General features: G+C 36.6%; 2 protein-coding genes, 1 long non-coding RNA gene and 1 pseudogene across 4 annotated transcripts; 2 read left to right on the top strand and 2 right to left on the bottom strand.

The window, feature by feature from the left end:
- Positions 1-13,274: 13,274 nt before the first annotated feature.
- LOC147504408 (uncharacterized) lies at positions 13,275-19,335 on the bottom strand (annotated as a pseudogene). Its single transcript, XR_015193047.1, has 9 exons — positions 19,193-19,335; positions 18,502-18,622; positions 17,859-17,987; positions 16,694-16,803; positions 16,422-16,605; positions 16,089-16,289; positions 14,721-14,950; positions 14,389-14,603; positions 13,275-13,610 (listed from the first exon to the last, which is right to left on the bottom strand). The product of XR_015193047.1 is annotated as an uncharacterized LOC147504408 (transcript).
- A 526-nt stretch (positions 19,336-19,861) lies between these two features.
- Positions 19,862-22,050, bottom strand: LOC147504407 (uncharacterized). The gene is made up of 2 exons (XM_086557302.1): positions 21,754-22,050; positions 19,862-21,189 (listed from the first exon to the last, which is right to left on the bottom strand). The coding sequence occupies exons 1-2, from the start codon at positions 21,754-21,756 to the stop codon at positions 20,296-20,298; spliced, it is 897 nt and encodes a 298-aa protein (XP_086413428.1). The 5' UTR covers positions 21,757-22,050; the 3' UTR covers positions 19,862-20,295.
- A 1,933-nt stretch (positions 22,051-23,983) lies between these two features.
- On the top strand, positions 23,984-34,318 carry LOC147504406 (uncharacterized). Its single transcript, XR_015193046.1, has 3 exons — positions 23,984-25,218; positions 28,393-28,442; positions 33,492-34,318. It is a non-coding gene; the product is annotated as an uncharacterized LOC147504406 (long non-coding RNA).
- A 12,451-nt stretch (positions 34,319-46,769) lies between these two features.
- Positions 46,770-49,192, top strand: LOC147504405 (uncharacterized). The gene is made up of 5 exons (XM_086605191.1): positions 46,770-46,928; positions 47,078-47,256; positions 47,329-48,031; positions 48,366-48,778; positions 48,880-49,192. Exons 1-5 carry the CDS (start codon positions 46,770-46,772, stop codon positions 49,190-49,192), a joined length of 1,767 nt encoding a protein of 588 aa, XP_086461317.1.
- The last annotated feature ends 22,897 nt before the right edge of the window (positions 49,193-72,089 follow it).

Here is a 72,089-nt window from a genome sequence, read left to right as displayed (position 1 = left end):
ATCTACTTTGTTCTAAAGTAATTAATTAAACATGAAACTAGATCTAAAACAAGATATGAAAAACTAATTAATGGAGGCTAACTAATCTAGGTCTAACTATCTACCATTAACAAAGAGTCAAGCTCTTGTTTTTATACTTTCAGATCCAAAAATCGTGCATCGGTTTGGAGCCATGTTTTGGGCCAGAGAATCAGGCCCAAAACCCAATTCTTTTAGTCCAAAAAAGCTTCTTCAGCTGCAGTTGGGTTCAACAGACTTTTTGTCCACTTCTGCTCCTCTGATTTGGTCAAAGCTTAGACCATTGGAAAGCTCTTTCCGAGCTGGTCGTTTTGACATAAGGTAGGCCCAATTCCGAGGTCTGAGTCCAAAGATACGTCCTTCGGAAGTTCTGCTGACTTTGAGTGTTGTTTCTGCCCGCGTCGACTTTTCAGCTTTTGACCGGACTTTAGGAAGGCTTTGTCTTCTTGAATCTTGGCCTTTAATCACATAACTCCTTAGCAACCGACCTTTGGTCCTTTATCTCGCTAAAGTGGCACATTTCTGCACATAATGGACTTTGAAGCCTAAAATGCATAAAAACACGTGATCAGTATTAACTCTTAATTATTACTCACATAATTGGTCTAAAAGTATGACTGTTACAGGGTTAAAACTACAGTTTTGGGCTCTTATAAAAAACCATATCTTCTTCTTCTTCTCTCAGATCTACTACGAGTGAGTAGAAGAAGACTGAAACAAGAAAACAGGCAGAGGAAAAAATTGTTTTTGTTCGGCCTTCTCTTTTCTGACTTTTTGGTTTTGGACATTAAAGCACAACTTTTTTTTATTTAGAGAAGAAGGAGCATTTACATTTTTACCCTCACTGTTGCTCACTGTTCCTGTTCCTCAAAACTTAAACACCCGGTCACAAATTTTAAAAGGTCCTGTATTGGGCTCCACTGAAATTAGATTGGGTAGCCTCCAGCCCAAGCCTAAACAACAAAGCCCAACCAAAAGCCCAGTACACCCCCCCAAACCAAATCGCGAAACTGGAAAAACCTCCTGAAACCGGTCATCTCTATCGCGCAAACCCTTTGAACCCTAAAAAGAAACCCAGAAAAAACCCAATCTTATTGAAGCAATCCAACAGGCTGTCAAACAACTATTGATTTGGAAATAGGACACTATTGTTTCAGAAGCTTCAGCAGAAGGTATGCACCTTTTTTTGGTTTTTCTCCTTTCGATTATCTAATTTGATCATTTTTAAATATCGTATCCTATTAGTATATGCATGGGTGCTCAAATCTGGTTTGCGTTTTTGCTCATTCGCTTTGGTGATTCTTGCTGAATCTTGTTTCAAGAGCTGATTGGTTTGTGGCTAGAATTTTGGTCTTTGAATTTTGGTTTGTGATTCATTTGATACTATTGTTGCCTGGTAGAACTTGGGTGTAGAAGCAGATGAATATGGTTCATGTTTCTACTCAATTTAATCTTGAATATGACCTCTTAAAGCCTGTGTGGATTTCCTGATTATGATTTTGATTCCTAAATTTCATGCTTTTGATCACGATTTCATGATTCCTTGATTCATGATTTCTGATAAAAGCTAATTATGTCAGATTTAATCACAATTATCAGGTGCCATATGGGTGAAAATGTATCTAGTTTAGAAAGTGATATGAAGGATGTAGGTAGTAATGGGAGTTTAGAAGGAGTTAAGGAGGAATACCCAAGTGGTGAATTTGAGTATTAAGGCATTTACTGGTTGGAAAAAGTTTGTGGTTAAGCTTAGAATGTTGTTTGCTTCGTCTTGGGAACGCGTTAAAAAGGGTAGTGTTTTGTCGATTAACTTGTGAGGAAAGGTTTGGCTTCTCATTGCACAAGAGTGTCTAGTTTTTATAAATTCAAGTAGATATTGAGTTGTGGCATAGTAGGATTGCTGATAAGTAGCATGCAACAGAAATATAAAATGATACAAATGATAATTGTATACTTCAAAAAGGATACATAGTTCATGTTGGATACCTTGATTTTTTTAATGGGAAATGACGTACTTGTGTTTTAATTGTTATAGATATCGGATCAGCTAAAGAGCCGTTTTTCTTCTGGGCTATCCTTACCTCAAATTTGTGAAAACTTTATAAAAGCAGCGTATGATCCTCGAATTGTTGGTGTATATCTTCATATAGAACCCTTGAGCTGTGGGTGGGGGAAAGTTGAAGAGAAAAGAAGGCATATACTTAACTTTAAGAAGTCAGGTAGCACAGTAATTTCTTAATTAGAAGTTCTTTTACTTGCACTAGTTTAATATTTTTCACTAGTTTAATGTGTTATAGAATGTAATTTTGCAAGAACTTTGATATTGTTTCAAGTTCGTTCTACCTTTTTCGTTTCTGACAATTGGGCACAATGTAAGGGTTGACCTTGCCCTAGCCATCGATGTTGAACATTTCATATTCTGCAGTACCATTTTTGTTTAGTTAGTTTCTGTAATTAAGTTGAGATTAGTACGAAAAAGTGTCTATTGGCATATACAAATGGAAATATACATACTATCATGCGTGTGGTTATAAAATTCATTGTCCAAGGGAACTTAGGGAAGTAAGTAGCTTGGGATTTAACATTTTCATCCACTTCATTTTTCTGAAAATAGGTCTACTGAAACTTCTCCTATCTTTTAATCTTGCTCTGCTGACTGTCTTTAAAATAACTTATACATGGCATGGTGATGCACCTCAAGTGAAAGGGAAAAAAGGCACAAAGTTTCAAAGTATTTAGTGTTTTTTAGGAGGGGATCAAAATTAAGTTCTGAATATCTTGCCATTTTACATATCAAAATATGTCTGAACTTTATATGTCTTTCTCAAAAAAATTCATTATTACTTATGATTTATATAAAAGAATCTACCATGCTGATTACTGGCTTCATTTAGAGAAAGGTTGCACAAATGTTATTCACGGTCCCCTCTTCTTGGCCATTCATGTCTCACATTCTATTCTAATTTTTCCATGACTAACTGCTAATTTTTCAGGAAAATTCATTGTTGCATTTGTTCCTGCTTGTGGTGAGAAGGAATATTACCTTGGCAGCGCGTGTTCAGAGTTATTTGCCCCTCCTAGTGCTTATTTCTCTTTGTATGGTTTGACAGTACAAGCATCGTTTCTTGGTGGTAAGGTCTTTTTTTTTTGTCCCTAGTTCTCTTTAGATAGCTCCCTAAATTGAAAACAAACAATGTTGCTTAGGAATCCTTGGGTTAGGCATGTTTGCTAGGATAGAGTATTTTTTGTCTTGTTTGTAGCTTGCATATACATGGGTGGATGCATGCCCGAGAACATCTTTTCTACTTGTAGATATTTCTTTGTAGCTCACCTTTTTAGTTAATTTGTGCCAGTTTATTACACGCTTAACTAGTTTGTTACCTGCTCACTTGATCAGTATTTGCCAATTTAATAAAATCTTGTTTTCTTTCTGGATTCATATTTGTTTTGTTTGTCCTTGATGGGATTCTTCAATAATGTAGCTCTGGTCTCCTTGTATTTGTGTATCATGCTTCCTTAATGCATTGCTAAGGTTGGATGATTTGTTCATTGTCTCTCCTACTGCTAGGGAGTAGGCCGACCCAAACAATAATATTTGGGGCCTAACACATGGTCGACTGTGGTTTTGCCCCTCGAGATGTGTGCCTACTTGGTTAGGTTCCAAGGGGTAATGGGGATTGCATTCACCCGAGTGAGTGATATATGGATGTACATAACTAATCTTTTAGAAAGAGAGAATGTGATTAAGAAATATTCTACTCATGAATACAGAGAACTTAAATGGAAGAAAATCATCGAAAACATTATTTATTTCTTAAGCATGTTGCTGAAGTCAACACCATTAGACTTTTGTTTTTACTTTCAACCTTATTTCTGGCAAAGAACATGACTTTGAGACGATTTTACACATTGCACAAGCCTAAGGTTACATGGCAAATATCAGAAAATTGGAACCGTTTTTTTAGTATTTTGATATTGTACATGTGTTCAGAGAGTCCAATAGACTAGCAGATGCACTAGCTAGTAATATACCTACTATTAGTTGTATTGAGTTGATTCCTAGTTCCTTTGCAGAGGATGTAAAAAAAATCATTTTTGAGGATGCTGCAGGGAAGGAATATGTGAGAGAATGTAACTAGAACTAGGTTCCACATTATCTTTTATTTTTTATTATGAATAATATAGGGGTAAGGGACCTCTCAAAAACCCTGCTTCCCAATAAAAAAAAATAAGGTTACACCAACAGAGCCTTGACCATTTTCTGAATTTTATAGTAATGCAAACAAAAGAACAAAGATGCTGCCATTAAATTCTTAAGTTACATAATAAGGCTGATAAGTAGTGCTACTTATTTCATAACTTTATTCTTTCGATTTGGTTGTTGGAAGGATGTCATTATTGATTTACAGGTTATGACAGGTTTAAGTATACGAAACGTTGACCAAACAAAGGAAACTCTGCCCAAAATTCGATAGAATTTGGATAGCGTAACGCCTCATTCTATTTCTTCATATATACTTGGAGTTATCATAGCAAGCTTATAAGTATATTAGTTTTAATTACGGGATGATCTCCCTTTTCTAGTGTTTTTCTTTGTACATTGTTTCTTTAAATATGGTTTATTTAAATATGGTTTACTAATACTTGTTTTATTTTTCTTTGTAGCGATGGGTCCTTGATCAAAGAATATGAAGAATGTAGCGAAAACTACATTCAAGGGTGTGAAAAAATTGTTTGGTGGCGGTTCCTCTAGTGGTGACGCAGTTGGAAGAAAGAGACAAAGGGCAGAGGGCTTAACGGCATCAGCGCGTAGAGAGGACCATTTGGAAAAAGAGGTTCTTGAGGTTCCTGAGGTTGATTCATCTAGTGAAGATAGTGTAGATAGTGATACTAATATAGGTTTAGATGTAAATATGGACAAAGGGAAGAGTATAGTAGAATAGGAGAGTGAGGAGGATAATGAGGAGGGGGATGAGGAGAAGGATGAGCAGGATGATGATGTGGAAGAATATGTGGTAGAAGACGTACCACCAGTGGAAGAAGCACCTCCGGTATTAGATTTCGTAAGAAAATCCAATGATGATTTGGAGTTTCAAAGAGGTGTGTATGGGGGAGGCCCGTATGAGTCAGAGTTGTTCTATGACTATGCGGTGCATGTCGCTCGCGATGTTTGGGAGAGAAGGGTAATATTTTGTTTTTCTTGGGTACTTTGATTTTCTTTTACAAAATCTTTTGTTTCTGTTCATATATATCTAATGTGTGCTCGGTTGTTTCAGGAGGATCGCGGAGCGTTGAAGTGTGTTTCGCACTTAGTGAAGTTATCCCAATGGGATTTCAAGAATGAATGTGAAAGGTCTCTTAGATTTGCCCAACAGTTGAGAAGGACTGGGTTGTTTGATCTCGTGGAAGGTTATCACGAGCATATGGATCCACCATTGATCTCTGTGTTTGTGGAGAGATGGCATCCGGAGACCAACACCTTCCATACGCCAGTTGGGGAGATGACTGTGACTTTGGACGATGTTGTCCAAATCTGTGGAGTCACAGTTAGAGGAAGAGCGGTGCAAGGGGACAGTGAGCTGAATTTACAACAATCGATAAATCTCTTACATATTGCTCTGGGCTCCCTATTGATTTGATTAGGGCGGAAATGGAATCTAGCAGGTTCACTTCAAAAGTAAGGCTAGAATTCATCCGGAAGCATTTTGCGAACAAGGTTCATGATATGTGACGGTGCTGGGAAGGTAGTAGAGAAGGCCTTGAGTTTCCAGGAAGTCTAATGGGCTGTCAGAGCTTTTATCCTATTTTTCTTTGGATGTGTCATTTTTACTGACAAGTCTGGAACTGGAGTGCCTATATGTTATCTGAGGCCGTTGTTGAAATTCAGTGAGATAGAAGAGTATGCATGGGGTGCAGCAATTTTGGCGTTTTTGTATAGAGGTCTTGGGGCTGCCACATGTGCGAAGGTGAAAGGGATTACAGGCTATATGACTCTTCTACAGGTAAAACTTGAGTATTTTAGAGTTTATTTTTTTAATGTTAATTTTATTACTTTATCAATAATATGTTAACTATTTGTGTATATCTAGGCGTGGATCTATGAGTATTTTCCGGTATTTATAGTAGTCCCTATACCTCGTCTCAACCGCGTGCTCATAGACACACCCCAGTCGCTCCACACTATTACGATACAATGCATGCATTGCAGTATTATCGAGCGATAATTGATGATTTGAATTATTTCAATGTAAGTATTAAGTTTAATGTATATAAAGTATTTAAGTTTAAGTTTAAGTATTTAAGTTTGTTTATATTTTTTTTTTAGTAATTGATCATTGGAGTTGTTAATGACACATTTGATTTTGTTTCAGGTTGTTTGGCATCCCTACAAAAATGTTAGAAATACAAACCCGATCGATGACATTGCATTTTTTGAGGGATTGCTATGTTTTTTCAACATTGTCGAGATTTATGTTGTCGCAAGGGTGGTGCGTCAGTTAGGTCACGTGCATCTTGTACCTGTAGATCCTCCAATACCAAATTGGAGAACAAAAACTATGGTAGGACGCGGGTATGAGGTGAACTGGACCAATATTGGGCCACTTTACTGGGAGTCATGGCAGAATCACGTGATCCAACCCTACAACCGAGGACCTATCTCGTCTTATCCATGGGAGTGTCATCAAAACTACATGACTTGGTATGCGAGAAATTCTCATGTAGTTTTGGTGAACCCTGAGCATCTTTTTATTCATCCCTCCCTGGAGACACTGCCTAACTGTTCACCGATCGTAAGTATTGTGATTTTTAATTGAGTTTCTATAACTGTGATTTTTTGCATTCGATTGGTAACTTATCTTGATTTTCCTTTTTTCGACAGAACGACGTCATCGATGAAACCAGTCGTTTACTAGAGAAAGGTGTGCAATTGGCTGGGAATGATATGCCAAATGAAGCAAGGTCCTCTTTCGAACCGGCGTACAACTTGACTAGGTGCAAGTACATTGGTGGGCGTTATAGTTCATGATTTGTTTCAGTTTAAGGTTTATAACTTTGTAATTTGTTTGATGGATGGATTATTTGAAACTTTGTTTCAGTTTTAGTTTGATGGATGCAATTTGTTTCAGTTTAGGGTTTGTAACTTTGTTAACTTCGAATGGATGGATATGATGTTTGAATGAATGTTTGAATGGATGTTTGATGTTTGAATGGAATTTGATGAATATGAATGGATGAATTTGATGAATGGATGTTCGATGTTTGATGTTTGAATGGAATTAAGTGGAATTTGATGAATATGAAAGTGTTGTAAAAACGAAATGAACTTTTTTTTTGTCCAAATGACCCAGCCGCATCGTTTGGTATAAAGGCCAAACGACCTCATCAGATCGTTTTCCCTTTATACCAAACGACTTTGGCAGATCGTTTTCCTTTAAGCCCAAACGACATAGCCATGTCGTTTGGTATAAAGGCCAAACGACTTCGACAGATCGTTTGCCTTTAAGCCCAAACGACCCAGCCACATCGTTTGGTATAAAGGCCAAATGACTTGACCATGTCGTTTGCCTTTAAGCCCAAACGATGTGGCTGGGTCGTTTGGTATAAAAGCCAAACGACTTGACCATGTAGTTTTGGTCATTATTGACAACATACGAACATTATTTTAAATCACTCGATTATCGTCCGAATCAACTAGTCGATCACTCGATTGCCATCCGAATCAACTTAGTCGATCACTCGATTTCCAAATCACTCGATTGCCGTCTGAATCAACTTAGTCGATCGAGCAATTTCCAAATCACTCGATTGTCGTCCGAATCAACTTAGTCGATCACTCGATTTCCAAATCAAATCAAATAAAAGCCCTAACATTATTTCCAAATAACATAAAAATCAAATCAAATTACACTTGTTCCAAATTATATCAAAATATCACTTAGTCGATCGCTCGATTTTCAAATCACTCGATTGCCGTCCGAATCAACTTAGTCGATCACTCGATTTCCAAATCAAATCAAATAAAAGCCCTAACATAACAAATAACATAAAAATCAAAACAAATTACACTTGTTCCAAATTACATCCAAATATCATATCGACAACATACAAACAACTTAGTCGATAACATGTACTGTTGGGTCTTCAACGGGCTTGTTTTTCCATATTAAATTGGGAATGTTCAATGCCATAAATTGCAATTGCCTTACTGTCAAGGCCAAATTCCAACTTTCAGCAATATCATATCGAGCTCTAAGCCATTGGTGCATTACTGGAGAAACCGGACAATCTTCAACAAGTTCAACATTGACAAAATGATTTCCACCAACATGTGTGCTACCCAACACTTGGGTCACTCTTTCAGGATTTGCTTGGGTTCGCAGCGGCATGATAAAGAAGCACTGACGAGCTCCTAAATGCAGGAGGACAACATTAAATCTTGAAGCAAATAGGTATCCAGCAAAGGGCATGCTCATCTACTTATTTAAGGGTGTGTAACCTTCTTCATGTAGGATTTCCTTCATCGCATAAACAACCTCACTTTGACTGTACAAAGTACAATAAAGGGGGAGGTTGTCAATAAGCTCTTGGTACAAGTCCTTTATCATCTGTGGCCAATCTTCTTGACTTCTTCCTAATGCAATGCAGAAAGCTCTATAACCGCAGTTGCCATCGCCAATAGGGTCATGGACTCTAACAATGTATTTATGCATTTCTTCAGGAATATCCAACATGTAATCCTTAGGACCCCTCGTCTTTCCAAAGTCTAACCTATCTCTCACATTTCGTGGTGTGGCTGTTTTTGGAGAAGGCTTATTTCGTGGTGTGGTTATTTTTGGTGTTTTGGAGAAGGCTTATTTCTTGGTGTGGTTGTTTTTGGTGTTTTTGGAGAAGGTTTATTTGTTGGTGTGGTGTGGGTGTTTTGGGTGGGCGTAGTATTTGGTTGTGATGAGACCCACTCCTCATGATCATGTTGAGAATGTTCAAAATGAGATAGATCTCGCTTTGAAGAGTTCTCATCTTCAGTTGGAAACTTTCTGCTGCAGCTACTTTTTGGCCGACCTTTGGTTTTTGCTTCCTCACGAGGCAGTACTAGCTATGTACTTTCAGGTACGGCAATCTCTATAAGTTTCCTAATCATAACTCTTTGCTCTTCTTCAGAAACCATTGCAAACCTATTCATGAACAAGTCCATCGAAGGTGTAACATCGGGACCAACACCCACTGACACATTGGAAGAAGTAGACAATGTTTTCCAAAAGGGGTCGATAGCAGTCAAAGGGATGGACCACTCTTGCTCTTCAAACTCAATTAATTCATGAGCACATGGCAGTCCATGGCTCGTGCACAAATAACACCAACACCTGATCTCTCAATCTTTAACACGCTTTATTATGCGGGTATCTATTTTTTCAAATAACAAGTCCAAACACTTGTGTGAGACAAGGCCTCTAAGTTCGTGAAACAAAGGAATCCGGTGGTGGTGCTGAGTTACAATCATACTTCTCTCGAAGGTAGCTCTAATCTCGGACATCTGGATCTCTAGAATCTGGTGGATTAAGCTAAACATACTCAAAAAATCGTGATAGTTTGCATTTCCTAGTACATGCTTCACCTGAGCATGAGACCCTTCAACTCTATTGGTCGTTGTACTCCCAAAGTGAATGTGTTGGTCAGTCCAACAACATACGAATCGATCCCTGTGAGGAAACCAAGTCCCTCGCAAATAACTAACAAAACTGGAGTACTCAACCCTGTAATATTTTTCCAAAGCATCCCATCTACGCTAGAAAATAACCTCTGTCTTCGATTTGACTATAGTGTTCCACGAGAAATGGGCCTTCTCTACAAGTTCTATAGTTAGAAAAATATCATAACATTTTGAAAGAACGCACGTAGCGAGATGCCATCTACATAGATGCTTGTGTGCATTAGAGAAAACTTTGTCAGCGACACTCATCAGGGCCAAGTCCTTGTCAGACACGATCACGGATGGGCTTATGTCACCAAGCAAGCCACTAAAATGATGCAGGGCCCACTCATAGTCGACTGTTGTTTCAGACTGAAACAGCACCTGACACACGGTGAAAGACTTTCACGTTGAACTCACCCCAACAAACTGTACGAAAGGCCACCGATACCTGTTAGTTTTGTAGGTAGCGTCTAACATGAAAAATATTGGAAAAGTCCAAGCCAACTTAACACCTTCTGGATGGGCCCATAACAACCCCGTTATCTCCTAGGTATTCTCATCCTGTCTAAACTCCTCAAAATAATGTTATTTTGCTAACAACTCACGCAATCTCTGCAATTGTGTGAGACCGTTCATATCCAATTTTCTCACCTTCTGCCTTGCAGTGTAGACTTGGGATATACTAGATATGTTATCATGATACCTATTCTTGATGGAATCCAAAATTTGTTTAGGCTTTATTCCACACTTACTCATCTTTGACAAGTACTCGAACTCTGGAACAATCAAACGAGTAGCAAATGCATGTCCTTCAAGGGTCTTCGCCAATACATGGTTGTGAATACCATTTCTAACTTTTTTTTCCAAATATCGACAGTGCCGCGTTGGAAAACACCTTTTAACTTAAATGGACATCCTGATTTCTTGGTTCCCGACCTTCTCTTATTAGCCCTCCCTTCGCCTTCCTTCTTGTGTGACCGATATACACCTGAGCACTCGCAAGCCAAATTCAATCTTGCTACTCGGTTTCCCTTAGCACACTCCGACTTTTCAATGACCACAACAACATTAAGCGGTTGCCCAACCGATTGCCTCGCTACGTGTATGAAAGACCTAAATACATAAAAAAACAACTATTATTATTAACACACTAATATAATTACATTTAGAAAATTTTAAAAAAAAAAATGAAATCAATGCCTAATCAATCATACCTCTTCCGTAGTAAAAATTTCTGTTGTATCACTTAAAATCGGTTGACAATCCACATCATTCGAGTTTGCAAAGGATCGGTTCCCGGATAGCGGCAAAGAATTCTACATATAGAAGAATAAAACAAGAGTCTCAAACAATTTGCATTAAGTTTCAAAGTCACAAAAAAAAATGAACTTTTAACTAAATTTAGTCCAAACGACCCAGCTATGTAGTTTCATAGAGGGTCCAAACAACCCGGCCATGTAGTTATGTAGTGTCCCCAAACGACATGGCCATATAGTTCTGTAGTGTACCCAAACGACCCAGCCATGTCATTTGACAGTGTTCCCAAATAACCCAGCGATGTCGTTCTATAGTGTTCCCAAACGACCCAGCCATGTCGTTTGGGCTCTAGGTTTTACATTCATTCAAATGTTTTGCATCCATTCATTCATTCAATCAATCAAGTATTTTGTATTCATTTTAATCAAGTGTTGTTACCTCATTATTTAGGTTTGCACTTTGTCGTCGACGATTTCTCGGCATCTCATTTGCTCGACTAATCACATCTTCAAATTCTTCACATTGACCTTCAACATTTTGTTCCACTTCTTCACTTTCAACATATCTTCTATTTTCTCCTTCTCTAATTTGTTGTTGCACCTCAAACATTACCTCAAATACTTCTTCTTCATCTTCATGTTCCATTTAGAGAAACTTGAGTATTCTAATATGTAGATAAACTTGAGTATTCTATGTAAGGAGGAACAATTTTGATGAAAAAATGAGCAAGGAGGAGTAATGAGTATTCTATATATATTTGAAATTTTGATATATTTCGAATAATTGAGTAAAATATGTTTGTAAACCCTAAACTTTAAACCCCCCAAACTAGTTTATTATTCACAATTGAATAAAAAAATGGAAAATAACAAGTTTAGATATAAAACAAATTATTATTTTAGATTTGGATAATTGAGTGAAATATGTTTGAAATTAAAAAAAAAAAAAATATATATATATGTCGGTACGAAATTTGTAAACCCTAAACCCTAAACCTAAACCCCCAAACTAGTTTATGATTTAAAATTTGAAAAATAAAATAAAAAATAATAAATTTAGAAATAAAACAAATTATTATTTTGAATAATTAAGTAAAATATGTTGGCACGAAATTTGTAAACCCTAAACCCCAAACCCCCAACCTAGTTTATGATTCACAATTTTAAAAATAAAATAAAAAATAACAAGTTTAGATATAAAACAAATTATTATTTCAAATAATTAAGTGAAATATGTTGATACGAAATTTCTAAACCCTAAACCCTGAACCCTGAACTCCAAACCCCAAACTAGTTTATGATTCACAATTGAAAAAAAAATAATAATAACAAGTTTAGATATAAAACAAATTATTATTTTAGATTTTAGCATGTTTGATTACATGTTTTAACTTTGTTATAAAGATAGGTGACTATGTCATAACAGATAAAGAGTGCAAAGTACATGTTGTGTTGGCGTAATTGTGTTGTTTCTAATCCAATTTTTTAAATCGGATTTCAATTTTCCTAATTCAATTGGAATGTGTTGATAATTGATCATTACTAATTCAATTTTGCACATAATTGTTTAAATAAATTATTATACACTTATGATCAATTAATTATTTGTATTATAAGAAAAGTGTCAGTGTTTATGTATAAGAAAAGTGTAATTGGTATTTATGTCCAAACGACTTCACCATATCGCCCCATATAAGTCCTAAACAACCCACTTGCATGTAATACCAAATGATTAGCCAAATCTAAAATGCACACACAAACGATATGGCCACGTCGTTTGAGTGTATACTCAAACGACATGGTCAAATCGTTTGAGTGTTACTCACACTAACACTCAAACGATATGGCCAAGTCATTTGAGTATACACTCAAACGATATGGTCACGTAATTTGAGGGTTAGTGTGAGTAACACTTAAAAGACTTGTCCATATCGTTTGAGTATACGAGTAACACTCAAACTACATGGCCAAGTCGTTTGAGTGTAAACAAAAACGGCCCGGAGGGTTCGTTTTGGCGATACCGGTTGAATTGGTTACTGGGCCTGGACTTTTATGGCAAACTTGTAAAATTTCTTTTTTTTTTAAAGAATTACCCAATCCAATTTGATGAGTGCCCGATGGAATTTAGATTTTAAAATGTGTGGTTCACAACTCCGCGCACAGATGCACCCTGCGCACCCTAGCTTTTGGGTAAAAATTAATATTAATGTCAGATTTTACAGTAATAGAAAAAACAGGTGCTATTGTGCTATTGCTAAGGATAAAAATGGGATTACTATTTGTAAAGCAACTCAAAAGATCACTGCTCGGAGTAAAATTGGAATGCAAATATGAACTGATAGTAGGGAGCTAATGTTGTAGCCAACAGACGGATAAAATGAGCTAGGCTAAAAGCTGCTGGATAAACAATCTTCCAGTACCCACATATTGTATTCTCTGTTTAAGGTTTAATGAGAATTTCGAATTATCATAACAAATTCTAAACCCTAGCGGAATTGAGTTGATGATGCTCTTCCAAGAAACTGCATTCTGGGATCTGTCGTAGTTCCGGCTATCTCAACCTTCCTTCCAATCTATTTCATCTTTAGCATCTTCATCGGCTTCAACATTCAAATCATCCAGTATTGGAATACCACTTGTACCACCTGCAGTCAACTTACGAATCACAACTCAACAAAAATGAAACCAACTTCCCTTCTAGTTTAGCTGGACCTCAACGTCTATTATTTCAAATGTTGAGAACATAATTTTGATATGTTGATGCCTGACCAACCAACGTCTATTATTTCAAAGGCGGTGGAGGATCCCCCTTACGCTTGCATTTAGATGAGGGTCATCACCCTGATGTCTTGGGGGAATGCCCTTGCATTTACCTTGATTCCTTGAGGGATGCCCTTTTTAGGCAAAGGCTTATCTATACTAAACCCTAAGCTTCAAAACGTCACCAAGTATTATTTAAATTAAACATACACTAGAATCAGACAGTTAAGTGATCCACGTTTCTATCGGTGCTCAAAATATCAGTACTATAAATTTCTATAGCTCAAACGACTTGAGGAGTTTCCATTGAAGGTAAAGACTAAAGAACGGGCTTTCCTTGGAATGTTTCTACCAACAAGACTATAACAACTAAAAAACTTTGATTTTAATGAGCACAGTAGCTGGAACATATCTCACATATCAGCAAGTAGAACAAATATAAACCGCAATCTGCAAATTCAATGAGTCCAGAAGTGTAAAACAAACGATTAGTTTGGGGCACCATTAATTTTCTTGCAGAAAAAGAGGCAACTTTTTACCATATGTTCTTGAAGACCAAAATACTATATTTATAATCTACTAGCTTGAAAAACTGTCCATAAGATCACACTATCTTAGTGAAGGAAAGATTAAAAATGCAGATATGGTTTGACAAAGGTGTACCTGCAGTGGATGCTTCTTCCCATTCAACATCATCGTCACTCTCCTCATCACCACGTTTTGATTTCATGCCAACTTGCCAATCCAAAGGAGCCTCAGAGGCATCATTTGAAACAATGCTTAATTGGGCTAGAGAACTCTTGTTGCCTCCTCCTGGAAGCTTCTTCTTCTTCTTGCCTTCTGAGTAGGGCTGCATACTAAGCTTTAACATACTCATCCTACAAAAAGTCAGCAAGGACCAAAAAATTGAGATATAGCCACCAAAAAACACAATAAAGGAAAACGAACCTGAACGTAAAAGTAATACAGGGATAAATCCATTTATGTGCACTAGCCTGTATACTCTTTTTGTCGTCTTTCTCGTGATTATTTGGCTTTTTGTCATCAGATCTATCAATAGGTCATGAACTGCTATCCATTTTAGACTCCTGCTTGACCTCTCCATGTTGCTCATTCGTAAGAAGCATGCCTTGCTTGATCATCCAAGGAGGCAAAACTTTCATAGAAGTAGTTCCAGTGTTGGGTTTGACATCCTCTCCTTTACACCAGATAGAGCAACTTCAACCTGTAAAGTATCAACAATTATTTATCAGTGAGTCAACAGCATAAATTTAAGTAACGCTAATGCCTCTTTCAAATTGTTGAATCAAACTAACAAAGAATTTTTTCAATGTCTAATACAGGAAAGGATAAGTTACATAACCCAAGTACTATCATAACCACCCCAGGAACAACTCAAAAATCAAAAGGTATTTTATCTAGATAAATGAGTTATTGATGCAACAATAGAAAAGAAAAATAAAATAAAATAAAAAAATGCTTCCAGACCCGTCTTTTTTTGAAAGAGTGAAATAACCTAATGCAAAGAATGTCAAGAATAGCTTATGTTTTCATTTTTTTCGGATCGGCTATTGCAGCAAAGTACTATGGACTTGAAACCATCTGAAAGACTTGAGAAGAAAAGGCCACTACAAAGGCCATGAAGACAGCACATTTTGGGGGGGGGTGGCGGAAGTTGTCTCAGGGCACAGTATGTGTGCTACTAACAGTGAGATTAGGATTTTGAGGTGATACTAGAGCATATTGTGGGATAATTCACACAAAATCTTGTGTGAAAAACTTGAAAAGTTGTGCAGACCTAAGCTCCGAAGAGTTTATAAAATGAAGACAGCAAAACGCGAAACTTTTATCCAAAGAAGGTACTCGACCTTAATTTTCTAAAAACAGCTGCATGTAGAAGCCTAAAAGGTTATTAGGCCGAACCATCTCACGCTAGGCTGCAAGATTAGATTAAGAACCAAAGATGGACTAACGCTCAAAGGAGAAATTACAGGAATAGAAAACACGTATAAGAGTTCTGTTGGACAAAAAATTCAGTGCAATTCTTTTCAAGACACAGAGAGAAAGACGATGAAGAGATCATTTACGATATTGTTTCAATGAATTAGGAAGGGGGGAAGTCTTTGCAGATGGCAACAAGCTTACAGATTTGGTTAGTGATACTCGTCACAGAGATGGGCACAGAGAACCTTTGACAATGACCATTAATCGATTGCATGAGTTTGAGAGATGATTCCCGATGATCTAACTATATTGTAACAATGTAAGGAAATCGTCTGACACTCAAACAAGTGGTGGTGTATTTGGTGAAGGCATTGAAAATACGGGAACTGACATGCTGAACAAAATAATAATAGTAATACCTTCGTCTCACCAAGGTATGGCAGTGGTGTTCCACCATAACCTTGTCCCTGAGAAGATTTTGATGGATCATTGGTACCAGAATCCCCATTTGCACGGGCAGCAGCACTGGCTCGAGCTTCCCATGCTTCGAGACTTCCAAATTCGGGAGCAGGCAAATCCTTTATTCTAGCAAGCTGTTCCATCAAAGGCTTCAGCTGTACCTGCAGTAATTTCCAACCTGACACCTTAAAATTGAAAATGAATGCAACTGCAGTAACACAGACACATACACACCAATCATTCATTATTTCATAACTACAAAAAGAACAAATAAAAGAGTTATTAGGATGAACATCCATCTTTTGAAGTATATCCTTTAACTTTTCAAGCCTCCTACTCCTTGCATTGTCATCTCCATCTCCAATTTCGTCAGCAGCTAACTTGTCACTCGCAGCAACAAGTACAGTGTCGCAATTTTCACAGTGAAAATATTCATCATTTGGTGAGATCAATCTTAGTGCATCCAATGCTGTATACCTCAACATATGAAGATGTCGATCTTTAGCAAGAGGGACTATATCCAACATAACTATATGAACAATTAAATCAACAAAGTTATCAAAACCTTCTGTTACAATTAGGGCAAATATATTCCTGAACAGTGTTCCTGTTTCCAAGTTCATCTTTCAGCTTCTTCTTCATGCGGTGCATTCTATATCTCACAACATCATAAATCTGCAATTTGAATAAGCCTAATTATAACTGTGAATAGAATCAGATATCTGTCTTTACATAGTTGCAAGTAATTCACCGACTACAATAAAGGATGATTCATCACACTACTACTCTTATACACGATTTATCATTGTTATTTATTTATACTCTACTGGGAAAAGAAGAGATCTATGACGATCAAGGGAGAAAGTCAGAAAACAAAAAGAGGAAATTGTGTAGGATTAGATATCCCACACTAGAAGTACAAGAAAACAGAAAAAGAAAATGACGCCAGTACAAATCAGTGGAGCACACTAACTAGTGCCCATCAGAGAATCTCAATGGAACACAAAACACCCAGACGACCTGTCTCTCCATGGAGAACAACTCAGTTGATGATATCAGTACAAACACAATCAGTTGGCTGTGATCTTGCTTAGGCCCACTTCTCCATACAAAATTTATAATCATAATGCAGCTCACTTCCCAAAATAATCAAAGATCTTATGCTTCCAAATTTTTTCTCTCTTTCGTTTTTCATTTCAACTTATATCCTCAATCTCCCACTCTACCTGAATATTTAAAACACTACAATAGCAGGATTTGCAGTCATTTCTAGCAGTATAACACGATTTACAAGACATTATTTGGAGAGTTCTAATTTCAAATAGTATCCCTTAATTTTTCATGTTGCAGCAAGTTGACAACAATGATTTCTAACAAACTGAAGGAGTTAAAATCACGTGGTTGCAATTGTTAACACGTTTTATCCCAGAACATAGATTAAGGAAAAATATATCGGAAATCTAGGATAGTATGCCAATAGAAATTTGTGGACAGAGGGTAGAAAAAAAGAAAGCAAAGTTCAAGTTTGTAGCTGACTCAAAGTAATTAAAATTCAACAAAAACAGAATCAACCAATTTTTTATTGTCCATATTCCATGACTAGCAAAAAAGTGTAGTCATCAAATTTCATAGCAAATCAACTAAATGAGGGATTGGGGGCACACTACAAAAATACTAATAAACAAACAAATCCACAGACAGACAACCACCATACATCTAAACGGAGCAACCTGTGCATAGTCCAAACAACAATACGAGTGGGTATGCAGCTTCAATTTTTCTTCTCCTTCCTTCATTAGTGGTTGACCATCAGCAGTGGCAGCAACTGCAGCACTAAATATCTTTGCACCCTTTGCTGTCTGCAGGGAAAAATCATCACTGTACAGTGAGTAAATGAAACCTAATCACTCATTTACTACAACAAATTGTAAAATCATGCTAATTGACCAGCCACTGACACTTTCCCACATGATAAGGAATTAACAAACACATAAATATGATACTTATCAAAGAGACACGAACCCACACCTACGCAGATATATGATCATGTGACAAGGCTTAAAATTATATGTATTTAACGTTTTAGTTCTGTTTAAGGTTGTGAATTCGTAGACATGCTCAAAGAAGATTTTAAAATGGACTCTCGTGTTCGGATGAATCTTCGGAGTAATACTAACAAGTTACAAAAAGACCTTAGATAAAACTTTATCAATGGACTATCAGTGATGATTAGGAGGTTAATACTTCAAGAGGCATGAGAATGTTCAACAACATAATCGCCTTATCCCGGATGCTTTGGGTTAAACTGAAAAGTCATCTTCACTTCATTCAATTCCACCCCAAAGCCATAACTTTTGATTTTAAGACACTAACCTCCTTCCTATGATCCCTAGTAACTAGTTTCTCTTCTTCGAAAAATCGGAAAGTTCAACAGAGTTGTTTTTCATGAAGCTTTAGATCCTTTGCCAAATCTTCCTCTCTGACCCATTGACGCCTGAAATTGTACCAAGTAAACCATTAAGAAAATATATTTGTAAGAAGAAAAAAATGAGGAGCTAAGAAATGTTCAACCTATTGATACTAACTAAGAAGCATTCAAAATGAAACTTATTTTTACGGATAACCCAAGTACTCTAAACTCTTATCAAACAGAATAACAAAGCCTTGGTAACACCACAAACAAATCTTCACACAAACCTCCTTGTCCAAGAGATTTGAAACAATGCAAAATGACTCAATTTCCCATGAAAAACTTTACACCGCAAAGAATGCAGTCATGCATAAACCTAACAAACCCGACAATACTTCTAAATATCACTCACTGATTGCCTGCCAAGTAGAGGAAAACCATTCCTAAAAAAGAAAAACGGGTTGCCTTACTAAATCACTATTGTATTTGCGCACAAAGACATAAATTCGAGATATCATTTTCAACTGTTGTCAGTAATTATGCAATTCCTTAAACAAAACGGGTATTGTAAATTGATATTTAGAAAACTATATCAGAAACGTAACATTAAATTCAAAACAAAAATTATTCATAATAACTAATAAAAAAATTAACCTGGTGAGGGCGTCGAGGATAACAACAGTCATTCCTCTATTATCACTCCTACCAGTTTTAGGTTGGGTATCACCTTTCATTGTGATATCATCGTAAAAAGCTCATGCCACCAGCTTCACCAAGCTGAAATCATCATATTCCATATATGAATCAATCAAACGTCTCAATTGATGAATGAATTGATAGAATGAATGATAATATAATAAAAAAGTGTACCTATTGAAGGGTTCCGGCACTCAAATGGAAACCGATATTGACTGCACCCCGAACTTTGTAAGGAGCCATTTCAGAGAGGTATATTGGCACAGACTGGATGCATATTTGCAAATATATGGCAGAAGTCATGAGCCATCCCATCAGCTAGTCTGCCCATATGTAATGAACTAAAGATGTTTCATCGTATAATTAGGGTACTAACTGAGTAACTGTACAATAAACACATAGCTTCGATCTTCGTTATAACTTTTCCTTGGTTGAACATGAAATTATGGCTATTTTGTATAAATTTGAGCTTTCTTGGCAACTAGACTTTTTACAAATTATTTCAAGGAATAATTAAGAAATGCACTACTTCCCACTAAAAAACAGAGTCAATGAACTTTCGAAGATCAAAGTTATTTACACAATAAATCAAAGATATAAGCCACATTACCATGGAATTTCACCAGATAAGAATAAGAATGCCTTCAAACACTATATTCAAGGTAAAGAACCAACATATCACACAAACATGGATGCACTCAGCTGTAATAAACTATGAAAATACAGGGAAAGGAATTCTAGTGGTGCACTGAAAAGTTTTACAAAACACACATACAAATGTTCCCTTCTTCCACTTGTTCCTCCATGTACACTCAGAAAGCAGGGTCTAGGGATCTTTTAAAATGCGAACCACACTCCTTTTTTAGTGTGCAACCTTTAGAAAGAAGGAAAACTTGAGCTGACACAAAAAATACAACACAATCAAAACCTGTCAGCTACATATATGTCCCATATGACATCACAGTGTAACACCTGTTTAAGGAACTGGACAGATATGGATTAAAAAACCTAACGAATTCTTGCAGTCACTGCCATTCTCTTTGCTCCACTAGTTGAAACAGTCAAACAGATGGTTGTGACCATGATGATGGGCTGATCCCTGCCGTTAGTAAGTTGGATGCTGCAATTGCCTTTATCTTCCTCCTCTTAGACTCGAGCTCTAATCGTTTCTTTGCAGCTGTTGAGGAAGCTGACTGGTTCTTGAATACTGGAGCAGCAGCTATTGCTGCTCGCTTTTCCCTCTTGTTCTTCTCAAACCCAGAACAGAATTTCACCTGTTTTGCAGTAGCAGCATCTTCTTCAGATTTAGGAAGTAGCCGTATTCCAAGGCCCATCCTCCTAGAAACAGCTTCTTCTTCTGCAACCCTTTTCGTTTGATTCCTCAATCGAGCCCGGAGAGCCTTGTTAAGGGTGTAGTCATCTGAGTGCCTGACATCAGAGACCCGCTGGAGACGGACAAGTAGGGGCTCAGCTTCTTTTTTCTTCTGCAAATCCTCTTCCTGATGTTCAAGACGGTAGAATGGATCTGCTAGCTTGCCCCTTTCTTCATCAGCAGGAAGGTCAAATGTTTCTGCATCCTCAACGTCAAAGTCTTCCATCTTACGCTGGGCGCCACTCATAATCACATATTCACAGTTTTTTGGATCAGTCTGGATAACAATCTCATGTTTGCAGCACGCAGACTTCATGCTAAAGTTCCATATCTTGGTAGAATAATAATTTCCCACTTGCTTTTTCTCTGCATTAAACCTGACCCCCTTTGCAATCATAGAATTGCACCCACCACACCATATGTTGAATGGCATTTCGAACCTGATAATTAAAATGCCTTGGTCTAGCTTTCTTGCTCTCTCCCTCAATGCATGTTGGCCATGGAACTTGTTCAAAGAACCTTGATTTGGGGTCCATTCTGGTGGGTAGTAAAAGTTGTCTGCTCTTGCAGCTGCAAGCGAAGACTGCAAGAACCAAAAATATAAAAACAAGTTCAGTAACTACAGGGATGGAATACAAGTAAGGAAAGGATAGCCCGATAAAAAACAGGACAAAGACGAACTCCGATCCACAAGTGTACAAAATTGCCTTTTCAACATAACAAAAAACCAGTCAGAGATAATTAGGTCTTTGTTTTAATAAATATTCCATTTAAAAAGAAGGCTTAAGGGGCAGAATCAATGTGGATGACATACTTCCTATGTTTCGATAAACAATTACTTTTCATCTGTTTAGCTACTTATGTTATCATGGCATATCATTATTCCCCTTTGTATAAATCAAATTTTACACCCAAAATCCACAAATTTCAACAATCCAAAATAATATAATTCAGCACAAATTCATAAATTTAGCGTAACGAAAGCAAATAATCTGGGGGACAATCATAAATCAAATTCGTCTAATATAAAAACATCCCAATTTTCAAATTGACGGAATCATGAATACGAACAGCAGATGCAATTCTCTAATTTCATCAAATACAATAATAAACAAACTTTAATTAAAGATGGGTGTGGAAAACTTACCATGATTGCGTGTTTGAAGAAAGACGAATTTGAGGAGATGTATTACTCAAAACCCTAATTTTAATTTTAAATTTTATATTTTATTAGCGGAATGACCAAAACCGCCTCAATTTCTCTGTTTTGGCCAAATTCCATCAGCGAATTTGTATTCATACTAGGCATGCCCGTCCGCGAGACCTCAACGCGACTGCGATATTACCCCGACAACTCATCGCCCCTTCGTCGCAACGCGTACACGCATCTTAGGCATAAAATATTCGGCACAAGACCAGCGAAACAACTCAATTTATAAATACAGCCGCAAGGCCATTCCAATTACCCATTATCTATAAGCCCAAATCAATTGGAGGCGCTAACAGTTTATGGCAAATTTGGCAACAATTTATAAGTTCAAATTTAATTGTTGACTTTTGGTTGATTTTTGGATAGATCCCATAAGATTGATTACACTTAATAAAATTACACAAACTCTCCAAACACTTGGATTTGCCATGTCACAACTTAGAAAAGACAATGACAACCATTGGATAGAGTCTCTATGGGCAAAACCATTTACATCCTAGAAACTCACGAACCCAGTTTTTTTTTAGGGTGAACTAGTAAACACCCCCTAGATGAGCCAATTAGGATTTCCCCCCCACTAGATGGGAAATTAGGGTCTCCCCCCTAAATACACGCAAAAAAATTTCAGTCAACCCATTTTGACTTTTTTTTTGTGTGTATTTAGGGGTCTCGGGGGAATCCTAATTGGCTCATCTAGTGGGGGGGTAATACTAGTTAACCCTTTTTTTTTATTTTAATAACCCTCGTGGACAAATTAAGTTGGGCCGTTCCATTATATTTTTCTTAAGTACTATTTATACCCTTTAGCGTTTTTATATATAAATGAAACATGTTTTCAAAATTAGAAATCAACAATGCGATAGCTCTGGTTTTAGGATTTCCTCAAAGTGAAGATTTCAATCCATTATTTTTTCTTCTTCAACTGAAAATTGAGAGATTTCCTCAAGTGATGGTTTCAATCCATAGCTTCTTCTTTTGCCATCTAAAAATGTTTATTCAAACTTTGTATTTATAACTTATATGTTTACAGCAATTTGAAATCTTCTATTGATTTTGTTTTTAAAAGCATGTATTGTTTATAGCGGCAATGTTATTATGTGCTGTAATGATGTCTAAAAACATTAGTTTTTATATCATGTTTTGTTTGTTCATTTTTTTATATCAGATCTGTGATTTTGAGATGTAATTTGTATGTGGTTTTTATATCATGTTTGTTTTGAAAACGCTCTTTTATGTATTTTTCTTAATTGAACTTTAGGTTTTGATTTTGCTTTTTGCTATGAACAATTATTGTTCATACATATTTGTTGTATGAACATCATTTTTCAGACATAAACAGCTATGAACAACCAATGTTCATAGTTGTTTGTGTTTGAACAATGATTGTTCATATCTTATTGTGTATTTTGAATGATCCCAGTGTTGTACCCGTATTATAAATACATTTGATGATGTATTTTTTACTATGATTTTCGATAAGCACCCAAAACTATACTATAAACCACGTAGAGGCACTACATATTGGTTGATTATGTGTCTAATAAATGTAAATTAATTGTATTTTCGTGTTTTTACAGATTTTAGACGTAAATAAAGAAATTCTAGCAAAACTTGCATTTTAGCATGAAAACACAGTACGGAGTAGTGCTCTACCTGTTGTATTCTCTCTCAACCTATTTAAAGCTCAAAAAGGCCAGACTAAAGCCCGTTAACTTAACACCGACCATTTCTAGTTCAAATCAAGACAACAGTGCAGAAAAATCGTGGAACTTCCGAAGATCATATCTCCTGATTCTGGACTCTGAATTCGGCACTAGAACTGTCAAAATGATCAGTGCATCGAGCTCTACACGAAAATGTGAAGTTGTAAAAGTAATATGGGCCCACATAGGCCCACCACTGGTCAAAACTCATGGGTCCATCACTTTTGGTTTGCTCCATCATTAAGGGAACAAATTCAAGTGGGAATATAATCATGAAAGTCGAGCACTCAAATGGTGGAGAATATAATCATGAAAGTGGGGCACTCAAATGGTGGAGAATATAATAATGAAAGTGGAGCATTAGTTTAATGGGAATGGAGAGTGCAATGATGTTTTGCACTCAAAGACATTCTATATATTCCATTATATTCCATGTATTAATGTCTAGTCTTAGTTTTAGTTTTTAAGCATAGCTTGTAAGTCTTTAATGGAGTTCTCTCCATAGAAAATCAGTTCTTCTTCCATCAAATCTTCTTCTTCTTTTAATTCTTCTTCTTTGTTTCTTCACTTCTTCTATTTAGTTCATAGGTCCTAGGATCATGAGCTAAAACCCTCCCTTGTGGAGGGTTAATGATGCTCATATGAGGAGAAGCTCCATTAATGGAGTCTTTCATTGCTTAGTTTTTTACAACCTTGTTTTGAACATTAACTCCAAAATAGTTGATGTTGATGACAAACTAGGACTTGTTAAGGACTTTTAGAGATAATAACAAATCGTCATGCTAGTGGATTTTCTTAGATATAAGTTAGATCCACTAGGGATCAAAAACTCTAATCATTTTTGGGCTTGTCTATGAATCCAAGAATGATTATAGTTTTTGTAATGAAGTTTTTAGAAATTGTAGTTATCCTTGCATGAGTGGAGTTAATTCTCCACAACTTTATCTCTTTATCTCTCTCTATTTCTCATTGTGTAAGTAGTTAGAAGTTAAGTTTATGTAATTTGTAAGTTAAGGTAAAAATAATCCAAGAGTAGTGTAAAAATAAAACCCTTCTCTCATTTAAGGTTTCTTATAAAGTATTTGAGTGAAGCTGTGAACCAAGTGCGCTAGTAGTTAGGCATGGGATGAACTCTCGCTCAAGTTGTATTTAACATGATTTGAGAGCAAGGTACTTGATATAAACCTGTTGAATAGTCTATCAAATGGCGCCATTGCAGGCCTAACATGTACCGAAGCAATACAACGGAGCTCGTCCAAGTCACGGGGAATCTCCCCTCTTCTCTCCCTTCCATATTTTATTTTTATTTTTTTAATTTATTTTTGTCAACTGTTTTTTTATTAACTTTTGTTTTTTTTTGTCATAGGTTCTCATATCTGGTACTAGATTCCAGTCGCGAGACGCGACTAAAAAGGTGGCGTGCGCAAGTCCCCAAGTTTAATAGTGTCGGTACGTGACTTGTGGTTGTTGTTTTTTAGTCGCGCCTGCTACTGTTCTGGGGAATTAGATTCGCACGATTGAACATAAAGTCCTCTGGATCCATATGTTACCAATGCCTATTCGAGGCAGTGAACCCTATTCCTGGAGCAGATAGTAGTGTTCCTTATCTTGCGAGGAAGTTCCGAAATCTTATCTATATATAAGGCTGAGTTACGGGATGCTTTTCAGATTCTGTTTTCTCCCACTCCTCAACTCACTTGTAAGAGGAGTCCATTTCTTGCATGATATAACATGTATAGACCTTGTATGCGTGTAGTAGTGTGTATTATAGTATTTGTTTGCATGATTGAGATTGTTTAGCATATATATGTTTGTGTGGAATGTTTGATATAAAAATTTGATTTTGTCAAGAAAGATGAGAACATTACAACGAGGGATTAAAATCCGAGTTGGGTAAGTTGTTTCTAAGCCCTTCGGGGCAAAACTGCTCTCTATATGATATTCGCAATCTTAATGAGTATTGACGAAATCAAATTCTTATATGAAACAAACGTCAACTAGTGTCGTATATTTTATGTAATAACATGTGCATGTTTAGGAAGTATTTGTATTTAACATGATTTTTATTTAAGTTTCTAGCATATTAGAAATACAATATTTGTTTTTACGAAGCATGCTACAATTTGTTGATTATAGGTTGTTTACATGCTAAGTATTTTTGTATAATAATTTGCTTGTATTGAGATTTGTATTGTTTTGTATTGCCTTATTTGCTTGTATAATACGTGAATTGTAAAATTTGTAAAAAATAATAATAAATAAATAATAAATAAATAAAAATCATAAATAATGTAATCATTGTTCAACTGTTATCAATAGCAGCAGCTCAAGCTTACATTGTTCATCTTCATCCTCACGTAATTGCATCAATAACGTAAAAATTCATCCCTTGTATGCCTTAGCTAATTTTATGCTTGCATGAGATTAAGGTCTGGTAATAGTAAGGTCTGCTAATAGTAAGGTCTGGCAATTACGTAAGTTATCACCTCAAGCAAGCTCTTCCTCTGTCACTAATTAAACCTCAAAAAGCGCATCCGTTGCCATTAACTCCCATAGTTATGGCCAACGAGACTCCTCTAGTCGAGAAGCCCCTTTTAAAATTCTACACTACTTTAAAGGAAGGACCTTTCAGACTTCTACACTACTTTAAAGGAAGGACCTTCTTCCTGTATCAAACTTGCAGAACTTGATGTGGAGTTCCAAATCCTACCAAACGTCTTCAATTTGTTACCCGTTTACCATGACTTGGAACATGAGAAACCATATAATCATCTCCGTCAGATCCAGACAGTCTTGAATACTTTCCATCATCCTAACGTTTCCGACGAACAAGTCTTGCTACAGTTGTTTCCTTTCACCTTAGCCGATAAAGTTTCGGTTTGGCTAGCAGGCGAACCACCTCATTCTTACGACACATGGGAAAAACTAGTGCAATCATTTATGATAAAATTCTACACTCAGAAGAAAACTAAGGAGATGCTTCAAAAGATTCAAATCTTTCGACAGCATCCTTAGGAATCCTTTACGGAAGCCTGGGAAAGATTCAATGATCTTCTTCTCGAATGTCCGCATCACCAACTTGACACTGGTGTCCTTGTCTGTTCTTTCTTTAATGGTTTGTCCGAGCATCAACAAAAAACGCTCAACATCTTGAATGGCGGTAATTTCATGGATAAAGGCGCTAATGAAGCATTCCAATTTTTGGAAAAACAAGAATCACGAAGTACCTCTTGGGGAAGAACTGATTCTTCCCGCTCATCTCATGTAACTCCTCCAAAAGCCACATCTATGTTTGAAGTCAACCCTGATCACGAATTAAAAACTCTGATTGAGTCCCTGACCAAGAAAGTAGATGCTTTTTCCATGCAGGTGAATGATAAAAAACCGCAACAAGTCATGAATAACGTCAATAGTTCCCCATGTTATCTTTGTCAGAGCTTAGCTCATACTTAACTCTATTGTCCGTTGCTTTATAAATCCACGTTGTATCAACCTGAAGAAGTTTGTGCCTTCAACATTCCTAACACACCATGGCGACAACATCCAAATTTTTCTTGGCGTAACAACCAACAACAACAAGGACCTCCAGGTTTCGCTAATCAACCCATTAGGCCACCTCCAAACTTCAATTCATATCAGCAAGGATGTAATCAGCAATTCCAGCAAGGACAAGCCCAATTCCTGAGTAATTCTACTTCTAATTTCGACCGTGGTCTTGTGCCCGTTAATCAAAATTTCTCACATTAACAACCCCATCAAAAACTACCGTGATCTTGTTCCAACAGCACCACCTATGCAATCTCCAGTTGATAAACTTAGCGACAATTTTCTGTCTTACATGCAACAACAATCTCAAATCCTGACATCCATTTAATAATCCCTTCAATTGTTAACCCAAGACAAAACTCAAAAAGGTGTGTTTCCTGGACAAGCGGTTCCAAATCCTAAGCCCACCAACATAGCCTTTGAACTCAACAATGCACCAGGTACCAGTAATCAAAACCAGGGTGAAGTAAATACAGTCTACACTCTTCAATCTGACAGAACCGTAGACAATCAAATCTTTATGCGCACCCAACTGAAGCTGAGAAAGAAACTGTACCTGTATCTGAAAAAGGACCCTGACACTACAACAAAAGGGGTCTGTTGCAACGCACTCTTTTGCCACGCCTAAAATTTGTTGCAACAAGTCATCTTTTACAACACCGTGTAGCATTGCTAAAGGTCATCCGTCTTAATAGAATTTTCATTTTGGGAAATACCTAGAGTGACACTTTGAGCGTTGCAAAAGTGTTTGCTTAAATTTATGAAAAATAAGAAAAATAATTAAATTGAAAATGTTTTTTGTTGGCAACGAGTGTGGTGCTGCTATAGATTAAATATATATTGCAACCCCTTTGCCGTCACTGGTAATTTCGGGATAGACTATGTGTATGCCCTTGTTGTGACGTTCTCGGTGTTGCCAATGGGCTTTGGTTTGGGCAGATATATTCTTTTTGGCTGCAAATATTTTTCGCGCTCCAGTTTTCATGTTCTTGCTGCAAGTCATAACAAAATTAGAATTACCACAAAAAAAAAAAACAAATTAAAACCCTATTGCTGTCTCTCTCCATCTAAACCGAAACTTCTTTCCTCTATCTCCAAAACTCATTCTCTTTCTCTCCACATCTTCAAAGCTTATCTCTCCTCCACCCTCAACCTCCACTATTTTTGACTTTACTGAGGTGAGAAGAATTGAAAAGTCATTGAAGCTACAACAAAAAACTTTGTTTTTTGTTCCTGCCCTAGTTGAAATCGTTTTTTTTTTTTTTTTTTTTTTTTATCTTGATTGATTGTTTTAGCTTTAAAGTGGGATTTTTGGTGTTCTTTGCAGTGATTTGTGGAGCTAGGTAGAACTGCTCGAATTGGGGTTCTCTACAATGGGTAAGATATATTGCTTTGCTTTTGATTTTGGGTATTTTGTTTTTGTTTTTGATTTGTGATATAAAGAACAAATCTTTATATTTCAATTTGAGGGAATTTTGGCGGGTATTCTATTCCAATATCAATCTTTCTATGGGAATAATGTTGCCTTTTAATATTCTTGTTATGCAATATACGAACCATGCCATACTATTGTAAAAATATTAGTGTTATCAGTTAAAGAACAAATTGCATGACTATACATGTAAAATTTATTTGGATGATATCAAGGAAGAAGAGTGGTGACTCATTCCATGCGTGAGTCAGCTTTTATATATGGTTCTCTTTTGCTGGAGCATATTGAAACAGAAGGGAGACCTTAGTTTCCCAACTATGGCCCTATTGCTAAGAAGATATTAAAAAAAAATGACCGACTTTTAAAATATTGAGTCAATTTTTGGATTTGGATATCGCGCGAATAGAAAAGTGCCGCTGAAAGTAGAAAAGTATGGTATGAATCTTTCCTTCACTTTTTCTTTAGGAAAAGTCCTTAACATACATGAATTAAGCACAACATAACTATGCCAATTAAGGTTTGTACAATTTTAGCGATTGTAAGTGGTGCCTTGTTTATGACGTGTGTGTGTGTGTGTGTGAATTTGGGTTTTGAGTTTACAAGTGAGAACCTTATATGTTTTATTTTATTTTGGCTAATTTTGTTGATTCCTCAATCTTTGCAACTTAATGTAATAGAGTGACGGTAATGTAATAGTGTGTTTGAAAACTTGGTTCAGGTCCTCAACTTAAACACTTGCAACAAAGAAAATAGGTTGAAGCTGTAAACTTATTTCAAGTAGCCTTTTCATGTTCTCTAGCTTGTATTTTTTTAGATTAAAATTGAACTTTTGTTTGCTGTAATGCAATTTTAGTAGTTTTGAACAATTGATAGCTATATTTTAGAATTGAATTTTGAACAATTGATAGCCATCTGAATACTGCTTTGGCTTGAGTTGTGACGGTTTGGCTAGAAACGAGATAACAACCCTTTTTAAAAAAAAAAATAAATTAATAATGCTGAATATGGTTTATATTTGCCCTGAACCTAAAACCGCCACCTTGAATAACCTGTATGTATCATAATACCAGCACTAAACATGCACTAAAATTCTCCAGTAAAATAACGGCATCAACATCCAATAAGAACCCTTTCATTAAATTGGAATAACCGATAACCATTCACATAACGTAACTTTCGTTTCGTTCATTAAAACAATTTACATGGTCATTCTTTAATAATACCAACCAAATCAAATTCACAATAGTCATACCGAAACCAAAATCAACTTAGCCTAACTAGCTGCACTTGACAAAAAGGGCTTCACATCTCTGTTTGAGTTCATCGCTGACCTACAAAATAATAAAAATAGGACTATTAATACACAAGTGATAAGAGATACTCTAAAACAACTAATGACATGTTTACATTTCCACACAAGTAAAAACATGATGCAGGTCACATCTCTATATGACATTGGAACACAAGTCCGATAACCATCATTAAAATTACCAATAACCATCATCCCCATTTAACAACCCCAACTTAGGAAGTGAAGTCTGAACCTAAGCAACCACAGCATAGTAGAGCATATGCTATTCTATATTTACTTAAGTTTAATTTTAATTATTATTTTTTTTTTCAAGAAACAGTGCAACTCACTTATTTTATTTTACAAACAGTTAGAGAAAAACATTAAAAACTTATTAGGTACTAAAGTGCTAGACCACAACCCCACATAAGGCCTTTTACCACGTGGAGTAGAGAGATGGTTTTCCATTTGGGTACGTGTAACTGTGTAAGAAATAAATTGTTAGACAGAAGGCTTGGCCTACCAAACTGTGTTTTGTCAGGCCCAAGTCAGAGTTTCCAACATTTACTCTCACCTGATTGGTTATTTTCGTTAACAGAAAACGGCCTAAAAGAGAACTTAAACATAAAACATACTCACCAGTCACCATATCCTCCATGAGACCAGCATAGTCCTTTCAGCTTATTGTCATTTCTAGGAGCTCGAAACAGCAGTGTGGGTATTACACTTCTGACTCTACATGCATGAGATAGGATATGAAGATGATGCTATTGAATGTGGCATTAAGTAGCTAGTGAAAGCATATGGCAGTGTCAAGGACCTCTTAATGACTAAAAAAAGTATACAAAGAGATTGAGAAAAGAAGAAGGTATTAACAGTTTTGAGTAAGAAGAGAGGGAGAGATATTAGGGGAATAATGCAAGGATATTATACCAAAATAACTAGTAACCCATAGTTTCTGCTTCCTCCCATAGCTTCCGCTTTCTGCAACAGAGCATCCAGTAATCGCCAATACCGAACTGACGAGTGCTTACTCTTTCGTCATACTTTCCGGTCCACCACCTCGATGCCAACCAAACTTTAGTTAGTGAACTTGTAAATATAAAAAGAGTGAGATGTAGTTAATTTTGAAGTAGAATAGCACATACTTATGCACGCTTCCTTATTGTCATGTGTTCTCAAAGAACTATAACCAACGTCGACTCCTATAGATACCACATATATATCGCGTAAGTTCATTATTATAATTTGTAGAAAACTACTGAACTAATCATTTCTTCTAACTTACGGCTAAAGAATTCGATAAGAACTTGTGTTTTGATTACTAAAACACGCATAACTAACTATACGTGTAACTAGCTAGCTTACAAGGTTTCTATGGTTTTGGGTGATATTTCTTTATAAACTACTATTACAGGCCACACTACAGGACACTGTCAGGCAGCTACAGTGCACTGTTAGGCTGCTACAGGACACTGCCAGGTCGCTACAAGACATTGATAGGCCACTGCAGGCCATGCCCATCACCAAGCCACTAAAATTCAGCACATAAAACTCACAATATGCAACTATGCAACCTGTACTTAAGCACGCATAATGCGTCTAATGATTAGGTCCGTAGCTTAAAAAATCGGGCATCCGTGGGCAAAAGTCCATTTTCTTGTAGTCTATAGAATCGAAGGCACAAGGTGTACAAAAAAGAGTACCTAATTAGACATAGCTGCATTTCACATAAGACGTAATTAAGTTGAAAATCCATCCACCCTCGTTCAAACTCAACTACATAGAAGAGAAGAAAAGAAAAGATCAAAAAGTTAGTGTACCAATGATTTTGCCACATTTCAATAACTAACGCATCTAAAGCTTTAAATGACTTTCCCATGTCAACTTAAACTACAAAAAAAGATCAGAAGCCAAAACTGAATACAAAAGAGCACCTAATATAACATGCAAACTGATTAAGCCATTTAAGCGTACAATGAAAAACCAAAGACAGAACGTATAACTGCCTTTCATGGAAGACGTTATCAAATTTGATAATCCATCCACCTCGTTCAAACTCAACTTAAAATAAAATGAAAGAAATGATCAAGCACTTACCATTATATTGAATCTTCCACATCTTAATAAATTAACTAAAGAACATAAAGCTTTAAATGGCTTTCCTATATCAACTTAAACTACAAGAATGGATCAGAAGAACCTATCAGGGAGAAAAAAAAAACAAGAAAGGGTCAACAGAAGCCAGAACTGAATACAAAGCAAACATACCAACATGCAAACCAACTTAGCATGCAATGAAAAAAACAAACACGTAACACGCAAAATATTTTGAGAATCCATTAGTCTTGTTACTGATACATATTATTTCACTTTATTTTTGTCCCAAATTGATCATTAACTATACAAACATACTAAAATTACTGGAGAATAATCCAAATTAAAAGTCGTAACCCTCGCTATATGAAAGTTGGATGGAAATCTAAGACAATAGCTATAGGATAATTCACCCGTAAAATTTAATTCCCCAAATTGTGTTCTTATCTATAAACATGTAAACCAATTCAAATTACACAAATGATGATAGCTATAACAAATATTTAACTAAATCACACCTGACCTTGAGCCCAAGAAACAATACCTATCATGTACAGACTTTTTGTGCTTCATTCGTAAGCAATATGACTACCAAGTGCAATGGCATTTGGACAAGTTTAGCATCGACGTCCTTCACTACAAGACCATGTAGCCTTATCAAATCATTGTTATGTTCCACTGTTTTGGTGTTGTTCAAATTGGTGTTCCAAGGGTTTTACAAAAATTTGTCATTGTGTCGCTTAACAATACCCACTACAAGAAGTTTGTCATTGTGTTCCTTTCTCTAAAAGTGACCCATAACCCCTTTTCTTTCTCCCAAAGCCTCTTAAGAGAGTTAGTATGTCACTTTTGGATATAAGTGACACAAAGTAAGCGACACAAAAAGTCTATTTTTTTGTAGTGGGTGGAGGCTGGTGGTAGCCTTTCTTTAGCGATATTACAAAACTAAGTTTCTAAACTTAAGAGAAAACTTATAATCAGTTGTATGATGTTTTGTCTCTTGAGACTTATTTGGATTGGTAGAACTTGGTTTCTTTTATTTGTTTTGCAGGCTTAATGAGCACTATATACAAGCCTTTATGATATTATATACGTACATGGATTGAATGTTTGATTCTTTTGTTTAGAGGAGTTTGTTTTAACTTGCCTAGATATGGTTTTATACTTGGATTAGTATGTTGCTTCAGTTTTATTGCATCGGTTAAAATATGAACTAGTGCTTGGACTGTATAGTTTTTGCCTCACCACAAGAATATATAGGTCTTGCTTATTTATACAGACTCTCTCCTCATGATTTTGCGTTGCTATTATTTTTCTTTTGCAAAAAATGCACACTAGCTGATCACACACTGATTATGGGGTGTAAAACAGCAGGACTATGTAAAAAGTATTCAATTTCAATGTCATTTTGAGCATCTATGTCCATTGATAATGTAATACAACCTTGAAAGTTTATTAGTTGTTGGTAGCTAAGAAGAAACAAATCTGATAAGTTAGTGTGGTGATAAACACCCAAAACTGTAATATTAAACCCCGAGAGAAATAGTGTTTTGGTCAATTATGTGTTTAATAATCATGTAATAATCATATTTTCGTACTTTTGCAGGTTTCCGCAGTTAAGGTGAATATAATGATAAAACATACATCGAAGTACGGGAATACTGGAATATTTGAAGTCTTCTTACTCAGCCTAGTGAAGCCCAACAAAGCCTGACTAGAGCCAAAGTTTCCAAAGGAACAAAACCAGTGCAGAACGGGTCCACATATAAAGAAGCAGCAAACTTCCGAAGCTCACATCTTTCAAACCTGGATGCCGACTTCAGCTAGTGAACTGCCAGAGCAACCAGGGCGACGAACTCTACACAAAGACATAAAGTAGTAAAAATGCCAAAATCGGCGCCACCACTGGACACACCACGTAGACCTACTAAGCGAGCCCAAAAGGCATGATGAGTCAGCATAGGCAGGTGGCAAGTGATGGTCACAATTTTGTGCCACCTTGCAAAAGGAAAATACACGTACCAATTCAATGTTTTGAATTGAATTGGGCAAAAGGACAAAACAAATTATAATAGGAAAAAACTTTATACAAATTTTTGATCTTAACAATTGAATGAAACAAAACATTAATTGAAAGTTTTCTTCCGTGACTTTGGACCAAATACATATGAGAAAAAGACAAAAAGCAAAGTAAATCAGATGAAGCCAAAACTTTGTATTTCAAAGTTTTGAATGGATCAATTTGGCAAAAGGATGAAACCAAATTAATTCCTTCACGAGAGACCATCCTATATATATGTGAGGGGGTTTTCAATATTCCTCCTTCAGCATTTTATGCTTTAGCTTATGCATTAGTTAGTTAGCTTTACATTTCGTCATTTTCTATTCCAGCAGTTTCAATATTGTAAGTTATTTCTTCTTAATGAAAGTCATTTCTTTTTAAGTTTAATTCTTGTCCTGCATTTATTTATTTAATGTATACAGCAAGTTTAATTATTCCTTCAATGACCATGAGCTAATCCCCTCAGGGGGAGGGTTATGCTGCTCGTGTGAGAATCTGGATTGACACTTTAATGTTCTAGAATCACTACTTAGGAATTAGGTGTAGATTATACATCCGGTCCCAAAATGATTGAGACTATACAAATTTGGAGTGCTGATGCTCCAGAATAGTCTTGCGAGAGACCCAAAATGTCTCGCGCGCGACTTGATGGTGTCAGACAGCTTTCCAATTTGTCTAGCTGATGTAGAATCGAACCAGGAGCTGAAATGATATTCCAGAGATGAAATATTAGTTCAACTCCTTATGCTAGTGCGGTGCGACTCAGAGATGTGGGCATTTCACTAGGGATCAATACTCGACGTCGTCTCGGGTTTGTCTATGAACTTGAGACGAATTAGAGCTGTAGTAATGTGGTAATATAAATTGTTAAAAAATGATTCTTGCATGAGTATGATTAACCCTCTCCTTGTTTCTCTATCTTTGTTTATTTACATCGAAATCACCGTTAGTAATTTACATTATTTATATTATCGTTAATTTAATTAAACCAACTAAAAAACCTAAAATCCTACTCACCGAAAGTCGTAATTCTAGTTGTGAACCTTGTCGAGCCCTAAGGTTTGGACGATCCCTTACTCGACTTATCCTACCAAACCCATGTGAGTAAGGTAACTTGACTAAATGGACGACTATACGGACTTTTGACTTTGGTCTTCGGACTTCGGACTTCGGACTGTGGACCTCGGACTTAAGTATAAACCAATAACGTGGATTTATCGTTTTATCAAATGGTGCCGCTGCACACCGAAGGACTCTGGACATTTAACGTAATAACTAGAATACATCAACCCCCTCCCCTACCCCCCTCATCTTTTTGATTTCCATTTCTTTTTGCAATACTAACGTGTTACGTACTTGTTTGCCCCAACTTTTTCTACTAACAGATATCTATGAACCAGATCTTGTTTATTTTTATTAGCACAGTCTAAAGTATTCCGTAGGAACTTGAAGTACTGAACTGACAAAAGAGTCTCGGACGAGACTAAATTGGTAGCGCGCGAGACTAACTTGGATTATCAACACTCCGGTTTTCAGGTACATGCCACTTTCATTTTCAGTACTCTTTTGGACTCTTTAGTCCTGTTTATCCACCATCCAGTAAGTTCACGAGCTCGGGAGTTAATTCGATCATTGTACGAGGAATCACGGGACGCCAGGTTTCGAATTCTTAAACTCTTTAAACTTTGTCGAGGATATTATTTGGTTGTTGCTATAACTTGTTTTACCTCGCATGTTTGTGTGTTGGCATGAGAACTCTTTGCATGTAAATGTGGTTCGTCATTACATCTTCAAGTGAATACGATTAATATGATTCGAATATATTTGGATGTATGCGTAATTTCAAACCACCTGCTTAGAATATTTTTGTATGTGTATGTTACATCAATTCACGTACGCGGTATTCATTTTGCATGAGTTCGTTCTCGACATTCCCTTAGCTCACATATAGTTGCACTTATCGATAGTTATAGATTATTGCACGCGTAGGACATATTTATATTCACATATAAGTAATATAGATTGCATGTGTAGACTTCCTGTGTAACACTAGCATGTGTTAATTGTATGTTTAGTTTTCTATTTTGGCATCTATCGTTTTTAATTGCATGTTTCGTAATCATGTCTCCATAATACATTAATTACGTAAACTAAAAAATAATAATAATAAAAAAATCCTAATAATTAAAATTTAATCTTAATCATCTTAATAACACCCCGCATAATACACCATCATAAATCATTATCCTATTCCATTAGTGTCTAGGAAACTCGAAAGATTGAGGTTGCCTAATTAAGGAACGTGTTAGCACGAACAATCTCCCTCAATTCTCTCAGGTGAACTGGCTGCTGGAAGACGTGCTTCACCTCCCTCCTTCCTTAATTCTAAATCCTCCTGTCATAAGTTGTTCCTTATGAGCCTAGAATTAAAACTTGTATTTGTATGAGACTACGGTTTGGTACTAATAAGGAATTAGAACTTACATATCATCATCGGAAATACAATAAACAACTGCTTATGCTATCTCCTAGACATAGTTTTTCCTCTATAAACCAACCTCATCAAGTATCTCCGTTGCCATTATCTCCCTTAGTTATGGCTCAGGAAAATACCACAGTTGAGAAACCCCTTTTGGATTTCTATACTGCCTTATAGGAAGGACCTGCTTCCTGCATTAAACTCGATGCGATTGTAGGTGATTTTCGCATTCCGCCAAACATCTTCGGTTTGTTACCTGTTTACCATGGTCATGACCATGAAAAACCGTACAATCACCTTCGTCGAATGTAGCAAGTAGTCACCACTTTTCGCCATTCGACCGTTACTAACGAACAAGTTTTGCTTAGGTTGTTTCCCTTCACCTTAGCTGATAAAGCTTTAGCTTGGCTCGCAGGCGAAGCGCCGCAATCCCTTGACACATGGGCCACGCTCATACAAGCATTCATGATAAAATTCTATACTCAGAAGAAAACTACAGAAATCCTTCAGAAGATTCAATTCTTTCGCTAACATCCCCAGGAATCCTTTTTAGAAGCATGGAGCAGATTTACTGATATGCTTCTCGAATGTCCCCATCATCAACTCGACACCGCTGTATTAGTCCGTTCATTCTTTAATGGTCTCTCTGACCATCAAAAGGAAATATTAGATATTATAAACAGCAGTTGTTTCATGGACAAAGGTGCTACTGAAGCATACACTTTCCTTGAGAAACATGCTTCACGAAGCACCCATTGGAGAAACACTGATTCTTCCAGATCTTCTAAAGACACTCCTACCAAAGTTACGTCTATGTTCGAGGTCAAACTCGATCCAGAATTAAAAACTCTGATCGAGTCCCTAAACAAAAAGGTCGATGCTCTTTCGGTTCAAGTAAATGATCAGAAACCCAAATAGGTCATGGCTGCCAACGCTTCCCCATGTCCTCTTTGCTTAAGTCCCAAGCAAGCCGATTCTTATAGTCCTTTGGTATACGAGTGCCCTCCCCAATCTTCTGAAGAGGCTTGTGCTTTTAACATCCCTAATGCACCTTGGCGACAACATCCAAATTTGGCTTGGGCACCCCCTGCCCAACAACAAGCTCTTCCGGGTGTCAACAACGCTCCTGTACGACCACCCGCGAACTACAATTCCTACCGTCAAGGAAATCCTCCGCAATTCCAGCAAGGGCAAAATAATTTTCCCAACAACACAAATATAGAGTACCAAAACAACCACAACCTTGTTCCCGCTAATCAAGGATATGGCTACCAAAATCAACCCGTAAACAATAATCGTGAACTTGTTCCTACTGCTCCACTGGTACAATCCGCAACCGATAAAACAGCTGAAACTTTTTTGACTTACCTGAATCAACATAATCAAATCTTAGCATCTATCCAACAGTCTCTTCAGCTGTTAGCACACGATAAAAGTCAAAAGGGCGTGTTCCCTGGCCAAGCAGTTCCAAGCCCTAAGCTTACAAACACTACCTTTGAACTCCACAATGCACCAGGATCTAGTAATCCAAGCCAAGGTGAGGTAAATGCCATCACCACTCTTCGTTCTGGCCGAACCATCGACAATAACATACGTATGCCAGACGTCGAATCAATGGAATATGTGGGTGACGTCCTTCCAACTCCTACCTTGCAACCTATAGCGGATGAAGTTGTTCTTTCCAAATCTACATCCACGTCCATAGGGAAAGACGCCACTGATCCTTATGCGCGATTCCGCCCAAAAGCTCCGTTTCCTGCCCGCTATAGCACTTTTAGACCTAGGAGTCAGTGTTAACCTACTTCCCTACTATTTATTTAAACAGTTAGGTCTTCATGAATTAAAACCTACCAATATGACTCTACAACTCGCGGATCACTCCATCAAATACCCAAAGTGTATAGTAGAAAATGTCATAGTCAAGGTCCAAGATTTTTACTACCCCGTTGATTTTGTCATTCTAGATATCGAAGTGGCCTGTGAGTCCATTCCTATCATCTTGGGACATCCATTTCTTACAACTACTAACGCTCTCATAAATTGTCGGGACGGTTCAATGATATTGTCTTTCGGGAACCTTTCTGTCGAACTTAACGTGTTCAAATTAATGAAATAATTTCCCGATCCTATAATGGAGGGTGAGATTAGCTTGGTTGATAGTCTGGCACACGATTATTTCACAAACTCTTTTCCCGAAGATGAGGTACACCAATTTCTTTCTTTTGATAATCCTTAGTTTGACGATGACTCGTACATTAAAGATGTCCATGCGTTATTAGAGTCGATACCACTATTTAACCCTATTGCTGTGTTGCTAACTGATTCAGAAGAATCAGACTCGCTCTTTCCCATTGAAGAGATGACCCCTCACGAGTCCTTGATTTGCAATCCTCCAACTCCAGATTTAAAACATTTACCTTATAATTTGAAGTACGTGCATCTTGATCCCGATGGTAGTCACCTTATAATAATTTCTTCCCAATTAACTACCAACGAAAAAGCACGTTTGATTCGTGTCATTCGTGAACACCGCTCCGCTATCGTATGGTCCTTAGATGATATCAAAGGAATAGACCCTAGTGTATGCACGCATCGCATACATCTGGATGACGGCTCAAAGACATCGCAAGAACTGCAATGTCGCCTTAACCCCGCCATGAAAAATGTGGTGAGAGAGGAAGTTTTACGTTTACTTGATGCAGGTATCATATACCCTATCTCTGATAGTGACTGGGTTAGTCCTGTCTATGTTGTTCCTAAAAAGTCCGGCATTCAAGTTGTACAAAATGAAAATGGTGAATACATCTCCACTCGCATTCCATTAAAATGGAGAATTTGCATTGCCTATCGCAAACTTAATGCCAAAACATGTAAAGATCACTTCCCTCTCCCATTTATTGACTAGATGCTAGAACGTTTAGTTGGTCATGCTTACTACTGTTTTCTTAATGGCTATTCCGGCTACTTCCAAATTGTCATCGATCCCGCTGATCAAGAAAAGACAACTTTCACATGTCCCTTTGGAACCTTTGCATACAGATGAATGCCTTTTGGTCTTTGCAACGCCCCAGGCACCTTCTAACGTTGCATGCTTCATATTTTCAGTGATATGGTGGAACGTTATATGGAAGTTTTCATGGACGACTTTTCCATTTATGGAAATTCATTTGACGACTGCCTATCAAACCTTTCTAACGTGTTAACGTGTTGTGAAGAGAAAAATCTGGTACTTAATTGGGAGAAGTGCCATTTTATGGTTACCAAAGGACTTGTTCTAGGTCATATTGTTTTGAAAGACGGGATAGAGGTTGATAAAGCTAAAATTGTTAAAATTGCTTCGCTACCTTTCCCAAGTATAGTTCATGATATCCGTGCCTTTTTAAGACACGTTGGGTTTTACAGGCGATTCATTCAGGATTTTTCTAAAGTTGCTCGACCCTTAACCAATCTCCTGCTTAAGGATGCGGTATTCGACTTCACTTTCAATTGCAAACAAGCTTTTGAAACTCTAAAAACCGCCCTAACTACTGCTCCTATCATTCAACCCCCTGATTGGTCTCAACCATTCGAACTGATGTGTGACGCTAGCGACTTTGCTATTGGCGCCGTACTAGGCCAACGACGTGATGACAAACCCATTGTCATTTACTACGCTAGTAAAACTCTTAATGACGCTCAACGTAATTACACAATAACTGAGAAAGAGTTCCTAGCTGTTGTCTATGCTTTGGATAAGTTTTTCCCTTACCTAGTTGAATCATCCACCATCATATATACTGACCATGCCGCACTTTGATACTTAGTCGCGAAAAAGGATGCGAAACAGCGATTGTTCCGCTGGATCCTTCTCTTGCAAGAATTCACCCTGGAAATCAAAGACAAGAAAGGAACCGAAAATGTCATGGCCAACCATTTATTAAGGCTGGTTGGTGACATTGATAGTGATTCTGAATCCATCTATGATTCCTTCCCAGATGAGTATTTGTACTCCATTTTCTCCTCTCCATGGTATACGGATATCGTTAACTACCTAGTTACAGAGGAAGTTCCTTCCTCTTGGTCACGTCCTGATGATAAAAAGTTCTTATCCACTGTAAAATATTATTTCTGGGATGACCCCTACCTCTTTAAGTATTGTTCCGACCAACTCATTCGTCGCTGCATTTCCGACTGGGAGCACACCGACGTATTATCTTTTTGCCATGAACAATCTTACGGAGGTCATTTCAGTGGAAAGAAAACTGCAGCCAAGGTGTTACAATGTGGTTTTTACTGGCCTACCCTTTTTTGCGATGCACACGAACATTGCATAGCCTGCATTCGTTGTTAGCACCTAGGTCGAATTACAAAACGCAATATGATGCCCCTAAATTCTATCTTGATTGTGGAAATTTTTTATGTTTGGGGCATTGATTTTATAGGACCCTTCCCTATTTCTCAAGGTTTTCTCTACATTATAGTCGCTGTGGACTATGTGTCCAAATGGATTGAGGCACTTGCATGTCGCTCAAATGACCATAAGACTGTCATGAAATTTGTAAAAGAAAACATTTTCTCTCGTTTTAGTGTCCCCAAAGCTATCATCAGTGATGGGGGTACACATTTTTGTAATAAATTTTTTGGGTTTTTAATGAAGAAATATGGAGTTACTCACAAAGTTGCTACTCCATATCACCCACAAACGAGTGGCCAAGTGGAAGTCTCCAACAGAGAGATAAAGTCCATTATAGAGAAAATTGTCAATCCATCAAGAAAAGACTGGTCTCTCCACTTATCGAATACCTTGTGGGCATACCGAACAACATTTAAGACACTTATAGGGATGTCTCCTTACTGCATTGTTTTTGGAAAACCTTGTCATCTGCTAGTTGAACTTGAGCATCGTGCCCTTTGGGCCATCAAAAGCCTCAATTACAATATCAACGAGGCAGGCGAGAAGCGAAAACTACAATTAAATGAGCTTGAGGAGATTTGGAGTGTTGCTTATGATCTCTCAAAATCCTACAAAGCTAATATGAAAAGAGTGCACGACAAGCACATTTTGCGTATGAATTTTAAAATTTGCCAAAAGGTTTTACTGTACAACTCTAGATTACACATTTTTCTTGGAAAATTGAAAACACGATGGTCTGGTCCTTTCATTGTGTCAGCTGTGACACATTATGGGGCAATCTCTTTGCTTAATCTACAATATAACAGTGAATTTCAAATCAATGGACAACGCCTAAAACATTACCATGAATTACGCTCCCCAGATGTTGAACAGACTCTTCTTCAGGATCCGGTCTACATAGACTAGATGTTTCGTTTGGTGTACTCAATCTTGTTTCTATAGAGGGTACAACATTTTGGTAGCCGGGCCATCTTCTATTTTATGATCTCAAAAGTTATTTGAAGTGTGTGGTTGCAAGCGCCGGAACCTTAGTCCACGAAAACTCTATTTCAGAACTGAGTATAAATGTCTTCTACAACAAAAGCAAACGTGCCTGTCGGTAAACGATGGGTACCTAAAATTTCACTTCCTTCCTTCTCTTCCCTTTTCTACTCTCTGCCTCGCGAACTTCAGCTAATCATTTGGTGTAAGTCTCACTCATCACAAATAGGGAATGGTTGTAGTACTTTTGCTCGTAAACGACGTGCGCAAAAGATGGGATGGTGTATGCATTGTCAAACACCCTTCTATCCAGGTCTTGACTTCCTATTCGATACTAGCCAGTTTAAGGTATACTTTTGTCTGACACCAGCTGTGCAGGATAATCTTCGTCGCTGCGCCGTTTCTCCCACAGGTTGGGAATCGTCTTGGGAATCTGACGTTAAAAGACTCACAAACGTCTTGAGAATCTGACATTAAAAGACTCGATTCGTCTTGAGGATCTGACGTTAAAAGACTCACCTTGTAGATATGTATATATTGTTGCCTTTTATAAAAAAAACAATTCCCCGTGAATTAAGTTGTGCACCTAGAGATTCGTGTTTAACCTCGGATATTGCATACTTGGAACACAAACGGGCAATGGATTCCACCAGACCAACCCCTAGAATTGGTTACTTTGAGTTCCCTTTGGGGCGGTTTGAGGATAGCCGTATGTAATAAGGGCAATATTATTAGACTGTAGCGCGCAGGGTCCAGGATGGTACCGTCCTGCCCCTAACCCCATAATACATAAAGGTAAAGCCATAGTCTAGCTAGATTGGGTTCACTCTAGAGCCGGCATGACAGTTGCCTATGAATTTAGATGGTGACTCTTCTGGAAATCCGGTGTTTTTCATGTAAATCTCCATTATATATAAATAAAGCACCCCTCATTCTTTTCAAAAACTCTTGTGATCTTTGAGAATGACTCATATAATTGGATAGCATTTTTCGTGCCGATCATTTTGATAGCTCATTCATCCAATTCGGAGTCCGAACAAGTCCTGTGTGAGCATTTACATTTTTAGGCTTATTTCGGGCTTTAGGCTGGGGCAATGTGAGTTGATGTATTTGTTTTACGTTTTGATATGAAAAATAAATAACCTAACAGTGTGCTTTCACTTTTATGATGTATAATATATAGTGTGTTACAATAAATTTATGTGGAAGATGTCAGCTATATTTTTGCTCAAAGTCTCTCAGGTATATTCTTTCTTCCTCTTAACACTTCGAGGACACAGTGTCCGACAGTTTAGGGGTGGCGAGAACCTTTCACAAAAATTAAGCATTGATAGTTGTATATAGTTTTATTTTATGTCTAAATAAACGTATTTAGTGACAAATTCTCATTTTCTTTTCTGTGATGAATATTTAGAAATCTCACCCTAGCATTTGAATTAGGACCTGTTCTTAGAAACTTGAGTTAATACGTATACAATAGTTTTTACATCTTTTCATGCACTGACTATTATTAAATGTACACAACAGTAAGTTTCTGGGACCCACGGTTAGACAACTTAGTTTTCATATCCTGTAAGAATCTAACCAAAAAGCCTCAAAATGTGTGATATATGAGTAATGACACAGAGGAGTAGTTTTTCCGAATAGAGAAGTTCACACGTCTACTTACTTGATCACTACCCAAATCCTAGGCGAGAATTTAGGCCTTCTTTGGATCGATATAGCCAAAAATTCACACCTGTAGAAAATTTTACTGCTAGTCGCCCCATTGAACCTTTCATTAACCCTTTCTGTTTAACCAAAAATTCATTACCCATCTATCAACCACAAATAAATAAGCTTACCTAGATGATGAGTATGAGAAATAGGATGAAGTGCGGAAAAATGAAGAGAAAAACTTGTCACATATCAAAATCAGTTACCTGCTTTAGAAGAAAAGAAAAAGAAAAATAGAAATATGTTTTCAAAAATCAAAAGAATTATAAAAGTTAGAATTTCCCCCAAAATCAAATTAAAAGGGAATACAAAAGCTTAAAAAAGCCAAGTATAGAAACCCATGTTAGAAGCAGGAAAGAAAATAAGGATTTCTCTAGTATAAATATCTCGAAGACCTTATTCTCTCATACTTATCATTTTTGAATTTTCCATACCAGTTTCTTATACACTACCACCTAAGCCCCATAAAACCTAATAAAGACCTCTAGCTCAATTAGGAGTAGGGTGGTGTGATAATAAGTAGTAGATGTGACTTCTTGACCTCGGCTCCTTTGACTGTCATTGAGTATGTGAGGAAACATGTGCCCACTGCACACTAGAGATAGCAAGACTTGAGTGGAAAAATAAGAGAGAAATTATGTTTCGACACATAACTGTGAGAACCTACTTAAGGATGCTATCCGAAGGATCTAGAAACGGCCCTGCTTGTACATTTTATTGTAAAAGATCACTGCATGCATGCTCATATATAGATGTTTTGATTATTGTATGTATATTAACTTGAATTTCGAAAGAATTAATTTTTGTTTCCTCCGCTAGTGAGATGTATAGATATCTGAGATTAATTAAGGAAATAGGCCTTTGTTACTGAGTCGTTATAGTATAAATGAAGTTTGTGAGTATCTTCTCTGGAAAACTCTCACGAGACTATAACTCGTTCACTAGGGAATTTCTAGTGGTTCAAGGCCTTGTTGCATACGGTCAATACAACCGCACTCTGCGAAATGAGACTTAGCTTAGGACAACACTTTTTTGGCCACTTATCATTTTAATGTCTCTTCTTTGCTTGAAGACAAGCAAAGTGCTATTTGGGGGTGGTGTGATAAGCACCAAAAACTGTAATATTAAACCCCGAGAGACATAGTGTTTTGGTCAATTATGTGTTTAATAATCATGTAATAATCATATTTTCGTACTTTTGCAGGTTTCCGCAGTTAACGTGAATATAATGATAAAACATGCATCGAAGTACGGGAATACTGGAATATTTGAAGTTTTCACACTCAGCCTCAGTGAAACCCAACAAAGCCTGACTAGAGCCGAAGTTTCCAAAGGAACAAAACCAGTGCAGAACGGGTCCACATATAAAGAAGCAGCAAACTTCCGAAGCTCACATCTTTCAAACCTGGACACCGACTTAAGCTAGTGAATTGCCAAAGCAACTAGGGCGACGAACTCTATGCAAAGACATAAAGTTGTAAAAACGCCAAAATCGGTGCTGCCACTGGACACACCACGTGGACCTACTCAGCGAGCCCAAAAGGCATGACGAGTCAGCATAGGCAGGTGGCAAGTGATGGTCACAATTTTGTGCCACCTTGCAAAAGGAAAAGACACATACCAATTTAATGTTTTGGATTGAATTGGGCAAAAGGACAAAACAAAACACAAAAGGACAAAACAAATTATAATAGGACAAAACTCTATACAAAGTTTTGATCTTAACAATTGAATGAAAAAAAACATTAATTGAAAGTTTTGTTCCGTGAACAAAACTTTCAATTAATACATATGAGAAAAAGACAAAAAGCAAAGTAAATCAGATGAAGCCAAAACTTTGTATTTCAAAGTTTTGAATGGATCAATTTGGCAAAAGGACGAAACCAAATTAATTCCTTCACGAGAGACCATCCTTATATATATGTGAGGGGGGTCTTCAATATTCCTCCTTCAGCATTTTATGCTTTAGCTTATGCATTAGTTAGTTAGCTTTACATTCCGTCATTTTCTCTTCCAGCAGTTTCAATACTGTAAGTTATTTCTTCTTAATGAAAGTCATTTCTTTTCAAGTTTAATTCGTGTCCTGCATTTATTTATTTAATGTATACAACAAGTTTAATTATTCCTTTAATGACCATGAGCTAATCCCCGGGGAGGGTTATGCTGCTCGTGTGAGAGTCTGGATTGATACTTTAATGTTCTAGAATCACTACTTAGGAATTAGGTGTAGATTATACATCCGGTCCCAAAATGATTGAGACTATACAATTTTGGAGTGCTAATGCTCCAGAACAGTCTCACGAGGGACCCAAAATATCTCACACGCGACTCTATGGTGTCAGACAACTCTCCAATTTGTCCAGCTGATATAGAATCGAACCAGGAGCTGAAATGATATTCCAAAGATGAAATATTAGTTCAACTCCTTATGCTAGTGCGATGCGACTCAGAGATGTGGGCATTTCACTAGGGATCAATACTCGACGTCGTCTTGGGTTTGTCTATGAACTCGAGACGAATTAGAGCTGTAGTGATGTGATAATATAAACTGTTAAAAAATGATTCTTGCATGAGTATGATTAACCCTCTCCTTTACATCGAAATCACCGTTAGTAATTTACATTATTTACATTATCGTTAATTTAATTAATCCAACTAGAAAACCTAAAATCCTACTCACCGAAAGTTGTAATTCCAGTTGTGAACCTTGCCGAGCTCTAAGGTTTGGACGATCTCTTACTCGACCTATCCTACCAAACCCACGTGAGTAAGGTAACTTGACTAAACGGATGACTATACGGACTTTGGACTTTGGATTTTGGTCTTCGGACTTCGGACTGTGGACCTCGGACTTAAGTATAAACCAATAACATGGATTTAATGTTTTATTATGTGGCATGTGTACTGTTTTCGTTTGTGATGTCAAAACTGTTTGTACAATTATTATCTTGTAGTAGGAAACACGGAAATGGATAAGAGTTGGATACAATTGCCAAATAGGTTTTGGCCAGCATATAAAAAAGGAATTTGGGATTTTATTGATATTGCTCATGGTCATGTAGACAGTGTGGGCAGGACTAGGTGTCCATGAAAAGAGTGCAAAAATAGGAATTACAAGCACATCAATGAGGTAAATGAAGATCTAGAGAGGTTAGGCATGGACAAGAAGTACACTCGTTAGGTGTTTCATGGAGAAGAATTTGAGGAATTAAGTGATGATGATGATGGCGATGATGATGGCAATGGTGTTCAAATGGTAAATTTTGATGGGTTAGATGACATGATTGAAGATTTACAAGCTTCAACACATGTTCATAATTTGGAGCCACACGTGGAACATGGGGAATCCGGAGATGATAATGCATTGAATGCAACAGAAGGTGAAGGTGGGTTTAACAACAATGGAGGAAATGTAGATCCATATATGATGACCTTTTGAGGGAAGCATGCTAACCTTTGTATCCAGGTTGTAAGATTTCTAAGTTAGTTTATCTTGTGAAATTGCTTCACTTAAAAATAATCAATCGTTGGAGTAACAAATCATTCACTATGATTCTCCAGTTGATTAAAATTGGATTGCCTGAAGGTGAGACACTGTCAAAGTCTCATTACGAGGCAAAGACATTAATGCGTAACCTGGGACTTGGTTATATCCCAATACATGCATGCAAGAATGATTGCATGTTGTTTTGGAAAGAAAATGACAGTCTTCAAAATTGTCTCGAATGTGGGGAGCCGAGGTAATAAGTCTGTGAAGGCAAGACTAAAAAAATACCACAAAAAGTGTTGCGTTACTTTCTACTTAAATCAAGGCTCAAGAGGTTGTTTATGTCGAGGGTTACTGCTGCAGATATGAGGTGGCACAAAGAAAAACATGATCGGGAGGAGAATGTACTCAGGCACCCAGCAGATTCTCAAGCTTGGGGCGATTTTGATAAGGAACATGAGTGGTTTGCCAATGATCCTCGCAATGTTAGCTTGGGTCTTGCAACTGATGGATTTAACCCATTTGGCAATATGAGTAGCCAATATAGTATGTGGCCTGTAATGGTGATACCATATAATTTACCACCGTGGAAGTGTATGAAAGAACCGTTCACCTTCATGACGTTACTTATTCCAGGACCTTTATCACCTGGGAATGATATCGATGTCTATTTACGATCTTTGATTGATGAACTTAAAGAGTTGTGGAAAGATGGGGTAGAGACTTATGATGCAATGGCAAAGAAAACATTTCGGTTGCATGCTGCAGTGTTATGGACTATAAATGATTTTCCCGCATATGGTAATTTATCTGGTTGGAGTACCAAGGGCAAACTAGCTTGCCCTAATTGTAACAAGGATACAGTTTCCATGTATTTGAAGAATGGACGAAAGTTGTGTTATATGGCAAATCGTCGTTTTCTGCCGTTGAGGCATGCTTGGAGAACTCGTGGCAAACAATTATTTGATGGAAATAGGGAGAGCAGGTTGCCACATAAAGAGTTGTCTAGGGATGAATTGTTATCACAAGTGAACTATGTAGAACCACTTCAGAAATTTGGAAAGCCTAAAAAAAAGAGAAAGCGTACCGAGATGGAGTTGAACTAGACAAAGAAGAGCATATTTTTTGAGTTACCGTATTGGGACACTCTTAAGCTGCGACACAACCTTGATGTTATGCATGTTGAGAAGAACATTTGTGACAATGTTGTGGGGACATTGCTAGACCTAGATAGTAAAACAAAAGATTCAGTAAAAGCTCAATTAGATTTGGCCGCATTGGGTATAAGATAAGACTTGCATCTAATCCCAAGAGGTGATAAGTTTATAATACCCCCGGCATGTTACACATTGTCATCTTCAGAGAAAAAATCTTTTTGCTAGTGGGCTGAAGTCGGTGAAGTTTCCTGATGGCTATGCGTCTAACATTTCTCGATGTGCAAATGCTAAAGATGGCAAGATAACAGGAATAAAAAGTCATGACTGTCATGTGCTCTTGCAACAACTTCTCCCGATTGCAATACGTGGTTTCTTGTTGAAGGATGTAGCCATTGCATTGGTTGAGTTGGGCTTGTTCTTCAAAGAGTTATATTGCAAGATGCTAAAATTGGAAGTACTTGAGAAGATGGAAAAAGACATTGCAGTTATACTTTGTAAGCTCGAGCAAATATTTCCTCCTGCATTTTTCGATGTAATGGTTCATTTGGCTGTCCACTTGCCGCGTGAGGCGATACTTGGAGGACCGGTGCAGTATAGATGGATGTATCCTATTGAAAGGTAAGGCATATTACTTGCAATTCATTTAACGGGAAATTAGCATTTTAAAGTTAAAATTTTTATTATACAATAATCATATATGTGTGGTGATTTGTAAATAGGTATCTACACACGCTAAAACAATATGTTCGAAATAAGGCTCGCCCCGAAGGTTCAATTGCTGAAGCATACGTTGACAATGAATGTCTCACGTTTTGCTCCATGTATCTTCAAGGAATTGAAACTCGGTTCAATCGTGAAGAAATAAATTATGATGGTGGTAATGAGAATCAAAAGACAGGATTTGATGTTTTCACACAGAATGTTCGACCATTTGGAGCTTATACAAATATCATTCTCGAACCAAAGGATAGATACAAGGCTCATTACTATGTGTTGAATAATACAAAGGAGTTATCAACTTATTTAGAGTAAGTTCTACTGCATTTAACTTATCAATTCTGCTTTATACATGTTAAGCCACTTTAAGTTGTTAAGTTTATGTGTTTGATATGCATGTATGTAGTCAACACATGCATGACAGAGCTTTAAATGGAAAGCTCACGCAACTTGCCTGAGAGACAAGAAATGTTGTTTCCTAATTGGTTTGAAAAATGTGTAAGTGTTCATATTGTTTATTTTAATGTTATTGTTATGAACCGGAATAATATGCTAATTATGCTTTACTGATTTGGTGTACATTTTTATGAATAGATGCAAATATTACGCAGTGGGGACTCTTCTGAAGCTACCGATGAATTGTATTCATTGGCATGTGGACCTGATACACGTGTGAAATGTTATAGTGGTTGTATTGTTAATGGGATTAGGTTTCACACCAAAGATCGAGAGAAAAATCTTCGAACCCAAAATAGTGGTGTTACTGTAAAAGGAGAACACTAAGGAAAAGAGACTGACTTTTACGGTATTTTGACCGATGTTTTTGAAGTCAGTTTTCTATTCTGGAAGATAGTTTATCTTTTTAGATGTGATTGGTATGATGTTGGTAATAGAATGACAGGGATATAAACGGATGGTTTTTTCACTAGTATTAATACCTCCAAGAAGTGGTATAAAGATGACCAGTTTGTCTTAGCCACAAAAGCATGTCAAGTTTTTTACATCGATGACACCAAATTGGGTAGTAGTTGGCAAGTTGTGTAAAAGACAAAGCCTAGAAATGTGTTTGATGTTCCAGAGAGGGAAGAAGATATTGAAGCAGGAGGCACTGATGAGGCATATCAACAAGAGGAGCATACTGGGATGGATTTGGATAATGTCCAACATGATGAAACACATGAAGCTAGTAGCAGCGAGATCCAAAATGAACCTATAACTCCCATACAACTAAATAGAAACGACATGGACCCAAATGAAGTTGATGCCAATGAGGTCGTGACTGCTATGGAAAGTTGCCTTCATGACAATACCATTGTTGATGAGGAAACTGATGAAGAGGATGATGATACATTAATGGATTATTGTTCAGAGGAAGAAGTTGTCATATCGAGTGATGATGACACGGACGTAGATTGAATATTTTTTTGTTATTGAATGGAAAGCTTTATCTTAGATTTTATCTTGTTTTCCATTGAGTAGAAATACTATATTAAACCCAATTTTTCTAGCATGTGTTTCATTTTTGGATATGTTGCTTACTATATTAAACCTGATTTTTATCATTCATGAATTCTTTCTTTCATATTCATGCTATATCTGTTTCTATAGTTATGGTACCTGGTCTAAATCGACCCTCGAGGGCACAATCTATTTCACAATCTCAGTCTGTGGTTAACGAGGTGAATGGTTCGAGTGTTGGTAAGATTATAATTAATGGTTTTGTCTAATTCGTTGGTTAGTTCAAATAAAATGTCATGGAAGCTCATACTTTTTTATTTAACAGCTCCATTTAAGAAGAAAAGAGGCAAGGCTGTGAATCAGAAAGTCATAGACTACAAAGACGTTACTGGTCAGAAACCGAGGATAGAAATTCAACCAGGTAATACTAAACCTATGGGGAAGTGGAGTGCTTAATTTGTCAGGGAGATTGGCCTAGTTCTGCGTCGACATGGTCCTCTTACTGGCCATGATTGGAGTAAAGTGGAGAGGAAGTGAGAAAACCATTACGTGACCGTATTCTGGTATTGGAGTTTTATGTTTTAGCTATATGATATACTATAATTATTTTATGTAACTTTAAACTACATTTCTTGTTAGGAAAAATTGGGTGTGGATATGCACCTTCCACATGTGAAGTACGCTATGGACTCAATATTAAGGGCACGTTTAAGAGGATTTAGGTGTAATCTTCACAAGCATTATAGGAGTTTCCGAAATGATGGAGTCGCACGATCACACCCTTATAGTCGCTTGGCACAAGAAAAATGGAATGCGTGTTGTGATTGGTTTAGAACAGAAGATTTCAAGGTAATATACTTTATTGTGCTAATTAGGTAGCTGCTATGTATTGAATTATACTTAAGGGTTGTGTTGACTTCTTAAAGAGAAACTACATACTCGTTGTAATTTTATGTTTTAGCTTGGTCTGTCTTTCTATTTGGATGATATAGGGAGTACTTAATTTATTGGATTTTGAATGAATTCAATTTAATGTTTTTGTTGGCATTGCTTTTGATATTGTATTCATTTTATTGCAGAAAATTAGCGAGCAAAATTCAAATAATTGGCAAAAGCTTGAAACAAACCATTGTGGTGGTTCAAAGTCATTCCTAGGATACTTGGAGGAATATGTAACTTTCTTTACTTACATACATGGGGTTGCTTTTTCACAGTTTGATATTATTTGAAGTAAATTATAAAGGGATATGTTTTCAAATCTTTACAGCATGACTCTGAGACTCAGGAACCTATTGGAAAGATCAAATTCTATCGTCGAACCCACTTTAGCAGTAGTAAGGGATGGACTAGTCTCATTGCTGAACAAAACTATGTAAGTAAATTTACTTGTACCTAGCTTTACCATGGTGTACTTATAGTTCGATATATTTTTGCCCAATTTAAACTTATAGGACAGAATGCGACAACTTAAAGCTGAGTCTGAAGTAGAAGGCGCTGAGCCAAAGACTGAGGATGAAATTTTTATTATAGTATTGGGTGTAAGGTCTGGATACTCCAATGGCCTTGGGCATGGTCCTGCGAGAGTCATCTAGAAGGCTGGCATCCCTTCATTTAGAGGAGGAAGTGCAAAGTAGGAGGGACGACGAGGAAGTGCAAAGGAGGAGGGCTGAGGAAGCTGAAAAGCGTAACGAGGAGCTCACTGCTGAAATGATATCTCAAAGAAGTAAAATAGAGGAGATGGCGGTCCATCAAGCTAGGTTTGAGGCTTGGATGTTGCAAGTCAATGCTAGTTATTCATGGTACGTATGAGCTGTTTGTATTAAATTGATTGGTTGCATGCCTAATCGAGTAGCTCCTTTTGAGATGTTTTATGTTTGTGATTTATACTAGTTTGCGAGAACTGTACGTGTATCCTTTTTCCTCGAACTTTTTATGTATTTCCTCGTAATTTGTCTTCCACTCACCAGAAATAACTTACCAGTAGGATAAGGGGCCAAATTACATGCTCATTTGTTTGAGTGGTATGTGGTAGAGGTGTGAAAAACTACGAGGGTACTATGTGGTATGTGGTAGAGGTGTGAATAAAAAATGGCTCTGAGGATAAATTGATGAATATTTCTAGAAATTTTTTAGCTTATCAATCTTAAGTACTATGTGGTGGAGGTGTGAATTTCTAATCTCTCAATTGCAATGTGAAGATCATATTTACTTGTGTCGGGGAGATTTGTATATATAGCGAGGCCAATGCATGTCACCAAATTCGAGCCCCTTTCAAAATATATTACTAGTGGTCCCATATTAGTTAAATAATACAAATTAAGCATGCCCGCCCACTATCTAGATACATTGTTGTAATAAAGCTTATATATGACTATGTGGATTAGCCATCAGAGTACATTTTCTGTTTGGATGACTTTGTTTACATAATTTTTTTTAATATGGAATGCCAACAAGTAGCTTAGTGCATTCCTCATGGTGACTCTTTTTGAAATGGTGACTCTTACCTATAAGCTTAGTAGCAAGTAGCATAGCAGTATCGAGAGATGGTGACTCTTTTTGAAATGCTTATAGGTTTAGCTGCTCTAAAGAGAGTAAAGCCTAGAGGCAGGGCAGTGCATAGTTTAACTATCAGATACTAGTTTCAGAGCTATGTCTTGCATCCTTAACAAATGATATTTCCTTAAGGAATGATCAGTCATTCAGAGCTAGTTTTAGACTAGTTAATGATATTTACTAAGTTAGTTTTAGGTCTAGCAGCTCTAAAGAGAGTAAAACCTAGAGGCAGGGCAGTGCACCAGTTTAACTATCATATGCTAGTTTCAGAGCTATGTCATGCATCCCTAACGAATGATATTTCCTTAAGGAATGATCAGTGATTTTGATTGCCTGGCCGGCCTTCTAGACCTGCATATGCTCAGCTTTCTGTACATGACCTTGTACCATCCCTTGTCCAAGTCATTCAGAGCTAGTTTCAGACTAGGTACTGATGCATTCTCTTTTTTCAGACTAGCTAATGATATTTAATATACAATTGTCTTCACAAATTGTCAGATGCATTCTCTTTTGTCGCAGATTTTCGTATAAAGGAACGAAACAGCTCATTAGCTAGTAACCAGAGGAATTTTAGCTACTGATCTCTTGTAGTAGTTGTCTTGCCCTAACTTTGTTAAAGCTATTATTGCTAGAGATTCTCGGGCTTAAAGTTGGACCAATGTTGTTCCATGCTTTCTAGTGGAATTTATTATTGAGATTGGTGTGGCAAACCTTGTAGCAAGGTTTGGAGTGAATATGATTTTAAACCTTTAGAAACTCTCCCTGCACCTGACAGCAGTAAGACACTTGAGAATTTTCTCTTTAAATGGATTACACATACGCATCTCTTACTTTTGTTGTTGTATTTCATTTGAGTCCTGTGCTGAGACATAGATAGACTAACATCTCTAAAATTTAGTCGATTACACAACTTGATAAAGTAGAGAGTATCCTCCTAGCTACTTCGAATATGCACAATTGGTCAGTTGATCCTTATATGAATAGTATCCTGAATATTTTGCAACTACATATTGAACACAATCTTCAAAAGTGGATGTGACTAAAGGTTTGATGACTTGCATTGTTGTTCCCAATCAAATCATTGGTTCATTAGGAATAACAGGGAAGTAGACTAGGGTTGCCACACAAATAGTGTGTGTGGATGCTCTGCCTTGGGTTGTTGGCGGTATAGGAGAAGGTACCAGTCCAAAAGATGTGGGTGTTGATGGAAAAATAGAAGGGAGAAGTAGTAATGAGAAATTTATTTTTTAGTTTTTATAGTAATGTTTACTTCTTCCTGGAGGATCTTTACCTTTTTCTGAACTAAATATCAACATGGAGGATCTTTACCTTTTTTTTAGCCTTCCCTTCCCTATTGAGTTGGTTTGTTCCAGGAATAATCTGACTTCCTTTGCATGACGCATCTTTATGTTGTTGATGGGACCCTAGTTTGACCACGTACAAATATTTCACATGCATTGCTTACTTGCATTTTCGCTTTAATCTTCTTTTAATTTGGATAAGTATATTTACTAATGTCTCTTTTCTTTTCCAATTTGCTGATTGTACTAGATTGGCCGATTGGTTGGCGGTATATTGATAAAGAAAACTTGGGTGGATGTTGTTCGAATCGGCAGATTATGGGAATTTGGCCAAAATCTTATTTTTTGAAGAACTAATCTTATTTAGTTGATGGCTTTGAAGATTTTGTAATTCAGTATATTTGCAGAGACTAATTGTATGGATGCTCAAATAATGTTTTTGGATGATCTTCATTAATGAAATATATTTTGAATGAATATATTGGTGTTTTTAGTTTAATTATAAATTGTATTGGGTAGGTTTATATAAATTGAAATGATTCAAAATAATATGTAATACCTAGCTATTATATATATGAGTAAACCCATTTGCAACGCCGAGCTGGTTGTAAAAGAATTAGGGTGCTGCAAATATGTTTAAACAATTACCAACACATTTGGTGCGGCTAAAACCACGAGTAGGGGCAGCTAAAAACACACTTTTAGGCTTTTTTTGAATTTTTAGTGTTATCCGATCGGGTTAGTCGGGTTCGGATATTAAATTTCGGATATAATCGGGTTTGGATTCGGGTTCGGATATTATGAAACTATTCGATTCGATTCGGATATAGCCATATCCGACCCGAACCCGTCCCGATCCCTGCCCTACCTGCAGCTAATGCTTTGTTTCTTTTGTGACGCCATAAGGTGCAACTAAAAGTAACCCTTTTGCAACGCTAGCAGGTGCAACTAAAAAGAACTTTTTGCAACGCCAATCACTACAAATAGTTTAAATATTTTAAAAATCATTTTAGTTTGGGAAAATACTTTAGCAACGCTAATAAAGTAATAGCAATGGCACAAGGCATTGCAATAGCCTTCAAGCTTTTGCGACGCCAATTGTTGCGTCTTAATTTAGTTTTTGTGACCCAATTTTTTGCAGCGTCTTTGTGACGCCCACATTGGCGTTTCCATTGATCATTGACAACGCTTTTTCGTACTTGTAGCAACACCAGATGGCGTTGCAATTGAGCCTTTCTGTTGTAGTGTGGAAGATACACCATTCTATGCACTTTGGGAGACAAGTATACCACTACTACAATTTTAGATCTGGGAGCAAGTGTCAACTTACTTCCTTCTTATTTGTTCCAACAGTTAGGTCTCCATGATCTCAAACCTACTACCATGAAATTGTAATTAGTAGATCACTCCATCAAATACCCCAAAGGCATTGTGAACAACGTCCTCGTCAAGGTCAAAGATTTTTCTTACCCCATTGATTTTGTCATTCTGGACACTGAAGTTTCTTCCGATTCCATTCCTATCATCTTAGGGCGTTCCTTCCTCGCAACTACAAAAGCCATCATCAACTGTTGTGATGGATCCTTAATATTGTCTTTTGGGAATCAATCTGTTGAGATTAACGTCTTTAAGATAACCCAATCATTGGATGAAGAGATAAACATGATTGACAGTTCAAATGATGTCATAACTTCCTCATTGGTTTCAACACCAATGGTGGAAGAAGATAAGGATCACAATTTTTATGAAGACATAATAGAGGAGGAATTGCTAAACCTCTATCCAATTGATCCTTCTGATCCACCAATTGAAAAAACTGCATCGAGTATATGTTAGTTTCTACTGATATGAACTTCGGGAACTAGCTAAATGCCATTCTAGCACGTTACTATCTCTAAAAACCCTCCAGTTTTCTACCACCAAGGTTTTCCATCCTCCGCCATTTCAAAAGAACGTTGCGTTTGCACTCGACTTTCTTGCGTCTCCCATACTTCACAAGTTTTTCAATCCTTCTAGCGAGAACGTTTTACCCAAGAACGAACCATGGGAGCATTTCATTTTTAAATGCAAAATAGTAGAGACTCACTCCTTTAATGAGTTTAGTGCTAAACCCACTTTCTCATACTTTTTGTCTCCACTTTATCAAAAATATCTACCTCCTGAATGTTCTTTCTGACCATCCTTGTTCTCAACATCATCTACATGGATCCCATTGCATTTGAGAAAAACAAAAGTGCATGCTTGTTTAGGTTCTCGGTCTACGAAATCTCGAGGCAACAAATCTTGGTGTCTGAATCTGTTTGGTGGTGAAAAACGTGTTAGTTGGACAGACCCACAACTTTTTCAGTTGTTGATATATGATAAGTTGTGTATTTATTTATGAACCCCACACGTTGAATTAAAGTCTTAAGAATTTGACTTTAAACGACTCATCTTTTTCTTTTGGTGCACTCCATTCCATTCTTATTTAAAGGGAGTGCACCATCTTGGTACCCGGGCCCTCCTTTCTTTTCTTTCTCTATTCTCTTGGAGTGTGTGGTTGCAAGCGCCGGAGCCTTAGTCCACAACAACTCAATTTCAGAATTGAGTATAAATATCTTATGATAATCGAGCAAACATGAATTCTGGTACAAGATGGGTACCCAAAATTTCCCTTCCTTTCTTCTCTACTATTTTCCAACTGACATTCAGCTCATCATTTGGTGTAAATCTCACCCATCTCGGATAGGTCAAGGCAGTAGTTCTTTTGCTCATAAACGACGTGTGCGAAGGATGTGGTGGTGTATGCGTTGTCAAACGCCTTTCTGCCCTGGTCTTCAACCGCTGGGAGATGCTTGCCAGTACAAGGTGTACACTTGCCTCACACCAGCAGAGCGGGATCAACTTCGTCACCGCACCATTCATCCCACAGGATGGGATTCGTCTTGAGGATCTGACGTTAAAAAACTCAACATATATATACTCGTGTCTTTTACAATTCACCTTTGCACTATTGTTGCGCACAAAAGGATTTCATGTAGGCCGTCATATGCCTACCTACTAGGGACACAGGCAATGGATTCCATCCAGACCAATCCCTGATGGGGCAGTTTGAGGCTATATCCATATGTAATAAGGGTAATATTAGTCCAACGCACTCCTTGCATGACCAGGACAATATTGTCCTGACCATTAGGCCCCCAAAACATAAAGGTGAAGCCATTGCCTGGCTAGATTGGGTTCGTTTATGAGTCGACATGAACGTTGCCTAGGATCATCTCGATTGAAAAAGAATTCAATAGCCATAACAGTAATGGTAACACGTATATATATATATATATATATATATATATATATATATATATATATATATATATATATATATATATATATATATATATATATAAAACTAAAGGGGTTGAGTCCTGCTTCAGCGATCCCCCTTTCACGTTGTACATTCCCAACCCAAAAAAAAAAATAGAAGTTAAAGATTGTCAGCTAACGGTCGGATAACGGTCATCATGTAACGGTCGGATAACAGACGTCATCTAACGGTCGTCCCAACGGTCATCAGCAAACGGTCATATCCAAACAATCTGATAACGGTCGTATCGAACGGCTCTATTTCTTACTTATAAAATCCGGATTTTTCCACCATAAATTCTTCCTCCTAATCTCCATTCACATTCCCAGTTAGATTTCATGGATCCATTGGAGCGGATGTATAAACAAGACATTGAAGATGCAAAAATGGTTTTCTGGTTCACATTTTTTGTTTGTGTCATATTGTTACTCTTGCATCATGATAAGATAATTAAATTAGATGTAAAAATAATAGTTCTAATATGCTAAAATCATCCTAATCAATCAATAATAATACTCTCAAATATCATGTGATAAAGAGGAGTAATCATGTTCTCCACTCTTGCTTGTACGTACTTGTAACGTATTTAGACTAACTAACTATTACTAATGAGAGAGCAATTTATAATATGAAAACAATAAATTTAATGTTCTAAACAGTGATTTAAAGTGATGAGAGGAGGATATAGAGAGGGGTAATCCGCCACGCAATTCGATTAACCATTATGTTGATTATCGAATTGCCTATTGATCCCTAGTGAACACCAAGTCCTCTCGGATCAAGGTTCCACTAGCATGAGAGTTTAGCTCCACCACAAATCTCTTTGATGGTAGCTCTAAACTCTAGTTCAACTCTTATGGGTTTTATCTCTAAATAGCCATGAAAATCAAACTTGAAACTCTATTCTAAACAACAACCATTCTACTTAATCAATCATCCTCACATGGCTTCATAAACCCCCTCTAATGGAGGTTTAGCCTTGTTTCATTGGATTCATTAATCTAAAATAGTGAATTAAAAACATAAACAATAAAACAAGAATTGAATATGATAAACTAAAACTTTATTTGATAATGTTTTAATGGAGGTTACAATGCTAACCTAATTCTAACCCTAAACTAAACTACAATTACACTAAACTAATTATTAACTAAGGAGGGGAAGAAGAGAATAAGTTTAGCCTTTAACCCTCTTTATATAAAACAGGGTTAGGGTTATATTTTCGTGCATAGGCCAAATAGGAAGATTTTGGGCCTCTAAAGTGAGCCTAAAGTCCATTAGGTTAAGTATAAAAGGGCCAATTTTGCTGAAAATTAATTTAGTACCCTTTTCGTCCACTTTTACAGCTCTAATTGGGGCAAGACCAGGTCCATGGAAAGCTTATTTCGAGCCGGTCGTTTTGACATAAAATAGGCCCAATTCCGAGGCCCGAGTCCAAAGATACGCCTATTTGAAGTTCTGTTGACTTTTCTGTTTTTTCTACCCGAATTGACTTTGACTTTCTAGCTTTGACTGGACTTGAAAAAGGCTTTTCTTTATGATTCTTTGGCTTTAATCGTAGAACTTCCTCAGCAATCATCTTGACTTATTTTTCATGCAAAAATGGCGCCTTTAAGCACATAAACAGCTTCAAGACCTGGAATACACAAAAACACGTAAACATTACTAACTATTATTTATTTTAAACATAATTGGCCTAAATAGAATACTATTAAGGAGTTTAAACTACACTTTTGGGTGCTTATCACACCACCCCCAAACAATATTTTACTTGTCCTCAAGCAAAGATGAGAAATAAAAATAAATAAGTGGCAAAAAATGTGGTCCTAACTAATCTCGTTTTGTAGAGTGCGATTGAATTCACCATATGTAATAAGGCCTTAAACCAGTAGGAATTCCCTAGTGGACGAGTTATAGCCTCGTGAGAGTTTTCTAGAGAAGATACTCACAAACTTCATTTATACTACAACGACTAAGAAATAAAAGTAATTATCCCATAATTTTATCTCAGAATCTATACATCTCACTAGCATTTAAACAAGGATCATCAATCTAACAACTAAATTAATACATACATAATAATCAAATCATCTTAAGATAAACAACTACACAATAAACTATGTTATGAAATGTAATGGCAGGTTCATTTCTAAAACTTTTGGGTAGCGTGTCTAAGTAGGTTCTCACAAGGAATGTGTCAAGACACATAACACTCTAGTTTTTCCACTTAAGTTTGCTAACTCTAGTGTGAAGTGGACACACATTTCCTCACAATCTCAATGACAATCCAAGGAAGCCAAGGTCGATCAAACACATCTACCACTTACTATCATACCAAATTAATTCAAATTGAGTTAGAAGTCTTTATTAGGTGATACAGGGCTGAGGTGATGGTTTAAGAAGAAACATAATGAATATTCAAATAACCAAGTATGAGATAATAGGGTCTTCATTTACATGTAACTAGAGAAAACCTTGTTCTTACTTTGCTTCTATACTTAGTTTCCAACCTTAGCCTTTTTGTTTTGGTTTTTTGACTCATTTTATTCTAATTTTTTGGAGTTTTTATTTTATTTCTATTTTTATTTTTCTTTCTGGCCTCTTCTTTTATTTTATTTTATTTTCTTTGGATGGAAACTTCTTTTATTTTTTTCTTTTCTGAAGCAACTAACTAATTTTGGTTTTCCACAGGTTTTTCTCTTTATTCTCTTTACTAATCCTATTCTCAAACTCATTCAAAGATGGGTAAACTTATTTTTATTTTAATTGGTTTAAAAGATGGGTAAAGAATTTGTGGTTGTGAAAAGGCTAATTGAAAGGCTCAGAGGGGCGACTAGCGGATAATTACTTATAGATATGAATTTTTAGCTATATCGATCCAAAAAGGGCTAAATTCTCGCTTAGGATATAGTATGGTGATCAAGCAAGTGGATGTGTGATTTTTCTACTTGAATTTTATTTCTCCCTTGTGTCATTACTAAGATATTTCACTCATATGAGGCTTTTATGCTAGATGCTCACAGGATATGTATTAAGTACTCTAACCTAGGTCTCAGAAAAATACTGTCAAGTACAATCAAAGATGCTCATGTAAGATGTTCGTGAAAAGATGCAATGACTATTACCTATATATTAATCTAAGTTTCAAAAATTAAATCCTAATTCAAGTACTACGTGAGATTTCTAGACTAATATCATCATGGAGAAGGGAACAATATTATTATCACTAAGTGCATAATATAAACTATTTTTATGATTTTGATACTTTTCTAATTTTTATATGACAATTAATACATAATATACAACCTAATATGTATTTAAACATTTACAACATGTTTCTATACCACCCCCAAACAAAATCATACTTTGTCCCCAAAGTATGAAATGAAAATAAAGGATAGAAAGTACCATAGAAACGTGTTTGTAAATAGGAGCATCTGAAAAAGAAGGTTAATTTATACTAATATAAAGAAATAAAAACATACGCAACTCCTATATGAGTTCCTCCCATTATGGGGATAACATGAAATAATAAATAGCGCTTGGGACATAAGCAGACTCTAACATAAATAAAATAAAATCATACGTTTACAAATCAAGCATGCGCATATCGTGGCTCCTATAGAATTAGCTTTTGAGAATGTTGTAGCTCGAGAGAGACTTGGAGCTCGAGTGAGCATTAGAGCTCGAGTGAGCGTTCTGCACGTTGTTGATCCTAGAAGTGTAGGTCCTCAACTTAGTGAGAAAGTTGTAACTCGAGAGAGACTTGGAGCTCGAGTGAGCATTGTTGCTCAAGTGAGCGTTCTGAACGTTGTTGATCCTAGAAGTGTAGGTCCTCAACTTAGTGAGAAAGTTGTAGCTCGAGAGAGATTTGGAACTCGAGTGAGCGTTCTGATTTGGAGATGTAATTGATAGCTAGCCTTGAATTGGCGTGACTATAGTTGAATCGAACTTGATTCTTAGCAGGGCATCAAGTTGATTGGCTGATAGCTAGCATTGTGGGGGCGTTACTATGGTTGATAGCTAGCCTTGAATTGGCATGACTATAGCTAGCCCCAATTTTGGAGCTTGATTAACCTGTAAAAATATGTGCTAACTCCGAAGAGTTAGTACAAACTAACGGTAGCAATTCTAGAGATGCATAGAGTGTAATAACTGAATTGAATATGTTTAGATGATAATGACTAGCCCCAATTTGAAGATGGTTATGGCTTGCCCCCAGTTTGGAGCTTAATTGACCTGCACTAGATCGAACTAGTATCCAAAAGGAATTAGAACAAAATAAATGGTAATTTGGAGATAAATTGGGCATTGAGCTCAAATCGTAGCCGGATTGTATTTGTGCATATGGCTGTTGCGAGCTCCCGTTCAGAGTGCAATCAACCTTTGATAGATCGAGTAGTTTGCTCCTTCCGTCTAGCACAACTTACTAGCCCCTAGTTTGGGTTCAACTCCACTTGATCATGAAAATTGATTTAGACGCTTGCAATTAGGAAGTACTTTGTGCGGGACGACTTGCAAGGTGGTACTTATACTACCAAATGACAATGTTAGTCATATAGTACTGTACCAAAAATGATTCATCTTGAATCTTCCAAAAAATGTTGAAATAGCGAACTCGCGTTGCTCCGAGTTGTTGTACAAAGTCTATTTAAGATATGAGCTCGAATAAGATCTGGTGTGTTAGTGTTCAAGCTCGAGTTATTCGAGTCAATGATATGTTAGAGCTATATTATCCTATACAATAAATCCATCTGACAATGCAAGGAGTTAGCATCAGCCTCCACTTGACAATCTAAGAAACCTGCAACGGATTGCGAATTTGATTGATCTCCAGTGTATTGGTCTGTGGTGATCTACTTTCAAGAATGCAAGTGTATGAATCTGTATCCATTTGTGCTCCAGCAAAAAACTTTCCTTGCTATTGTACACAAAGAAAATAAAAATGCACAGACTATATATAATAGTATGCTCACAAGTGTTTCCTTACGAAATAAACTGATAGTACCAGAGTTTTCTCCAAAGCAAACTAATACAAGTTGCGACCTAGGTGATAGTATATATTCAGCAAAATGTCGAAGTGTCATTGGTATAGAACTGATAATACGAATGTTTGCCTAAAAGCAACTTGATTCCATAGCGTTGATCCATAGCCTATATAGATCTGCAAGCTTTAAAATTTGGACGTCGCGAGGCAATGGATGTATCAGAAGCCTCAAGCCAGAATCTGAGCTGCAATTCATTGATCAATACTCGGAGGGATCATCAGTAAAAAGGTTATATAGGACCATTAACTTAATAGTATTGGTCCAATAGGTCCAATATTAATTGAATGAATCAAAGGATTATATAGAAATGATTAGAGGTTTTAGAACATAAGCAACAAATTGGTAACGCATATGCACTTGTGAGTTGCATGTAACGGAAATCAAAATGTGAGACTTGATGGCAACAATTTCAATCAAGCTTCATTATAAGCATTAATTGCTATGATACAACAAGAAATAATTGCAAAATGAACGAATAGATTCATATCTAATGTCAATAATTAATAATGCTTGTAAATGACTTTTTTTGGTGTGATCAGGTCGTTGAATGGTTAGGAATTAAAGCAATAATATGTATGCCAAAGCAATAGTATGTATGTGTGTTATCTGTCCGAAGAACTTTTGTGTTTTTCACACATGAAACAAATTAGTTTTCGAACCCATCCTATGAACGGGTGCCATTATATATTATATATTATTTTGAAAAATATTTGCAATTATGAAGAGTTATGATATGAGATATAAATATTATATCTATCTTGCAACGTGAAAATCCCACTCACCATAAAAATAAAGAACCCCTTCAACTTCTTTTTGTTTTTTAATAATAGGCGTTTGATCAAAGTTTTTTTGAGAATACCAAATGAGACGAATATCATATTGCACCTAGTTGAATAGCTAGGCATTCCCAATCAATACGAATAAAGATATGATAAACATAATTTTAAATTGGAATAAACCGAATCAACATTAAAAGTTCCACCTATGTGGTCGGGAGCGTTAAATTGCCCCTTGTAACCTATTAAGCTCCAAAATATGTATCTTCTTTTAAGAATATCAATTCCCCTGAGATTGTGTGGCAATTACTACAAAATTATGGTCGTTGCAATGGAAACAATTTTTTCTAACATCATACTAACCCATGAAGTACTTTTGTTTATGTTTAGGACCTTCAACGTCATATTCAATTATTTAAAGTTTTAAACTCTAGCTTCCATCTCAGAATGGTATTCTTAACACATGCCTGAGAACATCTTTAATGATGAGATCTGAAAAACACCAAATTTTTTTACCAAACAAACACCAAACAATTTCAGCCCAGACATCAAAAATTCGATACCAAACTATACTGCTTTGGATAAACCACGCCAGAATAGCTAAAAATCCAAATTTAATTAACTTATTGTTATGGTGTATATATCAAGCATTTAGTCCCACATGGGCTTACTGATATTCTTCTTTATTAAGCATGCATGTTAGCTGAAATTCATTTCTAATTCTAGCACCAGATGTATAGACGTATAGTTGGTTTCATGATTCCAAATGTATGTCCTTTTGGCCATGGGTTAATCTGGAATACGCATGCATTGCATTATAATTGCTTAAAATATAGTATTCAGAATCAGTCTAAACTTTTACAACATATATTGTACTACAAAAAGTCATACACGTGATTATCATTCCATTTCTGACAGAGTAGTATATTTGGTTATGGCAATAAGTAGGGTCAACACTTGTTAAAAAAACTATAGTCTAACAAAATTTCGTAGTCTAACGAAACATACAGCTTGGCCGTACTACTGACCCTACTGACCAGCCACCAGCGTCATCTCTGACAACCGGTGGCTGAATATGTTGTCCAACCTCTCTCTAGGACCTCTCAAGAGCACACACAAAAGACAACAAAGCTTGGACTTGGTTGAACTTGGTGGATTTCGATTTAGCCGACAGCCTGTTGAGATTATCATCCATAAGGTATGGTCTGCTACAATTATTCATTAATCATTGTTCATTAGTAGATAGGATAGGTTGACCCTCTTGATCCGTGGAAGTCCTGCTGAGCTTGGGTTGGGAAGAAACATGGATCCATTATTGTGGTTGTTCCTGGTGTTTTGATCTGAGCTAAGATTGGATATGGGGAGAGAACTAGTAAAGTTTGGGACTTGATTCAAAATTGTGTTTGGCTAGACACATGGGAGGTGATAGCAGATAAGGGTTGCGTTTCTAACAACTATGCGCTATGGGCGGATTAGTAGATTGATTGGGATTGTAACCGGTCTTCTTGGCTGATGAATTTTGTTATGATAGTTGTTTGTGGGTTTTTGACGAGAGGAGCTAGTAACAGAACCTTGGATTAGAAATTCCATTGCCTGGAGATGGGGATGACAAAGCCTTAGGCGTTGGAGCTTGCAGGCGGGTAGAGATGGTGGAGTTCAGGTCGCCCAGATCAATCCTCTTATCTTGGGCCTGAATCCTGTTGGGCCGGTAGACATGAAGGCTTGCTTTCTATTTAGTGTTTAGTCTTTAGGCTTGGCTAGGTTGGTTGTTCATGGGCATGTTTCTAGCGCAGGAAAATAGCATTTTTACGGTCCAATTAGGACATCCTCTAGATAAAGATTTATAAACCCATGTAAAAGAGGATGCCAGTGGACTTGTCTATGTAAGAAGTTCTTGTTGTTTTTAATACATGTGAGGGTTTGCCTAACCCTAGTTTATTTGGAAAAAAAAAAGTTATTCTCTCTAGTTATGCTTGATTAATATAAATGCATATGTATAGAATGAAGAGTAAGTTGATTTTATGTATATTTTTTTTTTTTTATTGTTTTATAGGTATTCTTGGAATATTTTTCTCAATGGAAGAGTAAGTCAATTTTTTTTGTTGTTGTTTTATATGTTTATTTTTATCAAAGTTTATACTGAAGTAAATTTTTATTTTTTAGTAATGTATTTGTCTTAATTTTTTTGTTTTGTAGGGATTGTGCTTGTAAATTTATGATGTTTTTTAATTGTCCAAAAGATATCTGCAGGTTAGCAAATAAGTATGCTTTTGATAACAAAGAAAGGATTCCTGTGTTTAATTATTTTGACTATCTGATTAAAACGTTGTGACAGTAATCGATATATAAATAGTGAAACTCAAAAGTTGGTTCTAAGTATGAGAAGCCAATTGAATGAGTATGTATTTTTTTTTAAATCTAATTTTATAATTTGAATATTTTTAATTATAATGTTATTATTTTTTTTTTTTCTTAAAAGTGATTGTGTTGGCTTCCCTGTTATAATGTTGTTTTCCAAAAAAGTTCGAGTGGAGAATATACAAAATTATTATGATAAGAATTTTGATAGAATCAGTATTATGTAGTGTGTTAATTTTTTGGTTGAAGTTATTAGGAAGGAAGAACTTCATCATTTTAAAACAAAAAGCATTGAAGAACTTTATGATGAAGGAAGTTGTAGTGGTCGGAATGTGAAGACTAAAAAAAGATGAAGAAGAAGTTGTTGATAGGTAATTTTGTTTTATCACATATATTTTTTGCTTTGTTTATAGTTTAATTAATATATGATCATGTTTTTATTTCTAATGTTGCTCTTCCACTTCATTCTGACATGAACCTTATGTGCCAAAGCAACCCATCGTCATCGTCATGTTGCCTCATGCATGTACTGAAGTACGCTATAGTGACACCACCCCATGTGCCCATGAAGCCTCCCGTGGTGAAGCCACAATAAATGTGCCAAAACATCCTTTATTGAAGTTGTGTCCACTACCTCTAGTATTTTTACATCACTTCAAATAGTGAAACCATTGAACGTGGGCAAGCTTTAGGTGAATCCTCCAGTGTACTCAATCTTCTGACAATACTCCTATTGCATTTGACATTCATTTATGAAATTTTCATCCTTGTTTCTTAGTTCACTAACCTTATCAACCTACAACATATGTTGTGTATATTTAGGCTTATTATAGAACCAATATAGATAGTTCTATAAAGTGATGGCTAGTCTACCTATTCATAATTTCTAGAGATGCCCAGGACCAAGTTACATATTGTGACCTCAAGCATAAATGCATAATACAATAGCTAAAAACCATAGTAATCATAGTGCAACACTGCCTCTAGTATCTAAGACACCTCCAATAGTGCAGCCATTAAAAGTGGGCAAAAGTTCCTATTTTAGGCCCCACCTACACCGACTGTGGCGACTAAGTCTCCTTTATTGGTAAAGCTACCTTAGAAGTATCTTAGTTTATTAGGTCTTAGCTCTCCTAGATATGGTAGGTAATAACTAAAAAGTTGTTGCATTAATCATTTTTCTGGCTTCAACTTTCAAATTTGCTCGTATGTTAGTTTGGGATTTTAGGTTTCTAATTAGTGTACACATTAATGTCTTTTGATTAATAGGGTAGTATTCCCTTATTGATATCCAATCATAGTGCAACACTGCCACTTTTCCACTCTTCCGGAGGTTATGGTCAATAGTCAGTATAGAGTAGTAGCTAGAAGACCTTAACTCTCCTTCACGCCCTTGTGTAAAAGGAAATAATGATTTAATTAACAGCTGTAACACAACACAGTTAAGTTTATTCAAAGGCTTGAATGATGCAGATCATTGCTTTATACGGAAGTAATGATATTGTATTTTTAGTGTGTGACTATCCTGTTTGTGTACATGTGGATTCTTATTAAGCTCAATTACTTGTATTCCATAGATATTTAAATAGGTATGCTGCTATCCGTTCAATTATTTAGATCTCAGTTAGGCATTACAATCTTTAAGGAAGCATTCTGTAGGTTATTTTTTTTTGCAGATCATTGATTTGAATAGAGTTACTACCTATCTCACAATGTGGTAAATTGAATATGTGATATTGTATTTTACAGGTTTAATAGTAAATCTACAACAAGAGCAATATGTCAGGAGCAGGTTTTAAGAAATATTAAGCAACAGTAATCAGAAATTTTGTGTGCTGAAGTAGTTGTTTTGTTAGCTTTGAAAGGCGGTCTTATTATTATTATTATTATTTTGGAGGTTACTGTTGGCTTTTGTTTTGAAAATGCAATATGTGTTTTGAAACTTTTGTTGCAAGATCTTATTTTATTTGTTAATTTAAAGACTTTGTAACACTATTTTGTTGATCTAAGTTTCTAGTCCATATTGTGCGTGTACAATTTCAGGTCTGTTATTTAGACGTAAATCGAGAGAGTAGTACATTGATCACCAAAACCTATCTCAAACATTTTCTCCAACCAACTCAAAGGTAAGTTATTTTCATTTACTTCTTATTCTTTCATTTAATTGTTCATATACTCTTGACTCTACTAAATTTAGAGATTACATGTCGTAAAGGTGATATCTCTGATTACTGCTTTCGTAAACTGATGATTTGGTTGACTTGAAAATACAGTATAATATAGGATATAAAGAGTTGTACATGAAGCAGGGGTAAGCTTATTTTGTTTCAAGTTCAATCATATGCATTTGAGGTTTCAGAACTTTTAAGCATTTTTTTTTTATTGCTCTAATTAAAAGTTACTATCGATTTCAGTAGCAGGGACATTGTTTCGTGTCATAGATAGCACTAAATATGTTAGCAGTGTTATAGAAAATCAAGTCCGGAGATTTTATATCAGCTCACATCTAATCCGATGATATGAGCCTTAAGGAAGTTGAGCTGCAGACTACAGATGATGGACTTACTACTAATGATGGTTTGCCCTCAACCATCAAGACTGAAAGTGTAGCAGCTTATCAGGCAGCACGTGATAGTACGTATAAGGAGAGTGGTTTACCAATTTGTCGCGTGTGTCAGTGTTCAAAGTCTGACAGTAAAGGAGAGGCTGGATTAGGATAGATATATTCCCTCCACTACATGAACTACCAAAAACTGATGTAGATAGGAGATATAATTCCAAGGATACCCAGAAGTTTGGCAAAAAGGACACAATTCATGCAAGGACTTCTTTGCATAAAGCTGGGGTAATTGAGTTTGTTAACACTGAAGGGGAGGTATTTAGGTTCATTTGAATTCTCCAATACTATCTCAATGGCTTCAACAATATCATCGTCAAAAGGCAGGATGTGCTTTGCATGAGTGGGAGGGACTTGATCAGATAGTATATTGACCGACTCCATGTTGCATTGCTCACTAAGTATAACTGAGTTCTTTGCCTCAGCCTTGTTCATGAACTCAAGCTTTGGCTCCCAAATGTGAAGTTGAGCCTTTTGCACTGCATGCCCGTTGTTGTTTTCACCATCAACCAAGTGCGCTGTTGTTTCTATTGTTGAAGCAGTTGACATACTTTTAACCCAGTAAACTATTTCCTGAAATTGTGAGTCATACCCCTATTGTGTTTTTGGTTGTCCATACCTAGAATTTCTTAGGATTGGAGAGTTTTACATGGGTGATATGATGTGTTTAATTATTTTGGGTTTTCTGTCTTGGGTCTCCAGGCTGATAGCTTCCAGAGGCAGGGCATGCAACTTCGGCGTAAGATGTGGCTGGAGAACCTTCAAATGAAACTGATGGTGGGAGGGGTTGTCCTTATCGTCATTGTTATACTGTGGTTGATGGTCTGTAAGGTGTTCAAATGTTGACCTGACCCTGTGTTCATGGAAAATAGTGCTAAATAGAGAGATGGAATGTGATAGCCTAGTCCTATGTTTTTCCCTGTTTAACTATATATATCATTTGCACTGAACATAAAGTGAATTGTAGTAATTGAAGTTATTTCATTAAAATATGATAGTTGTGTAGATATGTACTGGCTACCTCCAGTTGTCCAAAATTATATGAATGGTTGCTTCTATATATGATTTATAGTTTTGGTTGATATCATTTTATGCATGTTTATTCTGCGATGGTATGGTTGTCCTTCACTCGATGCTTCCCCTATAAATTCGGATGTTTTTTCTTCGTATTTGAAGTTGTAACTTCGCAGTGTACACCAATTAGTGACGAACTGTTTTCTTTCAATTGTTAATATTTTCACCTTAAACCAATATTTGTGCTTGATGTCGAATTCTTGCTTCAACTTCAAAATTTTGCTGGTCTGTTAGTTTGGGTTAGTTTTTAGGTTTCTAATTAGTGTACACATTAATGTCTTCTGTTTAATAGGCTAGTATTCCCTTATCAATATCCAATCAAGCGTTGTTAAACAATTGAATTGACAGTATATAAGCTAGGAGAAAGAGATGTTGAAGTAACCTTAAGTTGAAATAGCTCTCACGTAGTATTGCTTCAATCTAGTTATGAGAGAATGATACTGGGCTACACTATGAATAAATTATGATCAAGCCTTTAGTAATGGTTTCTTCTGATAGCAACTACTTGATCAAATTTACATTAAGATCCCAAGAACTTTCGAGCCACACACATCCGATTACCTAGGTAAGGCCTTGGTCCGTGTGTCAGACTAAAAAGTCGAAAATCCATACGGATGTCATCATTTATTTGGAAAATCCAAGTTGGCATCACCAAATGATCACTTTATTTTCAAGGGAACCGAGAACAAATCTCGGCATGTAACACTGGATTTGGGTATGCAATTACATTTGCAACAAACAAAAATGCTGGAAGTCTATAAATTTAGCATTATGATCATCTGTATGCAATGCACAAAATACACATCCTAAATAAGCCTTGTATGCTTTTCCAAGGAAATAAATTAGTCCTTATTTGACGATGTATGATAACTGAATTAAAAGATACAGGTTCTTATAACAAAGGACTTGTAATCAACTGCCAGAAAGAGGAGGGGCTACAAACTTGGTACATTTATATAAATTATATAATTACAAAATTGATTCTATATTTCCAGAATCCCTTAAAATTGGGATGAAGGCTAAAAGTAAAGCAAGCAGAGGGTTGGGAACCTAATCATTTGTATTACTTATAGTACAAAAACCATTTGGGACTTCTGCAGATGCACATCGTCCCCTGTTCGATCGATCAGTAGCCTCAGAATTACGGTTCACGAGATCGTTGCTACTGATACTGTATAGAGACAACATGTATTCCTCGATCCCAATGGTGTCAACAATCAGCCTCCCATTATTTCTTGACTTATCTTAGATGACCGGATTGACACAGACCTTGAAAAAGCTTATTCGGTTATTCTATTCAAAACCAATCAGATTTACCTTAAAATTTTCCAGGACAATATAAATAAGGTGTGTTTAAGTTAGAACTGCTCGTGCTCATAGGAGGATAGACGAGAGTCTGATAGAGCAGAGAATAGTTGTGTGTCCACTAATAACTGTAGAAGCAACAAAAAGAAAATTAGAGAATATGTCAACTTAATCTACTACATATATATGAAAAGTACAATTTTTTATTTTATATATGAAAACCTAAATCATGAAGTTTACATGTCTTCAGAATCTACTTTGAAGCATTTTGGAGGTGACTTGGAAAAAAGTTAAGGGAAAGGAAAAAAAGAAAAAGAATATGGGAGTGTGTAAAGGTCCTTTATTTTCCTATATATTTTGGTTGGTTTAGTAAACTTTCACATTTCAAAGCAGAGTTTGATATGGTTTAATAAAAATCCCAAAGTTTCCAGTCAAAAAATCTTGGACCTCGTAAGCAAATGTAAATGAATCCTTAGCTTCCCAATAGATTAGCTTTCCAATAGAGTAGCTTTCCAATTGAAGGGCAAAGGAAGGAGCCCCCTGAACCCATCATCTAGCCATTGAACTACACCCACATACTTCGGAACGAAAAAAGATGATGGAAAGCGATGCCACACACTTCCAACACATACCACGGAAGTTGTAAAACATATATTTGGTCGAAACAGTTAATATTGGTACTTCCAAATTTTATCTGGTAGCAAAAGCTTTAACTTTCATAGCTAACAGGGTACTAACCAACTCCAACATCTTCATGGTGCTCTAAATGCTTGTAAGCCTCCAAAGGTGCAGAGTAACCATGGATCAATGAGAAAGTCCGGTAATGGGAGGCAACTAGTATGAGACCAAGAACAACAGGTTTGAGGACCTTAGCAGCATGTTTCCACAAAGAGTGAAACAATAAGCAACTATATATTGGGTTCAAAAGAAATATCTTAAAAATCTAGGCAAGCCTCACCGTCATAGTCAGGGATGTCAAATTTGGAGCATACTTATCCTGGGAAAAATCAAGAAAAGACTCAATGACAGCTGTAGCAGCCACACAAATGAGTAGGTATATGGGATAGAGAAACCTGCAATATGAATGAATGCAAAAATAGTAAACCATAAATCATTTTTGTTTCTCACATCTTGCCTATCAAATGTCACAGGCACGGTTCAAGGATCACTTAAACATTGCAGTCATCGGATGCAAGCTGCACCACTATTCTCACTTTGATATACGATTGAAAGCCCTTACCTGTTAATTAACAAATGGATGGCTGTCGGAAAGCTACCTAAGCTTTTACTTTTGAGACACTATATAAATCCCCTCTTCATCGGGTCAGGCTGAAAAGGCCTCGTTCTTCTATCCTGGAAAAAGGAGTGTACTGTCCTAT

The sequence above is a fragment of the Coptis chinensis genome, chromosome 4, assembly GCF_015680905.1.
Source record: "Coptis chinensis isolate HL-2020 chromosome 4, ASM1568090v1, whole genome shotgun sequence".
NCBI classification, from domain to species: Eukaryota; Viridiplantae; Streptophyta; class Magnoliopsida; order Ranunculales; family Ranunculaceae; genus Coptis; species Coptis chinensis.
The sequence above is the reverse complement of the archived record's forward strand: the minus strand, read 5'-3'. Positions and strand labels throughout refer to the sequence as shown.

Coding starts and splice junctions, on each gene's coding strand:
- LOC147504405 (XM_086605191.1), top strand. CDS start 46,770: ATGGTAAATTTTGATGGGTTAGATGACATGATTGAAGATTTACAAGCT. Junction 46,929..47,077: donor TTAACAACAATGGAGGAAAT/GTAGATCCATAT, acceptor ATGATTCTCCAG/TTGATTAAAATTGGATTGCC. Junction 48,779..48,879: donor TGGATGTATCCTATTGAAAG/GTAAGGCATATT, acceptor ATTTGTAAATAG/GTATCTACACACGCTAAAAC.